Source organism: Lonchura striata, chromosome Z (genome assembly GCF_050655825.1).
Source record: "Lonchura striata isolate lonStrDom1 chromosome Z, ASM5065582v1, whole genome shotgun sequence".
NCBI lineage: Eukaryota > Metazoa > Chordata > Aves > Passeriformes > Estrildidae > Lonchura > Lonchura striata.
In genome coordinates, this window is record NC_140740.1 from 27,426,727 (window position 1) to 27,498,815 (window position 72,089).

The 72,089-nt window shown below is 43.5% G+C and overlaps 1 protein-coding gene across 4 annotated transcripts; it reads right to left on the bottom strand.

Annotated features, from left to right (window-relative positions):
* Positions 1 to 8,540: 8,540 nt before the first annotated feature.
* Positions 8,541 to 39,265, bottom strand: LOC110467738 (YTH N6-methyladenosine RNA binding protein C2). Of its 4 annotated transcripts, none has more exons than XM_085567701.1 (31): positions 38,931 to 39,265; positions 38,614 to 38,704; positions 36,231 to 36,427; positions 35,992 to 36,066; positions 34,285 to 34,481; positions 33,477 to 33,643; positions 30,651 to 30,753; positions 29,292 to 29,448; positions 27,488 to 27,595; positions 26,254 to 26,402; positions 25,737 to 25,872; positions 25,196 to 25,322; positions 24,875 to 24,940; positions 23,727 to 23,905; positions 23,456 to 23,552; positions 23,288 to 23,375; positions 23,122 to 23,202; positions 21,414 to 21,496; positions 20,261 to 20,366; positions 20,011 to 20,130; positions 19,393 to 19,665; positions 18,895 to 19,021; positions 17,764 to 17,969; positions 17,168 to 17,363; positions 16,019 to 16,128; positions 14,446 to 14,732; positions 13,851 to 14,028; positions 12,771 to 12,974; positions 10,748 to 10,930; positions 9,477 to 9,576; positions 8,541 to 9,319 (listed from the first exon to the last, which is right to left on the bottom strand). In XM_085567701.1, the coding sequence occupies exons 1-30, from the start codon at positions 39,109 to 39,111 to the stop codon at positions 9,514 to 9,516; spliced, it is 4,335 nt and encodes a 1,444-aa protein (XP_085423827.1). In that variant the 5' UTR covers positions 39,112 to 39,265; the 3' UTR covers positions 8,541 to 9,319; positions 9,477 to 9,513. The 4 variants fall into 4 exon arrangements, with proteins under 4 accessions (XP_085423827.1, XP_085423826.1, XP_021380669.2 ...); XM_085567700.1 differs by having other exon boundaries at positions 34,255 to 34,481; XM_021524994.4 differs by lacking the exon at positions 35,992 to 36,066.
* Between the last annotated feature and the right edge of the window lie 32,824 nt (positions 39,266 to 72,089).

The window sequence follows — 72,089 nt, forward strand, 5'->3', positions numbered from 1 at the left end:
CAACAGCACTGCAACCACCACTTAAACTGGACTGAGTCCACTACCCTGACTCACAGGGGCCAGGTTGTATCCTGTAGTTTTAAACCAGTTTTCTGTATTCATTGCATTTATTGTAATCTTTCTCCTAAATTTTAACTTTGACTTAAAATCTCTTGCAAGGTATTTGTGTGGGGTTAACTTCTCCTGCTGGCTTACCTTCAACCAGCACAGCTTATTAAAAAAAAAAAAAAATAAATCTAAAAAACACTATTTCATTACAGCTGAGTGACTTTAACTCTTCATGTATTTTTGCTGCATATCTAGATGGCCACAATCCTTAAAACTCCTCTATTACTTACCTTGATTATATGTACAAAACATAGTAGACAACAGTCAGTTTTTGATGTGCAGAACTCTTAAACGTTCTATCACAAGTTCAAAGTGCTGAGTTATCCAAGGACAGAGAGGTACCACCATCTGATCACAATCACACAAAAGGGCATAAAATTAAGAGGTGTATCTATCCTGAACCCAAAGAGAGTGTCCCTCTCAAATGTAAAATCTGGCCACTGTAAACTGTGGTGCAAGGTTTCTCTTCCCAGTTGGCAAAGAGTCTATGCTACCCTCTTGCTGTATTTGTGGGTTTTGACAAGTTAAAGGACTTGATGCTGATTTCACTCTCCTGCTGCAGCTAGAGAGCTCTGCTGTGGGCACAGGCCTGCTTTATGCAGCCAGGTATTCTAGAACCCCCTGCACACACAGGCTGCCCACAACGGCTTTGTTGGGGTTGGGATTGGTATTACCAGAATGGCTTAACTGCACACGCATCTCTAGGGGCCTTCATGAATGAAAATCTTCCAAACTAGAAAATCTAAGTAAAATAACTGTTACGCTAACCCCACTACTCACCCAGCAGGAGAAAAAACACTTTATGACTGATTTTTTGCAGTAATTTTACCCAGTATTGCCTGAAAAAACTGAAGCAAAAGCAGTTACCTGAGCACAACTCTGGCATTAGAGTGCTATTGATGGCTATTTCCAGTTCCAGAAGTTAACTGAATGCCCAAAATCTCCTTTCACTCAAAAGTAGATCAAATAAATGTTGAAAGAATGGATGCCATTCTGAATTAATCATCAACAGAGTTAACAGGTTTCAGCATTTTATTACTTAGCAATATAACCCAAAAAATATTGCTATTACTGAGATCTACCATGATTACCTACAAGAGAAGAACAGCCAGTTTACCGAGAGTACAAGAAGGATCCTCAAAGCTTAAATTGTGTTTTTTCCCTAATGTTCACAATAAAAGAAGTGTAGTATAATCAAATATATTAAAATTTGGCTTTCTGTCAGGAGTAAACAAAACTAACCTAAAGGATTATCATGATTACAGATGATGAGCATTTTTTCCAGATGTGGAGTTTGCAAAGTTCCTAAGTGGCACCATTAAAAATCTATAAAACTCAAATGTTATTACAGAATTGAGACCTTTACAGAGGAATCACAATTTTCAAATATAAATATGAATCCTCTTTTCTCAACCAAATCCTAATATTTAATATGGAAAACATATCTGAATACCTATTTTTTCAGAAAATATAATAATTTTCCTTATGACTGGGGACATTTCAAAGGTTATTAGCTTTTCAAAGGACTAAATGCCAGGATCCTGTGGATTGAAAAATGTTTCATTACAAGAGGAATGTGCTAGAACGTGCTGCTTCACTTTCTTATTAAATATATCTGGTTAAATGAAAAAATATGCTGGATGAACACAGACTCCTGTGAAATGTTCCTCTCACCAGCAATGCTAAGGAGTCATCCTCTGGACCTGATAAACCCAGGTAAGCTGATAGACAAGTTTCCCCCTATCCTGTTGAGTACAACTTTGTACTTCACTCTCAAATGAGATCACAAAATTAAAAATATGTGTAATAAACAGAGGTACCTTTATAGTAGTCTCCTAATTTAATGGCACAGCATCCTGTTGGTTTTCCAGCAGTTTCTTAAGATTTCAATATTATAGAGTTGGTACGGTTTTGCCTCTTAATAGCACTTGTGTTTTCAAGATATGACCAGTAATAGAATCTTGGTATTTTCCACTATGGAAAGATTTTCCTTTGATTAGACATGGCATAAAACAAACAAAAGCTTTCATATGGGACAGTAAAAGCTGCAGAACTTCTGACAGGATGCATGTTTTCTACTGTAAAAAAAGCAAGCTATCATAGTGTGGTTTGATTTTTGCCTAAAAGCCACCTCGATATCAGGGGTTTCATCAGTATCTACAACAATGCTGGAATAGCCACAACATTCCAAAGGATGAATATAGAACTTATTAATCAGATGAAAATTTGAAGTTACTAATGTCTCTCTCATTTTTGTGTGTTGCCCGTAAGTAAGCAAGAAGATCCTCTAAAAGGCTTGGTCTACAGCAGAGAAAGTTAATGAGCCCTCACAGGACAGATACAGCTTACACAGCAAGACTGCTTATGCTGACACAGCTTGTTACTACTGCCATAAATGAAATAAACTATATTGACTTGTTTGTGAAAATGAGTTGCATTTCACTGTGCTGGTATAAAAATGCCAATTATTTTATTTTTTTACCCCACAAGCCTCACAGACATCACTAGTCTTGGAAACCTACCTGTCCCAATGCCTTTCCCTCTCCCTCCTCTGTTGGAGAGGTAATTTCATAACTGACTGTGTTGTTTATGAGGCAGGTGTGTAGCCATAAGTTCTTTGGGCATTTGTTTTTCACTGCCCTTAAAAATGCTTAGGGGAAGAGGCAAGGGAGGAAAAATAAATTCTTATTTTTATTTAATGAGACCTCAGAAACAATTGGCAGGAATAGGATCTGGGTGGAAAATTTTGGTTACCATTTCACACATGCACAATTCTCAAAGACATGTAGTAACTCCTAAAACAGGTTGCTGTGGACTGAGGAGACTATTCATTTGCCTTGTGCCTATCCAGTTTAAAATATTGTGCTTATAGGTTAAAATTCTTGATAAACCAAAAGAACAAGGCTGACTATCCAGAACATTCTTATATTATTTCATAGCTTCCAGTGTGTTACTGCTCTTTATTAGTCTACATTAAGGAGATTGCAAAGACGAACAACTTTGCAGAAGTAGGAATGGTAGTCACAGTAAAGAAAGTATTTGTATTTACTGGAAAAGGAGAGTCATGCAACAGAGAAGCACATATCAAAAGGCAGATAGGACTGAATTCACTTATTTTAGGATATGCTCTGTATTCTTGCAGGTTTCATAATATAAGCTGCAAGCAGCAACTGCCAAAGATAAAATAACTAAATATGTATTTTCTGCTTGTTTTTAATATAGAAGTAAAGACCAAGACATCTATAATATTTTGGAAAGGCAAATTTTACCCATCTGGTCAAGATTTTGGGAGATAACAAGAAATTGGGTATTTGGGGAAAAATGGAAGAGGTTTAAACATCTCTTTCAAAATTATGAAACGATTCTTCTGAAAGTTCAAGTACTCTGCAAACTATTGCCTGTAACATAAGAAACAACTATCCTACTATTTAAGGGAGGACTATCCTGGTTTTAAGGAACACTTTTGTACCTCCTTATATATTAGGAAAACATAAAACTAAGCAAATAGATTTATGAAAGCAGAAATGCCTTATAATTACAGGTCAGCCTCAGCACCTTATTTACTCCCTTTTGTATATCAACTCCAGGCATATTTTTAAACTACAGATTTGTAAATGTAGTATCAGGTGCCACCAACTTCCCCAAGATATTTACAGCAGCAGTGTTAACTGCCTGGTGATGGAAGATGCAATTATTCATGTACAGAGACATTCCTCAAGTTAAGGTCCATAACAAGTAATACATAGATTTGAAATAAATCAACCAGAAAAGAGGCTTCCCACCCCCAAACTTACAAATTTAAGAATTTAAAGAAAAAATTAATTGAATAATTGCAATCTCTACATTCTCTGGTCTTTTTCATCCTTTATTAATGGATCTGTAGTTACCACATTTTCAACTTTTCTCTGGTAGAACATCACCACCTAGTGATCACATGTGTTTACAGGAGCTTCCAGAAAGCTGATCAGGCTGATGGGAAGAGAAAAAGAAAATTTAAGTGAGGAAAAATCCTTTTTTTATTTACACTGGGAACAGTTCCAAGGAAGACTAAATAGGATGTTCTAAATAAATGTAAGAAGATTTTTAGAGACTGATTAACTGATTAAGAATTAAGTAACTATATTATTTAGGTAAGAAAATTCATCCTTTTAGTCAGCGCTATCTCAGATCAATTTATTTCATTAATATCAGACAAAATTAGAATTAAATTTACATGGAAAATATTAAGAAAGAGGAAATTCAGATGTTTTCAGGAAAACACTCCCAGTAGTGACAACTATTAAGTGGAAACAGCATCTTGATTGCAATTATATCCAAAAACTAGGCTAGTACATATTAATTAAACCCCATATTTACCAGCATCTCATACAGCCCAATGGATATGTTTCTTCAGAATTTTTTTGGCTCTGATATACCTAAGAATCAAAATGGAGGTCTCATTTGTAGATAAGTTTCTCCCAAACAAATAACATAGTACTGCTATCACAAAGTGTTTCTTTATGTGAGAACATACCACCACTCCAGTTATACTCTGTTCATCTTTGAAGTAATTTTATAAGGCAGAAATACAAAATAAAGACTAATTCAGTATATATTTTCTAAATATATATAAAAAAAATAAGGAAACATACCAAATTTTGAAGAGGTATTCAGAGACATGTAAAATTAAATGCCATTGCTATGTTGAGCTAAATGTAAGTAAAAGATAACTCACATTTAAAGGTCAGCTACATTGAACTGCTCCCTAGAACATTTCTCAAAGGTGGACATACCTGGAGTTTTCAGCTTGTTCAAACAATGAACACAGCTATAACTGAGAGAAGCCACACAAATCTGTGCAAAAAGCAAGAAAGTATTCAGACAATGAAACTATGTTGCAGTCTGTTTAACCAGGGAAGAATCGCCTCAACAAAATCGTCTCTTTTCAGGAAATTAATTTCAGAATATTCATAATGGTTTTGCCTCTTTAAATGCTTGCTAAAGTTTATTCACCCAGAGTCTTCTGCTTAGAAGTGCATTGGAAGGATTTATACCTGTCCTGCCAACACAGTTCCATTCCAGGCCCCATTCTGGAGCATTTGTGACTCCAACGCTGATAGCTGCAAGCCTGTGGAAGCAGCCAAGGACTCCTGGAACAAACATGCAAGAGTTGTCGAGAGGAACCCAGCACTGTTGGTAATAATGACACATGAGAAAGAACAAGTTGTGACTGGAGAAGGGGGCCATGTAGAGGTAGGACACCACTCCCCTGGGACAAACATCCTTGTTCTAGTCACTGGAGGTAAACACAATGCACTACAGCAAAAGGGCAGGAATGAAGCCAAGAAGTGAGCATGGGCTGTAGAGCAGAGTCGTGGCCATGCAAGAACCTACTACAAAATCTCTAACCCCAGAGGCTCTGACCTCTGACTTCCAGAAAGGTCTGAACAAATGGACTGTGCATGACAACTGATTGGCATACAAAGCAAGAAACCTGGCTTCCGAGCAGGGAAGCCCACCCATAAAAAGGAACCTCATTGTGGGCAGTGCTCCCAGGACCATGGACATCTATCTCATCATCTGCATCAACAATGGAACCAATAATGACATATCATCTGGATTGATGCGGGAACCAGTACTGCTGATCTCCTTTTCTCTCCCCCTCCCTCTCTTTAACTCACCTCTCCTTCTCTCCCATCTCTTTCACCATACCCTTTCTCCCAAACCCTGTGTGATGTGTATATAGGGTAGGCTAGGGACTGACATAGCAATTTCCATGCCAAGTGTGTAGTTTAGAACCAGGACTAGTGGTCTAGTGCACTTCCCCCCCCCCCCCCCCCCGCCCCCCCTCCCGCTCCCTTTCTCTTTCCTTCCATTTAATTCATGTTTTCTTTTCTCCCTTCCCTTTCACCCTGCCATTTCTCCCGAACCCTCTGCCTCGTGTATAATAGGGTAGGGTATGGACTAATACAGCAATTTACATGCCTAGTGTGTAAGTTACTAATAAAACTTGGTGAGGTTTTACAGACTCTGTCACTTTTGCAGTTCCTTTTGATCACGAACATTTACAAGTCTTGGATGCTTTCTTCTCCATAAAGGGGGATTCACAAGGGGGTGGTTTCACCATGGACACACTAATTTAAGTTCTGTCTCAAGAAGTTTTCTTCCTCCCATTTTTGGGCATCTACTGGACCAGTCCTGCAGGAGAGGACTGAGGAGGATGCCAGTGGAGGGGAACACAATCCCCAGCTGTTGGGGCAGCCGCAGTGAGCAGGGAAGAGCCACAAGCTCTGGGAGCTTGGGGGCTGCACTGCTCCACACCTCGTCCTGTGGCACATACACAGTGCACAGGAGCCATATTCCTGTACGAGTTTCCTGTGTGGTCTTCACTGGGATCCAAAGGCCCAGCCAGCAGTCCGCTGCCACACTGGACTAGGCACACAGCATGTCTGTGGCAGTTCCCCTGGGCAAGAAGGATCCAGAACTGCCTTTGCCCAGCCTGGAGGAGAACATCAGCAGGACACATCTGCCAGGCCCTGAGAAGAATGAGAAGAATCTGAGTGTCATCTCCCAGACAGAGCTTTCTCATGTGCTGAAGGCCAGCAGCCACGTAGGCTGTTGTGCATCCCAGGAGACGTATATCAAACACTGGAGCTGTATCACAGAAAATATTCCTCACAAGAAACTACCAGGATCTAATCATTTTGACTACCTCCCAGACCCTACTTCCCAGTTGGATCTGGCACCCTTTTCTACATCTGATACAATCCCAAGGAACTTTTAGAAGGTACTTTTTAAGCTTTCAACCTCGCTAACAAGGTCTTGCCTGACACGGTAGGCCACTTCTCGCATTACACTTCATTTAGGCCTTGGATCACCACCAAATGGTAGACAGCTGATTTTTCCCTCTAATTTAAGACCTCCAGAAGCAGTGTATCAGCCAGCTTCACTCCTTCTGTATTTGGTACTAATTACCTGTAATCCAGCCAAACAGAGTATAAAAGCCCAGCTGCGGTAGGAGTCACAGACTACAGGCAAGGAAAGGAAAGACAGAGACACCTATTTTAATGAACACAACAAGCAGGAACCATTGTGAGACTCAGGTTCTCTCCAGCTTGGATCTGGATCTTAGTTCCATGCTGTCCTTACCCTCACTTGAAATTAAAGCAAGGAGGTCCTTATGATCTTCCAAAATCAGAGATACTATTTTATTTTACCTGTTAGTCAGCACCTTCTCTCCACCAGTAGATGTGAACCAAACCCAAACCTTAATGGTTCCCTTAAACTGTAAAGAGATACATCCCACTTTTCCCTTGGCACTGGGAATGCTCCCACAGACTGCAGAATAACTGCAGAGCCACTTCAGGTAAGATCAAGACAAAAGCTTTTATCTCCTGTTTCATTACACAGCTCTTCATATAGGTTATTTAACAGTATGAAGACATTAAAAAAAGGAAAAAAGCTGAAGGATAGAGACAGGCATCAAGTCCACAAAATCCAGTTTATGCTGAGTACCTTGTTCAACTGGAACACTGAGAAGCCGAACATTTTAGTACAGATATTCGTCCTCTTTCCATCAGTTTCAGATCTAGGGAAAAGAAGACTTCCAGCTTCTACTCTTACAAAGAAATAAGTTTACCTCTTAAGACCCTTGTAATAAGGATTGCTGCAAATGCCATGTTAATGAACAACAATGACCACTTTGATCATGTGGAGAGAAAGGGTAGCAGTCAGAGGACACAGCAAGCATGTCCCAGGCCTGTTTATGAAATGACTGCATCTTGACTGACAGAAAGAATTAGCAACATGTCAAAAATCTGACTGTTTTCCAAGAGAAGGGTTCTTACTATTTTTATATAAATTAGAGTGCTAAACTAGTAATAAATGCTTCCCAAGGAAAAAAAAAAAAGATTTTAAAGAACACTACTTGGTGTAAATGAGTCTTCAGTTCTAGATTCAAGATGAAAACATTTATATATACATATATATTATATATATATATATATATATGTTTGTTTGTTTTTTTAATGCCTAAAGATACCTTTTCTTTTAAATATTTGGCTACCTTTTTCGTCTCCTTCTCTTTCACAGCCATTCATATCCTTGGCAGCTTTTTTATTGACTTCACCAGATCCTGCAGTAACCTGTTTCAGGTCTGACTTAAATTTCTAGTGATGCTGTGCCAGAGTTAATGAACACATAGGATAGTCTGAACTATGAGAACATCCTGAGAGGACATGAGAAACTAAGAAGAAGCTCAGAAGCAGAAAAAGCTCTCAGTTTAACCTAGAGAATGAGTGTGCAGACTGAATTTGTAACGGCCTTACATTTCAGTATGTTAATGACTAAGGAAAAGCCCAATAAACCAAAACAGTAGTACAGAAGAAAGAAATGAACTTGAAAGACAAGGTATAGAAAGAAACATTGAAAACTACATTGAAAGATTAAGCAAGTTATACTGGTAATTACGTTTTATTTTGTATAAAAGAAGTAGAAATCTTTTAACAATGCTCAAGTTAGTGAACTATTAGAATACTATTAGAAAGACTGTTTAAGCTTGTCAAATGTGAGTATTTTTCTGGGCAAAAAAATTGAAACCGGAAATACCATTGGATCAATCCACACTCAAAAAAGTCTCACGTATCTTTCCCCTCTGTATTTAAACTAGAATTCAAAAACTAGTGTTCTCCAGCTGTCTAATTGTTTGTAATTGACTACATCCTTCTCTCTTGTACTGTGCATACAGAAGTTCACCAAACAATTACAGAATCTCCCAAAATATTTGGAGACATCTATTTTCAATTAATTTATTTCAATCAAACTGCAAGAATTATTAATTAACATTAAACTGGTTTCTTTCATACATTTACTGGATTGAGAATGCTTTAAATGTAAACTGTCTGCTGTGCTATTTTAAACCTACAAACAACTTACATGTGGTGCATTGCTTTAAACTTAGTTTTGAACTTTACCACATTTTCAAATATCTGCACACTACTGTAGAAAAAAGAATTCAGTCAAAAAGACTGGTGGATAACCTTACAGACATTTTTTACAACAAGGAAACACTGAAACAAACGTAAGTCTCTTTTTTTTTTTTCCACTGCTAGCTAAGAGCTAGCATGACTAAAAGCTTCAGGAGTTAGTTTGTGGTGCCACCTTCTTCCTTATCTTGGTATTGTAGGCGTGCTGCTGGTTCTAGTGGTTAGAGCTGATGTTTCAACAATGTCAGCTAGAAAAAATCAAAACGAAGAATACATTTAGTTTTCTGTGTACCTGTTCTTTCACAAGCTACAAATTACAAATGACAGTACTGCAATGATACAGCGTATGTTGATACCTTCTACTCTACCATTAAACCAAATTGCAATTCACTAAATAATAACTACCTCTATCTCATTGACATGCTTAATTAGTTGAGTTTTTTCACTCCAAAGGAATATGGTCCCAAAGCTGCAGCAACTGCTCTCCAACTTGTGGTTCCAGCTCCTAAAAGCAATTAGGAAATTATAAAAATGATTAGCACTGCTGCCATTGTGCATGTAAAAACTATCTATTACAAAATCCTTAGAAAAGGTTGCTGGTGGTCTTTCCAAAAGAATTGTTACTTTTGCTATTCTGATTTATATTAGAACTATCCCTACAAGGAGTCAACAGGTGATTAGAAACTTTCATAAGCAATCTTTGCCTACCAGTTGCTTGGGTTTGTTTCAGGCAAGATATCAGTTCTCAAAAAAGAATTTGTAAAGAAGATACCATCACTAGAACAGACACATCATACAATTTGTGCCTTCCACAGGTCACTTCCTTATTATCTAAAGATCATTGTTCTCCACATCTTTTAGGTTTGATTCCATTAAATGCAGTGGAGAATGTGGAAAGGCAGTTTACAGATAATGCAGTGGCTCTTGGTGGAATCATAGACATTAATATAACTCACTTATTTTTGATATTGTTCAGATTCTTTATATCTTAAAAGCCACCTAGAGGAGAGGCACTGTCAACTTCAACATGTGCTATGTTCCTTTCCGTGTTCTTACAGTATGCTCTTTTCCTTATTCTTAAAACTGAAGAGGTTTTGGGGAAGTAGTGAGAAGACAATACAAAAAGCTTAGCTCCAGAATCTTGTATCAAGATGTTTTGGGAGGGGACTGAGGAGAATGAAAGAACTGACACAGAGAATTCTGCAAATTTTTTTCTGGCTTTTTGTAGTTGCATTTAGCTTTAATAAATTGGAGAACAGTACTAAGCCTTATTCTGCCTCAAATATCAAGATTCCCTTGAGGCTTTACTGAAAATGCAAACCTCTTATGAACAATTATTTGGATATGACAGACTATTTTAACTTAGGGAAGACATCTGAATCAAACAGAAACAAGCCTCCAGAAATTAAAAATAAAACACCAACAACACATAATTTATTTTGGAAAAATGCAGCTTTAAATATAATTTTTCTAACAACATTAAGCATGACACTGGTTTGATTTTAATAAATCTACTACTGCAAGAGTAATTCTGCATTAGCAGCAGCTACAATTTGCACCAAGAAACTGTGATTCAGATTAATAAATACATGAGCACAGTTGAGTTCAAGGCTGAACAAGCTAATGAAGAAAACGCAGTTCAATAAGTAAAGAAGAGTTTAGAAGAGAAGTACTACCTGGCCATCTCTGCTTATTTGTACTTTCTTATTGTCATTCCAAGGGTTGAGCAAATGATGAGCAAACTGAAAAGGAATGCTTTCTTTTCGGATCCATTCCACCTTAAATACACCTCCAAATCCAGCAGATCCCCAGTCCTGACTTTTCTCACACCCTATTGATGAACCCATTCTCGCAAAACCCTGGAAGAAAAATTTAAATGTGAAAGAATGGACATAATAACAGCCTATCTATTTATGCTGGAATTAAATAAATGAGTGGACTTCATATGAAACTTTCAAATTAGTCTTAGTGATTAATTCAAACACTTACACACATGAAGCTGGATCTTCCAAAATGTTTGCATCTAGAAAGTCAGAAGTATAATTTGTTTTTCCCACTTTAAATATACCTTCTAGAATTTGACCATAAAGGATGTCTTTCAATTTCATCTCTCACAATTACCATTCAAGGGACTTTTTTAAGCTTTGTAACAGAGGTTGAAAAGCTGTAGTAAAAAGTGCCAGGTATCAGGATGCATGTTCTATGTCCACTAGCTATTCCTTGCTATTTATACTAAATCCTTTCAAAAATTCCTTCCTTCCTTCCATCCTTCTTTCCCTTATTCCCTCTTTGTTAACAAATTTTCATATACAATTAAAAATGTGGAGCTGTTCTGCAAAGAAATAAGTCAAAGTGATTAAAGGTCCTTTTTTAATGAAGCTGAATTAAAGTCCAACAAGACAGTATTCATAAATGAAATTAAAGAAAACACAAATCCAAGATTGCATCTAACTTACTTAAGGATACCCTTTAAACACACACACCAAACAAACTAAAAATAAACCCAGGCCACACAGAATGTATCAACTGTTCAGGCAAATTTACCAAGTTATGACTTAGGAGTCCAAGAGATGCAGCGCACTGCCTGAAGTTACCAGCACACACTGCTGCTCTAAGTCATGCAGTCCTAGACAGCTCAGTCTTAAATTAAAATCAATGAAAATTAATAAAGGAATAGATGAAAAATACAGGTAGAAAGTAGAGACATCTAATGGAAGAAAATATTACTAGAAATTTTAATCTCATATTCCTATGAAGATTCAGTGCATTGTCAAAAATGGAAGGGCAAGGCAACACAATCCACCTACATCCTGACTTCAGTGTGTCCTCCCCTCCCAGCCTTCTTGTCAAGGAGCACCAATACAACAGCCCATTTTCAGATTCAACTGGCATGCTGAAAATTACTTTCCAATACAGCATTTGCATTTGCCAAATCACTGTACACAATTTTCACCACAATTCTTCAGTGGAATCATCAAGATCTCTATGTTTGGACTGATAATTACATTTTAAGTTTAGCTGACTTCTATTAATAGTTCATAATATATAAAGAGGTAAATTGAACTTTTTTTACTTGGAGCAATTGAATTTAGCAGGCCCTACAACACAGTTAACCTCCAACTTTGCACCAGCAGGTCAAGTCTGCACCTTTAAACTGGCCACAAATTTTTCCAAGTTGTTGACAAATACCTCACAAAATGTGAACTCATTCTTCCATGCGGACTGGAAGAAACATGGCCATGACTTTCCAGCTTCCTAACTTTGAGAAACCACAGTTCCAGCAGAACAGTTTTTATTAATATTTTTATTAAAGACATATGGGTTCCCTGGCTTTAGAAAGCTGCAGCTTACAACTTTTAGCATGCAGAGAAAAAGGCAGCAATCCCCTGCTTTGTATGGATTTCTTTGTTTGCTCCACTGCTGCTGTTTTAAAGCATTTATGTAGGTAGAAACATTATTCTGATTCATTAAGTTTGGCAGCAACTTAGTTTCATCCTTTGATGGAAAAACTGAGTTCATTAAAAGGGACTATTTTGGAGAAGAACAAAATACTCTCCCTCAGCAACCAGAGACATTGGCACAATACTTATTAGAAAGTCAGAAGTCATAAGCAAAGCCCCCATACTGTAAGACAGCCATTTGCTGCACTCTCGTAAACCATCAACCACCACCAACAGTTGGTATCAGCTAAGGACTCACCTGGAAGTGTCCAGAGCCTTGAACAGAAAAGATTAAGTAAACCATGCTGCTTTGCCAAAAGGCTCCATTCAGTTTTCTTTCGTTACTTGGAGTAGTGGACCATATTCCCTTCTGCTGAGAAATCTCAATGTTCTGCAAGTTGCTGCTTTTCATTATGAAGTACCGAACTGGAGTATTTTGTCTTGGTGAAGACGATTTGGAAGCCTGAAAGAATTAAATTAAATTAATAAATACAATAAAATAAACCAAGCTTTAGTTCTGAAATTCTACACACTTGCAGAAAGACCCATCAAGGAGTTTTTCTTCTCCTCACCAAGACTATACAAGAAATATACTATCTATCAGCTGTTCCTGTCAGAATTGACTTGAAAGTACATTTACATCTATTTTACATTTTTAAGCATTTTTCAAAATTATAATTAATTCATGAGGGGCAGCAAACAATTATGACAGAACATGTCTACAGAGTCTAGTGATTAGTTACAATTTTTTGAAGTCTGAGACAGCTTCAGATGACACAAAATTAATCACTCTACACAGTAGCTTGTAGCACACTTGCATTTCCATTTTCAGGAATTTTATTCAGCCCTGTAACACTGACTGAATTTAAAAAATACAGGGAGAAAATAAGCTCACTAAAAATGTAGTATGCTTTATTTAAAAATCATCCAAAAAACTGCCAAGCAGTCATAATGAGGCAGATAATACAAAACTTAAAGAGAATCAATACCAATGTAGGCTATAACAGAAAGAAAGTTCAGAAATGTATGTACTGTACACACTGCCACTGTTTATTACACCAAGTTTTAAAAAGAAAAACCCTCAAAACTGGATTTTTTTTTCTACTTTGAATAGCTGTACTTCAGAAGTCTGCAAAGAATAACATTTTTACTGTATTAAACTAGTATAACGAGGACATTATTCTTGATTTTTGATTCCAAAAGGAATATTATGTGGTTGTTAACAATGAAAATCTAAGTTAGGTTCTTAATTTATCAATACAACACCTGATAGTTGCTGAAAGATATCAGCAAGAGATTCTATTGATTTTGAAGAGCAGGGTAGTATGTTTATGAGTACCTTTCCAGATACTGGAGAAGATGGACTAGCGCAGGGGTCCGGGAAGCTACTGCTGTCTGCAGACTTCACTGATGATTGATCTGACCTGTCATCTGAAGTTTGTTTGGAGTGCAAAATATTTTTTCGTTTGTATTTCTTTGGCTGATGAAGTATGGGACGTGCAGACCTCATCAGATCTCTAAAAAGTAAAGGTAGATACACAACAGACTGTGAGTTTTGCAAGAGGTCACAGAACAATTCATATCTACATATCAGCCTACTGGATGACCACATCTATTACAGTAGTTCCAAAACATATTAAACACTAAATAAAAAAGGATGCATTCATTCTGAGTGTTATAGTTAAACCTCTTCTGCTACTTCCCAAGGAGCACAACTCATGGACACTACTTCTGACTGCTCTCCTAAACAGCCAGCATATATATTAAATAGTTCTCAATGAAATCACAACTACAACACAGCATAGGACAGTATCAAAGCTTTCAGCTGTATTTATATTGTTTATTTTTTCTTAATACTAGCAGAAATTCAAGTGATCTTTTTTATAGATAAATAAATTATAAGCTACAGTCTCTGGAAGATCTCAACATCTTACTTTTCAGCATGAAAGCAGTCAGAGAATTCAGTTTCTGCTGTACTTCTGGTGTTAGTTGACCTCCATGTAGATGGTACAAGACGATCTTCAGAAGCCACAGGTCTTGGTCTCTGGCCAATTCCTGAAGGCTGCTGCAGACCTGCAGACTGTTCTTCAGCAGTTAAAACAGCTACAACTGCTCTTACAGTTGCTTCATCAACTTGAGACCATGGTTTAGAAGGAGCTCGCATTCGACGCAGAAATAAGCTGTGCCACTTCTGTCTGAGTTGCAACAGCAAAACAGCAGCCTGTAATGAATTTCAGTTCTGTTAAAGACTAATAAAAATATATATCAGTTAGGCAAATGGTATCCTCTGTCCCTCCTATCAGGCAGCAGCTGGCATTCTGCCAAACTGAAAGGCAAGAGTAAGGTCTCAGGAAGGGGAAGAAAGCCTCACATTTAAATTATGCTGTTATCTTTTCTCTCCTCAGGTCCAAGAAAATGTCTAAATAATTTCATGTTGAACTGCACAAAACTTAAAATTCTATTATAAACATAGAGGATTTTTCATTTTTCACTTTAAAAATTTATCTTCTCTTTAAAATCAGCCTTTTCATGTTTAATGCCCTTCCTGCCAGTTCAGTTTGTATTTATGGGCTCTTTTGACATACTTGATGGAAAAGACCTCTGGTTACTCCGCCTTCTAACACAACCAGAGCTTCGCAATAACCAGAAGACTTGTATCTTCAAAAGCTGGGGGCTTTTTTCTTCTTTTCATAAAATCTGACAGCAATTTTCTTTCAGCAGTTCCAGTTTCAGACGCTCCATTTTAGTCAAGCAACTTTAATCATCCTCTCAGAAAAGGAAACACACAATATGCCATTTTTACTGTTCTCTCAACTCCTGCTCAGATTTTGTGTAACCCAGCTCAAGCTAAGGTCTCGTGAGCTGGGAGCACCACACAGGCCGTACAGGTGACCACAAAGAGCAGAAGAGCCATTATGCAGCCACCATCTCCTGCAGTTTGCTGTTCCCTGCAGCCATTTTCTTTTGTCTGGAAGTTTCTTTAGAACCTCCTAACTTATGGAAATGGATCAAACTGCCAAGATGGAAATTATAAAACATCAGTGCTTCTGAAGCAGATCCAACAGCAGCTGACTGCTGAGGCTTCCCTGTGTGATAAGTGAGACAGCTGCACCATGACAGAGGAAGAAGGATGAACAGTTGCAATTGACTAGGTACTAATTGTTTCTTTGCTCACAGGTGCAAAATTTAAGAATCATGGGTTGTTACAATCCATAGGAAGCCCTACAACTTGGATACTGAATATATGAATTCACACAATTGACTAACCTGGGCAAAAGGGATACTGAGTCCATGTTTGTATGATTTTCAGATTTCTTACTGAACTCACAAGATAAAGGTTAACTCATTTAGTATGTTTTCCTGTAAATTTGAGAGACCTGAAGGGATCACAACAGCCATTCTTACAGAAAATTTCTGGTTATCCAACTGTTTTAAGAATCTTTTTAGGACAGCATGGCATGAGTATTCTTCTACACAAAACAGGCACGGATGTGATAGATTACGTACTTCAGAGTCCAGTTTGAGGTGGAGCCATTCATCTAGCTTCAGTAATGATACATTAGAAGTTGTTCTGTCCTCCATCTCACTGTCACTGCTATCACTGGGTACCCTGTCTCCTGAATTAAGTATAAAAAGTGTATTAACATTTCTGTATTATTTACATACAAAAACTTGAACATTACTGTATTACCAGCAATAAGCTGATTTCCCTTCTGAATTTTCACTTAAAATGTAAACATCTGTAAGCACACTTTTTCATTTCTGCATATACCTCCAGGGAAGGTCTTTGCTTCAGTAAGGAGAACAAATTCCTAGAACTCTTAAGGGCCCTACCACATAAACACTTATACTGATGTGATCTGACTCCCTCTGATGTACCTTCACCAATAACAAGCCATTATCAAACTTCTGCCTGAAGTTGTTCGTAAAACCACACATTGCTCTATGTTTATATCTTAGTATAACAATTAAGGAAAAAAAATTATAAATGCACAAAGTTATTTAGGATTCCTTTTTCAAAGTGCAATTCAATCCACATTAACATTATTTTAAGGGTAAACAATTTCAGAGCAGTCAGGAAAGTCAGCTTAGACTATTACTTCAAACTAGTATTTCTTCTTCTATTCTTACAGTACTCCAATTAAATATAAAAAAGGAGATTTTAATACATTCTCTACTATTTCTAGCCAATAATGTGGTTAATTGACATTAAAGTTATCAGCAGAAAATAATCTTAAATATGCATGTGTCAACTGAAAGCAATATGATTATTTGCCACATTAACTGTAACTACATTGTTCAGTTTGAATCATCTGGTTCAAAATATCAAATAAACTAGGCTGTAGAAAAAATATATGTACTGCACTTCTCAGCATTTATACTGTCTTTAGGTTGCATTTTTTTATTTTTTTGAAAACTATACTGTAATTTCTTAGACTCCAGAACTGTAAATGTTACAAACTTAGAACGATTCACAAAACTCAAGACATTTGTTACACAGCCTATAAATTATTCCTAAACAACTGCAGGAGCTACATATAGCTCTGTCATTTTAAGAATTAGCCAAAATATGTAGAAAATAGACTTGAAAAGTTTTCCAAATCACGTACTAGTATAATACCAATGCAAACATTACAAATCCAGACACCAGTATACCTTGACAGGAGAAAGAGGCCTGTAAAGCACTAATTGGTAACCTAGCTGGTCCGCAGAAGAGAGCAACAGTGACGGGTGTTACAACAGAGCAGCACCTGATGTTTGCTATCCTGTGAGCTCTCGTCATTTCATCATATATCAGCCAGTCTGTAGGGAGTGCCTGGACAGCTGCATTTTGGCCATTCACTGGGAGAATCTGTGCAGAAGCAAATAAGACTAGGTTATTTTATTGTCTGTGTGTAATTCAAATAAATTTTAAACATAGTTCTTACATTATGTATGTAGAAATAAATACATATATATTTACATACAAAAGAATAAAAAAAGCACAAGTGTATTCAACCAGATTTAAAAGTTAGCCTAGCACCTCAGAGGAATTTTGCTTTAAAAGAAATACGAGTTTCAGAGCAGAACTTTTTCCTCATAGCCATAAGCAGAGATTGTTACCTCATCCAAATACTTCTACAACTAGCCTTTTCTTTTTACTATTTTTCCTTGTTCCACTTAGCAAGCAAGACTAACTGAAATACTGTAAAAATAAACCAACTCCAAATTTTCATTTTTCATATTTTCTAGGAAGTCCAAAGTGTCTTTACCTTTTTATACTGAGGTTGACTAAGAACAGAGGTAGGATGAAATCGCACTTTCTTCTCCTTCGGTGCAGTTAAAACCAGGTTCTCTCTGTCTACATGCACAAGATTGGGATACATCCCAGCCACTAAGGCAGCTTTAACTACAGCCCAGTTTTCAGAGTTAGTATTAACATCTCTAATATCAGCTCCTCCTCTGGCTCTAACAAAACCTGAAGAAATAAAGAGATCAAAACTGTGTTATATTTGCTTGTATTTAAGATCTACTTCTTTGCTTCTCAAAAGGAATTTGAAAAAAAAAGTGAAATAAACTACAAATTAGTTGAATTTTTCACCACTGCCAACATTAACAGCACCAAGAAGAAACCCTTACACTGAAATCCTTCCTGGTAAGGGATTTCACACTAGCATAGAATAAAAGTGGTTTTTACAATACTTCTTAGCTTAACAGAATATTAGAAATAGTATAGTTTAATTGCAACTTGTTTACAACTTAGAGTAAGTGGACCCTGCTCAAAACCTAGAGTAGGTGAACTTTAAATATAGTGTAGGTGAACTCTTTGTTAGCATGAACAGCTAAACAGGTGAAGTAACAGCTATCTCCGGATAAAGGCTGAGACTTTGGAGGGCCCCAAGGCTGGAATATAACAGCAGGTAATGGGCTTCCACACGGAGACAGTGGAGGACCCCCAGCCATAAATTGCTATTGGATCAAGAGAAGCACACAAGGAGTAAGCACGGCACAGGAAGATATAGCACACTGACAGCAAGGGATAAAGGGATTTCTTTATTCAGGACACACTCCAGGGACATCCAGCTTAAGCTGAAATGAACTGACTCTGCCTCATAACCTAGGGTATGAACTCATCTGAACAACTGCTTCAAAAAAAAATTACTGGAACATAAAAACATACAAGGATACATGTCTCACACTGCACGACAGCAGGATGTTGAAGAGTCAGGGTACTTTCAGTTATGACAGCTGTTCCCCATCCACATTTTCTCACCCTAGCATCTCCCCCATGCCCAGCATGACTATGTACTTAGGAAGGAAAATGGTAAGTGAACACTATTTTCCTTACAGCTTTTTTACACTTAACTCTAAAATTATGTTAGAACTTTTTCCAACCTATTTACCTGAAGCTCTAAGCTGGCCAAGCAACTGTGTTCTCATTCCTAAGATGATCTGCATTGTGGCTTGAGACAGGAAGTTCTTTTCACAGAAGGCTCTTTCCCAGCCATCACTGCATGCCTTCTGCCACGCCTGTAAAGAGTAATTTTTTACGTCAATAAAACTAATCAAAGTAAATATAGCCAACTTGATTTATTTAACTACTAGTCTTTTTTAACCCGTTCCCTAACCAAAAGGTAACAATAATTATGTTAAGTTCATTATGTTATTACAGAGATCACTATATCAAGGTCACTATTTTAAATTACCCATGTAACAGGATATAAAGTGGCATCTTGCTGCAACTTACAGAATTTAACCAGGTTTGAAAAGGTCAGACAGAATGTGTCCCTCAGAAACCTGTAAGTCCAATATACAGGAAGGCCTGTCTACCATTCTACACCCAGCTTGGCTAGTTGGTCATTTACTCTGACGAGTGAACAGTTCTCATTCTGAAAGGATACCTGGAAAGCCCTGAGAAGCACCATGTGGTCACTGAATGTCCCGGCAGCAAAGCGCTTCCTGCACAGCACGGCTGCACGCTTTTGGGAGGCCAGCGTGGGCAGCACAAAAGGGTCTCGGTAGGCAAGAGCACAGGCAATGGTCAGAACAGGATCCAGGCACTTCAGAACTACAGCATACAACACCATTTTACCAAGGTGTGGCTCTACAGGTAATTCAGTGAGGTGATAACCAAGTTCAGTAAGATCTTCCCAAGGGTCCATGGCATCTATAGTCTGTTTGGAAAAACAAACAAACAAACAAACAAACAATGGGGATGTAGGGCAAAGGGGAAGAAGGCAAAAGGGGGCAAAATTAATTTATAATGAAAGCAGAAAAGATATGAATATTGGACATTACCTAGATTTGCTCCCAAATACTAAAGAAGTAAGTCAAACTAGTTTCAGGTCAAGATTTTACAGTAGTTCCTTCCTTTAACATGGAAAAATACATACTTACACACAAAATTAAAACCAACAAAAATTCAAAGCATCCTTAAGTAAGTGAACAAGATTTTCAGTACATCACACCACAAATATTAATTAAACACAATTCCCATTCAAATGTATTCCTCTACTGACCTTGAGCATCTGCAGAGCGTTTTTAACAATTAAAGCTGGTGGAGGATCAGGAGCTTTCATAAGAAAGTCAACAACGGAACAATTAATTGGAGCCAGAAGTTTTGTATGTAAACAAAGCTCCTACAAATTAAAAAGAAGAAAAATGCTATTAAGGTTTGGGAAAAAGAAAACACACACCTTTTTGCAGTTATTAGTATGGTCTGGTGATAATACGTTTTTTAAAAGTTGTAACTTCTAAGTGAACACACACCTGAAGTGGCATTCTTAGAAGTTCTGGAGTCTGAAATTCCAACATATTCTCAAATCGGAGCCTACTGAAGAGACGAAAACAGACTCCAGGCTGACAGCGCCCAGCCCTGGAAAATAAAATGTGGGAAGCTGTAAAAATCAGAGTTTCTTTTTTATAAAAACCCAACCAAACAAAAAACACCTACACAAACTTAGAATGCAAATGCAGAAGGTCTAAGAGAATGGTAATTTTGTTGTTAAGAGAAAGTCCTTCATATGAATTAAAAGAGTTTTCCACTACATTAATTATTTTTGACAGTATGGAAATTCATATAATTTTATTATAAGAAAATACTTTCAATAGTTCTTATAATTTTAACCCTACACCGAAAAATCTGGACAAAAAAGAAGTAAGACTTATCTAAACAAAGTGATATAATTTTTTTTGCTAACTTGAGATCAATCCAAATCTCAGCCATCTTGTGCCATAGGGAACCAAAGCTGCAAACTTTGTTTTTTCCTTTTCAAATTCCCCAGTTAGAAGTCTACATGTAAATGGTAGAATGAAGACACTAAACCGTGTGAATGAAGGAACAGAGACAGCAAATGCTCACAATTCATGCTCAGAAACCTGGAAGATAATGACAACATTTTTTCTCCAAACAGGCATTTGCTGCTACCTACATGTATAACTTCTCAGCCCAAACTGCATTGAAAAGAGAATGATCCTGACCCTCCTGATGAATATGCAAAGTAATGAATACTTTGGAGATGGTCAATAAGGAATCACTGTTCAGTGCCACTTCTAAAGAAGGGATGACAGGATATCAATTTAAAACTAGCAGTAGTCAGGCCTTTAGCCACAAACTACTATGGCTGCTGGTCCTACATGGCAGAAAGAGGAGTTAAGTTCATGGGGAAAGAACAACCAAGATCTAATGTAAGTTCTGGGACATTCCTGAGTACTGCTTTCCTGTATCTTGGGAAATCAGTCCAAGAAAATACATGCTGACTCTTTATTTACTGCAAGTAAGAAGTAGCAGCAACTGTTCAACATGATACTGGACTAGCCTAGAAATATTACCCAATGTGGCTGCTATAGGTTTGCACTTTACACTTAACATACGGGATAGTTGAAAGCTGCAAAATAAAAATAAGTATCAAGCATTAATTACCTGCCTTTTCTCTGGAGAGCACTGGCTTTTGAAATCCACACCATTTTCAGCATTGTAACACAACTCAGTGCATCAAAAGACTTCTATAAAACCAGAGCAACATAAAACCATGATTAACCATGATACATGAAATAAAAAGTTCTTAATAAGCTTTTAACAGAAGTTCTTTAAAAAATAGAAAAAATATATTTAACAAACACCAGCAGCTTCTGGCACAAAGGTATGCTCTGAAGTATCTCTTTTCAGTTAAATTTGTAACACATGTTTTGCATTATCTTTGTGCTACAGTTTCCTAACTTGAAGTTTTCTTTCTAGTCTCAGTACATAATTTTGAGTCAATAAAAGATATGGACTGTATTTTGAATTACCTGTATTTTGAATGATTACATTATAAATTAGGAAAAAACATGTTATTGTATTTATTAAAATCTTTTGTCTCACTTGGAAATCATATCCTTATTTTTTTGTATTTGATGAGAAGTTACATAAAAATTGTATTGAATTATTAAATATGGATACTGATCTACTAGCAATATGCAACTGTGACGGACAAAAACCCTCTAACAGTTTAAAGTTAGAAAGTGTATGTTTATTCGATGCTGGGCAGCGTGTGGGATAGTTCCCGAATGCACACCACCCCTTCCAGCTGATTACAGGGCCCTTTTATCCACCCAAGTATTGAATACACAAAATACAAATACATATTCATAATTTTGGTACATCCCATTCCTCGTTTCATATGCTAATTACTCCAAAAGCTATTAAGGATTCGTAGTTTGTCCCTTGAAATGGGTCAGTGGTCCCTTTCATGGGGAGGGGTCCCAAAATGAGGAAGTAAATGAAGTCTTCCTTGTTCTGACCTTTCTACCTTTTCAATGCAAATATGACAAATGAACTCTTGGTAGAACTCCCATTCCTTGTCTTCAATTGGTTTCAGAACAGAGGAGGCCCACAATTGTCTTATGTTCCTAAAAGCTATTTGTCAGTTTCTATGTTCTTCATTATAAACCCAGCTAACTAAACATTGTGCTGACAAGCAATCAATTATTAGTTAACTACTAACTCTTAACTTCATCAAGGCCTCCTGATTTATTTTAATTAACTCTAGTAAGGCTTATCTCTAACAAAAATCTTAGCTCCTCTAAAATCTCTAAATTCCTTAAAGTTTATGTTACAGTATTACCATAGGAACTTTGGAAATTTGGCATGTATCTCCCCGATGAAATCTAACTTCATTTTCAAAGACATAGCTTTAAACTACCTCATCATACCATACTATCTCTCCTTTCCTTCACACTAAATTTGGGAATGGGCATTCAACACAACATAAGCAATACTTAAAAACTTAATGGATTTGATTTGGACTTGACACAACAGTAGGACAAAAGGAACTTCCAGTGCTCTCTTAAGTCTCAGGAATATGGCGGTCTAAACAGATGGACTTGTTTTAAAACAACAGAAACTGTAAATTTAAAAAAGATACATCAACATTTCAATCTACAATAGTTTTTACAAGGTTTATTAACAGCTAATTATTTAAAATATTTTTCATAAAAAGAATGTCAAAACTTCTGTGATGTTTGTTACCTGACATGCACTAGCTGTCAGCCTACTATAAGAAAACAGTACTTTAAAAATTTACCTATTATATATTTATAGAATAACACTAGGAAGTTTACTTGTCACAGAAAGTTTTAACTAATCATACCTCTTTCACCTTGCCTGAGTCAATAACAAATACAACATCATTGACTGTTATGCTGGTTTCTGCAATATTTGTAGAAAGAATCTGCAAATAAAACAACCAAAACTATAGTTAAAAGCAAAGACAAAAGAGATTAATACAGTATCTGACAAAGTCCTCTAAAACTTACTATTTTGCGCACACCAGGAGGTGGACTTTTAAGCACTTTCTTCTGATCCAAAGTCTGCATATTTGAATGAAGTATGACAACCTGATATCTAATGCAAGACAAAGAGCACATTTAAGTATTTTTAGAAGACACAATGAAAACCTCAACCATAGGAACCAGAGGCTTTACCTCTGCGCATTGTCAGCAAATCTCCTGTCATCAAGAAGAATACGGTCCCTCAAGCTAACTATCTCATCATATCCAGGAAGAAATATTAAAATCGCTCCTGAAAGAGAAGCAGGTTTGCAGAGTTAAACAGCAAATTCACTTAAAATATGCATCAGTACTGTGCAGAAAGGCATTTGGAAGGTTTTAACTACTTAGTGTTTCCAAAAGAAGGGTGGGATTCATCAAAGGCTGAAAGTACAAGAATTTACTGGTAGTGTGTGTTTATACTTACCGGTCTCACAACTATGACAGATGTTATAAAGTAAGTGCATAATAAGGTCCAGATCCACCTTTTCATCATCAAAACTGTGATGATAAGCTGTCAATAGTTCTCTATCCTCTGCACTAAGGTCACTACCACTTGTTCGGACCAGAGAACTTTCATCCAGATTTCCAAAACCTGCTGAAGCACTAAAATAGAAAAATGCACAGATCAGAGTCAAGGCTGTTTGTTTCAGGTTTGCATTCAGCCACCAATGTAGATCAACATGAACAAAACTACTCCTTTCAAATTTTAAAGTGTAGCAGAACAGCACCTCCAAAACACTATTACTGGTCACTGGTTTAAGTGTAATCCAACAAAGCATGAAACTTCAATTTTTAGCATAACTTTAATTTCCTTACTCTTTATTGAAACACAGCCATAAACAAAGCGTCAGAATTCAAAGTATAAAGACACTACTTGTTTACCTGTTAAATAAAAAGTATCTAAAAGAAATGTTTTTCCAAATGTTTTCCCCCCCATAAGCAGGTACTACGCCAACGGAAACTACACTAAAAAGTGTTCTAAAAATATTAAGTCTCTGCAAAATGATAACTGAACTGTAACTGTGAGTTAATCAGAAACCATTATATACTACGTCATTCTTGAAAGACCTAGTATAAATGTTACTTCTACTGAGTTTCTTTAATATGGCTACTATGTATAGACAACAATGTATAGACAAAAACACAACAGGTTTGTTTCCTAAATAAGCATCTGAAATTAAAATGGTACATAGTAGAATCATTATCTCTATTTATCTAAGTCATTATACTCATATCCTGCCTAGACATATAATCATGATAGCAATGCCTACATCAAAATGATAAAAATAATATGAAAGAAGTCTACACCACTCTAACTAAATTTATCCTAGTATTTGCACATAATCAATGTGCAAATTGAAAATCAAACATAATCAATGAAATATACTGAATACAAACACATTTTTTTTTAAAAAGCATGTTTTTGAAACATTCCTAATCTCAAATAAATCCTGCTATTTAGGTCAGATTTAAAGGAATAAAAAGCTAAAAACTGTTCTGCTTAGAAGACAAAATGCAAGTTTCCCTTCAACATTTCCCTTTAACTGTTTCTAGAAAGCAGCTGTAGCTTACCTGTAGGATTCCAACAGATCAACAACCTCAGTCTGTCCAAAGTGCTTAGCCCAGTCCACAGCCATCCTGAAAGAGTACAGAGAAATCTTTTTTAAACAACTTGCTTCAAAAGACACACAGCATAAGACTCTGAATTAAGAATTCAATTTATAATTTCAGGAATACAATGTGATAAACAGAAGTTAGAATATGTTTCGAATGTCAAAATTTAGTATTGCTTACAGGTAAGTTAGCAATTAGTCTCTTAAGTTAACAATTAGTTTAAATGTTAAAGAAAATTCTTTGTCATTTGTATACTGACAAATCTATGTTTGTTTTTACCAGCCATTAGATGATCTGCAGTGGATATTTGCTCCCATACTGATCAGCTGCTCTACTTGACTCAAAAAGCCTCTCCCTGAAGCAATCATTAGTGCAGTTGCACTGGTTTCACTGTGCCTATAATCAACTGAGAATTACAAATGAATATATAAATAAACAAATAAACCAGCAAACCAAATGAAAACATTCTTTGTTTTTCACCTCAATGTGGTATGAATGTGGCTTACATGACTTTTAAAATCCAGGCCAGACTGAATTTGTTTTCTGACTTTATCCCACCACTCAGTTCACATGAATTTAACACTACTTTAAACACACAGCAGCATCTGTTAATACTTCAAAACAAGTACAAACAAAAAATAAATAAACAATTCATTAATTGTGCTGATTCTATCCACTCTTCCAATAGGCATCAGAATTCAAACCTAACAACATTTGAAACTGGAGATAAGGCATCCACAGGCAACTAAAGTCATTTTGTTATAGTTTTTTTTCCCTTCTGTAATAAGATGTTATTTATTATAAAAATGAAGTTACTTACCACTGACATTTTCAGTTAAAATGAGATGGAACACCTGAGCAAAGGCATCAATGTCTTTATGTAACCAGATGTCAGAAAGACAAGAATCCATTTCTTTTATTAACCATAGTTCAAGGCAATTTGCATCTTTTTCAGTCTGAAGAGAAAAAACAGTATTGGAAGATAGATGTCTTCCAAGATTTACCTTTATTCTCATATATTACACAGGAAAAACTGGAACAATTGCTTTTCCAACTAACAATAAGAAATCCAGCATTCAAGTACCAGTTAAAGCATTTATTGCATCCTGCAAGTACTTTAAGCAATGATAGGTTGACCATTTAAACTGAACAAAAGTTGTGTAAAACCATTGTAGAGTGAAAAGCACACTTTGGCTAGAGTAGTTTTTGATAATTTAAAAAAAAATCATCTATAAAATAAGCTAATATCCTTCAAGAAATTCTACAGGAATAGTATCTTTGGAAAACAGTCTTTAAAGCACATTTAAACACATCACCCAACAAGAGGAAAAACTTACCAGTTGATTAAATACCGTGTCACCATCATCACCCAACAGACTACACTCTTCAGTTGCCCTTGGGACAAATCTTGGTCTCTCAGGTTCCAGCTTACTATTATTTTCTCGAGCAGAACACCACTCAGTAAGAGTGCTTTGCTGTTTTTCTTCTACAATGCATAAAGGATTTACAAAAAAAGTTTTACCATCATCCTAATTATCCATTAATTTCAGTCTTAAAAAAATAGCTGTATCTAATCACAAAGTTAAAACTATTTGATCTCTTATTTAATATAGAACATTGTAACCAGTTCAATACAAATTCCATGATTAAGGGCACCCAAAGTGCACCATTGCAAAAATCTACTATAAGAACAAGGCAAGAAATACCACTTGGTTGCTTAACCCCATTAAGCCTGTAACTTGCTGTATTCAAATGAGATTAATAAGTAACTTCTACATAATTCTCAATCCAGATCTTTCTCCAGATGTGAAATGCTAATGAGCAGTGATATAATTCTTGCATGTAATAACTTTTTGTGTACCAGTGAAAGAAACAGTAAAAGCCATCAGTGTCCCAACTGAGCTTTTCTGCCCACAGGGATCAGAGCTGAGCACCAGGATAAATCTTTAGTTAGGATTGTATGTTACAGCTTTGGACTTGGCCTTTTTAAAATTATTTTTAATGCTTATGAGAATAATTACTTTCAGCTGTCAGGAAAATTTTTCAAATACTGTGATCAATATACCCCAATATTTAATCAATTGAAAAGAACCTCCTATATTTGGTTCAAGTGTGTTACTACTCCTTGACCTAAATATGTTAAATGCATCTATGTCTATAGAATGTACTTAAAAATGTTAATAGTAAAAAACACTTCTGTGCAAGATGTACAAAATCCTGCCTTCTCTAATGGCTGCACTTAAATTTGTCAGCATATTGTATCTTATAGTGTTCATTTAGGCAAAGCCCACACATGTATGTAATTCTACCTCATAATAATTTTATTTTAAAAATATAACATTTATCAACTGAAAGAAGTAAGAATATAACTACTGAAAGCAAAAATAATTTTTTTAATCATAATTTACATCAAGAATGTAAACAGAGAGTTTTAAAGATACGTGCTGTCATCTAATCATGTCTCATTTAAAAATCTGTCTTGTAGAATTTTAGCAGAGAATCATTTTACTTGATGTTCAATCAATCAGTGAGACTCATTGTCAAGCGAGAGCAATTAGCAAGTCCACCAACCTTTCTGCTTCTCTTTTTTGTACTTTACCATCTCTTTGTTTGTATACCCAGTACTTCGTAAAATGTCCTCCAAAAACATCTCTTTAACTTCAAAAGATCTTCCTTGGACTAAAAGTAGAAATAATTAATGAAAAATTAGATATTCCCAAGCTTTGCTTTAAGAACATCAGTTCTTAAAAATAGTTTTTATAGACAGAAAAGTGAATTAAACATGATTAGGGCCTGATTTAATGAATGACTATATTCTTTGGAAAGTCTTGTTAAGAGTACCTTCACTTGAGTTTATCTTCTTCAAGCGATTGGGCCACAAAAAAAAAAAAAATCAAAAAAGGAAATGCCAGGTGCATACCTTGTTTTCCATTAAGCTCTTCCATTGTATTAAGTATTAATAGCAAGAGATAGAAGATTGACTGTTATTTACTGCAATTTTATCAAATGAGAAGAAGAAAATAAGTCACTTTTGTTTAGGTGCACAAAAAAGAATTCACTGCGTAAGCCACCTGAATTACTCAATACAAGAGCAATTAACAGAGTTTTAGCGTAAGATCCCATGAGCAGACTGCCATGTCTGTACTCAACCACCTCCTTTCATGAGAAGTGTATGAGGAGATGGACTCCTCTCAATGTCCTCAATTACTGCAGCCAATTTTGGCTTTCTTTACTACTTCCCATAGTCTTTCTTTCCTAAGAACTTACCCTGATTTCTCTTCTAACATCACTGTTTTCTAGACCTTATTTATGAATATTAAATTATGTTTCTACATAAGAATAATTTTTTATCTATTTTTGGTTCCTCAGCACAACTTAGCACTTAACACAACTAAGTTCAGATCACCTAGCACTTATCTTTCCTTCAGAAAGAACAAGATACAGTTTACATAGTTTTAGAAGCTTCTAAAAGTAATGACAAACACTGTGCTCAAAAGAAACCCACAACTAAAAAATGTTGGCTTCTATGGTCAGGATTGTGTCAGCTACTGCTGAAGAATCAAACCTTTTTCATTATATTAGTTTTTAATTCTTAAATTAGCAAAATTGGAAAAAGCATATTTTCAATTGTGAAGTCCAGTATGCAGTAAACTGAAGAAAGAGACAATAGCCAGAATTTCCAAAATAAATCTATTGATCTAAAAGGATGAGAAGCTGCAAAAAAAATAAACTGGAAAGCCACACAAAAATTACAATGAGGTTTTTCTCCTCCAAAAAATACTGCTAGATATAAAACAAGCCACAAGCCTTATTTTCCTAGGCAACAATTTAAAACTGAATATCAGAAATTAACATTTTTATGTGTAAATAAGAAAAAATAACTCCCTAAAATTAACCAATGACATGCAGAGAATTTTAAACAAAGTGAAGAATCATATACTTAAAACATAAATGCCGATTTGCCTAGGACTGCATTTCTGAAATGAACAGAGTTATCTGAGTTTTATCCTCTAACTATTAGCTATCTCTGAAGCCAGAACTAGAGTATACTGGAATATACTAATAGGTATCACACTCCTGTAAATCCTAGGGCCTGTATCACTATGCAGACCAGCATTTTCCTCCTTGAATTGAACATGGAAGGGGCCAGGACATCCCTGCATTTACAGAATATCCACTCATAAAAACAATTCCCTCTGGGGTAGATGCAAATAGTTAAGAAATAACAAACATAACTAAACAAGGAACAACTACTGCTGGTAACTGTAAGTGAATTTATCACGTGCCTTTACTCAGAATGGTTTGATACAGTTCAGTTAAGATCTATGAGTCTCAGGGCAAGTAAACTGAGATTTAAGTTTACTTGAGTACTTACTGTGTATTACTGGGCAACATCCAAAATATCTAATAAAGAGATCTGCATCTAGAGCAGCACTAGAAATAATTAGTTTTAAATTAGTTTGGCTTTGCAACACATCTCTCAGTTTGATTAGTAAGAAGTCACTGAACCTATCCCTCTCATGTACTTCATCCTGTACGAATGGAAAGAAAAACAAACAAACAAAAAAGAACATGTAAACACCACAGATCGAAGATCATAACCTTCCACAAACATGATTTTTTTTCAAATTAAAACATGTAATTTGGTGGTGCACTGCAGAGGTATTAAAATGTTTAAGTTTAGCTTAAGAAGGATTTTTTTTAAAACTATCCAAAAGTAAAAAAAAATACTTTAAGAAGTTTTGTAATGGTATCAGAGCAGACTGCGCTGTAATGCATAACCCAACATAGACCTAAATTTCAGAGATCAAAGTGAACATCTATAACTTCTCTAATTCTTGCACTTGAACCACATTTTAAAAATAAAGCCACAAACTGCAAATCCAGCAAATTTCATTTCAATAAAATTACCTTTCACAACTGATAAGAATTAAAAACTGTATGATACCACATAATGAAAAAAAAATGTATTTATTAGATCCATTAAATCATGAGCAAAGCTTAACATTAAGGCACATATCTGATTAATTGTCTTTGCCTATCTTTTGTTTAGTTTTATATTCTGAATGTACGAATTAAGAACAAGATTTCTAGGCTGAACTCAAGAATGCACAAACAATTCTTCTGTTTTTTTTCCTCCTTGGTAAACAGAGAGGCACCTAAAGTTACCATGTTTTTTTTCCTTTTCCAGCAGTGGAGAACTTGCAGTAAACATTCTGGTTCCACTGACTTATCAAATTCCACAATAGGAAGTTCAATAATCATACATGAACACAAATAATTTGCTAGAAATTAGACTACATTTTATGTTGAAAACATTGGGCAAACAAAGGGACTGCAAACTTGGTACTGCAAAATCAAGTACATGATAACTGAAATTCTGACACACTTGCATTGAACCATACCTATGTAAGCCTTCCTAAGGTTTTTCTGCTGACAGGAAATTCAGAAAAATTTTGACCTCTGCCCTCCACAATCACATCACAATTCCAAAATTAACTGTTAACAAAAACCTAATATAGATGCTTTTACAAGAAAAAAAGAAAACAACAAACCCCAGAAAAATATGCATATTACAATTTTAAAAATCACTAACTTTTTAAAGTTAATTCAGATTCTAACTCAACAAAAACACCTTAAATATCCATCAGATTAATACAGAAAACTAGGGTCTCATCTTCCACTTAAGAAACAATACATATGTTGCATCTCACACAAAATACAAGATCCTTACCACAATAACATGTGTCACGGTTGATAGGGTGCTGTCTCCTGCCATCAGTGTGCGAAGCAGTATGCCATTAGTACAAAAGGTTACCAGTGTCTTTGGAGAAACCCTAGTCAATAGTGAACAAAGATGCTTCAGCTTTTTTCACCACTTAAATGCTCCTAGCTTGCCACTATTTACTGAAAATTAAAGACTGAACGGCTCCTCACCAGAAGTGGAATCAGTTCTGTCATCAAAGAGCTCACACATACTACTTGCTTATAAACTATGCTTTTTCCCTAAGAGCTCCTAAGGATTCGTAGTGCTAATGCTCAAAAACTTCAGACAAGCAATTAATTAACAAGGAGAGATTAATTTTTTTCTAAATTAGTAAGCAAGTGAAACAAGAATCTTAAGAACCTCACCATGTTGTATTAATTTACTAAAAAATTCAGTGTGGACTGCCTTGAAAAAACAGGTTACAATTCTCCCAGATATAGTCTGTGTCTACATGTGGTAGGTTGACCTTGGCTGAATGCCAGGCACCCACCCAGGCTGCTCTATCCCTCTCCTCCTCAGCCAGATAGGGGAGAAGGAATTCAACAAAAGGCCGAAGGGTCAAGGCAAGGACAGGGAGAGATCACTCACCAGTTACCATCATGGGTAAAACAGACTTGACTTGCGCAACCTGATTTAGTGTATTACCAATTAAATCCAAGTAGGATGAGAAATAGAATCAAATGTTAAAACACCTCCCCCCATCCTGCCCTTCTTCCCAGGTTTAATTTCCATTTTTCTCTAACTCTACCCCTCAGCGCACAGGGGGACATGGAATGGAGGCTGTGTTCAAATCACCACATCTTGTCTCTGCTGCTCCTTCCTCCTCACACAGGGGATTTCTCACATTCTTCACAAATTGCTCCACTGTAGGTCCCTCCCATGTGGTGCAGTCCTTCAGGAACAGACTGCTCCACTGTGGGACCCTCATGGGTTCACAAATCCCACCAGCAAAACTGCTCCAGCAAAAACTCCACTCTCTTTGGGGCCACATGTCCTGTCAGGAGCCTTCTCCAGCACAGGCTTCCCACAGGGTCCCAACCTCCTTTGGGCAAGCACCTGCTCTGGTATTAGGGTCCTCCACAGGCTGCAGGTGGACTTGCATGGGCTGCAGGGGAACATCCTCCCTCACCACAGTCTTCACCACGGGCTGCAGGGGGATCTCTGCTCTGGCACCTGGAGCACTTCCTGACACTCCTTTGGCACTGACCTCGCTGTTTGCAGAACTATTCCTCTCAAATACTCGCAATCCTCTCTTTGTAATGCCACACAGATTTTCTTTTCAAATATGCTGCTCCAGAGTCACACTAACTGTTGTTGATGGGCTCGGCTAGAGGCTGGCATCTCTTACAGCTAGCTGCCAGAGGCTTTATCAGACATGTGGGAAGCTTCCTCCTCACAAAACACATCCCTCTCACTACCAAAACTTTGCCATACAAACCCATTACACTATACTTGACTGAATCACAAAGAAATAAGCTGAACCTTTTCAAATGCTTTGATTTTTCAAGAATCTAAAATTCTTTAAAAGTATCTACTGCCTGTGCAACTAAAAACAGCAATTACTTCCTCCAACATCGACACTTTAAGTACTGAAAACTTCCACAAAAGACTGTAGAGTACTAAACAAAGGAACACACATACATATGTCTCTACTTCAAGCTTGGAATTCTTTTTTCACTTCAAAAATACTCCTATATGTTGAATTAATGGAACACATACCAGATTTAAGTGCTTTACTTTTTTAATCTCTTCTTTTTCATCAACCTTCTAGCAATCATCCCTACTAACAGACACTAAAACATAAAAAAATAGGTTTCTGTGTTACTGCAAACACTTCCATCCAACACTTTTTGCCAAGACAGAAACAGTGCCATCTCCCCCTTTTGCTCTTTCTCAAGTGAACTCTTAAGCTCTTCTGCACTGCTTCCAGTAATTCTTCCATCTGACCTATACTTTATTTTTCTTCATTCAGCAGAATTCTTCCATATATGTGGAATTCTTCCACATATTCCACCTTACTTGCAATTTATCTTTACTTACTCTTCTAATGCTCTTCTAGCCCTCGGTATGCATAACAAAATTCTTTAACTGGGCTTTGTTGTTCAAGTTCATTCATTTTCATTAGAAATGTATTATCTTCATCCATATAAGCAACATAACCAGCCATACCTTTTGCCATCTTCCTCTCACTTGTATCCCAGCTGCTCCCCATTCCTGAAAATCCCACTATTTACACAATTCGAAGATTGTAGAAACCACACACAATCTACAGACTTTCATCCATCCCTGCTCCATTTTAGGAGCAAATTCCTCAGGTCACCTAGAATTTCCGCTTTTGCTTTAAACATAAAAGATGAAACAGCGCAAATGTAACTCAAAGTAGATTGTTAATGCTCATCATCATTGTTCACTTTCCAATAAACTCTCTCCACATAGCTTCTCTCACAGCATGTTTGTCTTCCTAGCTATTTTCAAATCTTGCAGAACTTTTGGATTTATCAATGTTAAAAGTAGAGAGGACAAAGACATCCACAAACATACTCCCTAGAAGAAATCAAGAGAAAGCTCTTGGCAGTTCAGTTCTATAGAACAACTCACTGCAAGAAACTGCATAACACAGAAGAAAAACTATCCTTTTCAACTATTAAACATTCATTACCCAAAATAACACATCCTACTTATACTTTACACAGTGATATTTTACTGGGCTGCATCCCAAATACACTGCAGTTTAAATAACCAAGACAAAAGACCAATACCAGATCAACTGACTTTAAGAAATGTCATCAGTACCTGCATTCTAATCGGATCTGATAACCAACTGTCTGGCCAATCTTTTCTCTTCTTTCTGCTGCCACTCTTTCAGCCACAGCAACTGCTGCCAAACGTCTTGGCTGAGTGCAAAGTATACGGCAGGGAGTTCGATTCTTGTGACAGTCATCAAGAATAAACTGGGGGATCTGTAAAGAAGTGGTTTAAATTTACTTTTTAGTTTGATAGACTTGTAACTTTTTAATCACAATGAAACAATTTAACTACACCTCAGTATCACATACGTTTTAAGATTACTCACAATAGAGTTATCATTGCAAATGTACCTGAAGTGGCAAAAAAGGCCACAAAAATCAATTTTGTCTATTGAGATTAATCTCTTTCAAACAAAACACAACAACAACAAAACCCAACCAACCACCCAAAAGTTGAAGCTTCTCTCTCCTGCTTCAGGGAAATCTATGTAAAAAACCCTGTACACTATCTTCCATTGTAACACAATAATACTTTGGATACTAAGAACTAGCTTCAGAAAAAAAGTGTATACAAAACTGTAACTACTTTTCCTTCAATATTATATAATTATTTTAAAGACAAACTGATATCCATCAGATAACTGTGCAGAGTAATTTATGCTTTAAACATGTATCTGCTGGCTTAGTATTGTAAAAGCAAAAAAGTTATCTGGAACACTAGGACCTGAATCACATGGGAAAACAAAAGTTGTAAAACTAGCAAACAAAAATTCCTTATTACAGAAATACTGCATATTTCACATAATATATAAATGTATAAATACTGTTATGTTTTTTATTTCACTAAAATGTACTTGAGTAGTTTTTCCAGATCCAGTCTCTCCAACAATCAAAACAACTTTATGGTCCTTTATTATTTTAACAATTTCTTCCTGTTTTTCAAAAACCGGTAGTGATTGCCTGAAGAAATCAAGATCTGATTCCCCTCTTTTCACAGGAACCTGGGGGATACCATCACTAAGTCGTCCACTTGTCTTCACTTCTTTGTTTCCTGTGAAAAGTCAATAAATTATAAAGGAAGGTCACTAAAACACTGGTTAAAATTGCACATAAAAATGTACTTCTGATTTTATTAGCATCCCTGCTGATAAAGTGAGAAACCCATGACATATTTAAAAGTGATTTTCACAGTAACACATCCTGTTATGGTGTTTGAAATAAATATAGTTCAAAGGATTTTTTACTTTCACAGAAATTTTAAACACAACTGAATTATCACAGTATATCACTCAAGTTAAAAGGCATGAAAAGCTTAAAGATAAATAGAAATTAAATCAGAGATAAAAAGCCTTGGCCTTTGCATCTGTTTATATATTCCTATCTCAAAGAGTTTGGCTACAAAAATCCACCACAGAGTTAAACACCTAAGTTATTCAAAACTGACAATTGTGTTTTCCAACAAAAAGACAACTTTACTGTCATTCACATGCCTTCTTTCACCTCATTACTTGTATTTTAAGATCTCCTTTCAGTCAGTCTTACAGAATCTAAAAGCCTAGTCCATAAGATTTGTCTTAGCAGGTACTAATTGAAACATGATCTATTGAGAGCCAAGAGCTGCACAGCAGTGTCATCTATCAGAAAGCAATGCATAAGTAGCTAAAAAACCTGAAATCTTCTGAGGAGGCTACTTCAACGTCAGTACATTAAATGCTACTCTTTCATTCCTTAATAATTATTTTCCAGAAGAATGAGAGGCTCACTGTCAATGCTATTTTTTAATTAGGTAGGCATTATATAATTATTTAATGCTATTAACAGATTTGTGTATTAAATTCTAAACACTGTTTTACCAAGACAGACAGACACAGACTAACAGATTAAAAGAGCCAAAGACTATTCTGGAGATGCAAAAAAAAAAAAAAGATAAATTTTACACTGTTCATAAATTTATATCCTACGTCCCTCAGAAAATGCTTTTTGGTACACTTATTATAGTTTCCCTCTGTTCACTAAACAATCTTGTTAAACAAATTAAAGAACTGAGAAAGAAAACTAGCAAAGGAAGCACTTAAAGAAACAACACAATGAATCAGAAATACCCATTTAAACAAGGCATACTGGTAGGTTCTCTGTTCACTACACCCAGCCTTGTACACAGAAACACAGCATAACTTTTACAAACATAACTTTAAAGCAACAACCACGTTAAAAGCATTATTTTAAAAACCCATCTTATATCAGAAGTTTGTCTTCCAAAGAACTTTATATACTCTAGAAATCACGGAGTTTACATAATAGCCCCAAGTTATTAAATAGCTCTTACAGACCGAATCTATTTTAGATAACAAAAACATGCATTCCTTATTTTATCAAGGACACAGACAGTCTTATTTTTTCTTAAGGGTATTCTCACACAGGGTGATGGCAACACTTGTCTCTTTAATCTTACCCCATGGACCTTGCAGGAATCAAGTCTGTATCACAACAGATTTGATTAATCACAACTGTATTAAAAAAAAAAAAAACTGGCTGAATTTGTCTCAAAGAATCAAAATTACCTTGATACAGGGGAGACATTGCAATGTGGGTGACATGACTGCCTGAGCATCTTATGACACAGGTTTTAAAAGACCCTGTATTAAAAATTACAAGTCGGGAAAATCATTATGTTTGTTTAGAAAGAGGAGTGTCAGGACAGAAGAAGAGACAGAAAATAGAGGGGTTTGTTTTGGGTTTGGGCTGTTTTTCCAAGAAGTGTTGATTGACAAGTCCGTATCACAAGACACACTGAACATACCAGATTCAACACCATATGCATTTCCTTGTTCTGTCTTTGGCAGAAGTTCTGTCCGTTCTTTATTTGTGACAGGAGAATTTCGTATTAAAGTGCAAACAGCATGTTTTGTACCAGGAGTTAAGGCACAAGTCATTACTGCACATTTTAGTTCTGATCCATCCTTTTTTCTTACAGTTAGGTATCGATTTGCTCCTTTTCTGGGAGAAAGGAAAAAGGCATTTTAGGAATAAGCAAACTAGTTACCTCCATGCAATGATCTTAGAAAATAATTCTTTCAAGGTGGCTTTCAGCTTATTTTCAAATATAATGTCATAACGAGAATCCTCTAAATAATGTCCTAAGTAGCATAATGCAACATTTGCAATAGTCACCATCAAAAGCAGCTTCTATTCATGTGAGCTAGTGCAGAACAGACACTGCAGACATCAGACAAATATGCACCAGTTATCATTGCATTTGTCTCCCAAAATACAGTCAGCTCTACCAATCATTTTATCAATCAATACTGAGAGCTATGTCATCACATTGACCTTTAAACTTGAAAGATTTAGAAGTTAGAAATCAACAAATGAGCAGAACAGACAAAAAAGCTCCCTGCTAGTGGTATGCCAATCCTTAACAAAATCCAGTAAAACTTATAAGATCTCAAGATGCTCATTATTTAAGATTTATTAGGTAGAAATGTGTGAGAACCCCAGCCTTGCTTTGGGTCCTCATGTGGTGGTGAAATTCCTCCTCCAACCCGTGCTTCCAAAGAAAAACTCCGCAGGCTTTGGCTGTTCGGTCTTAAGGCAGTTTATTGCTAGTTATCTAACAGATTATGTTCTTGGACTGTGGCTATTTGATCAGCGGCCTGGGTAGAGGCACACACACACCCTGACATCCTCTCTATCTGCTGTCTTCTTCGTCTCTCTCCCCGCCCAGGGCTGCTGCTATCTTTTATAAGATATATTACGTATAACATGTTTACAGTTATTCCCCAATACCTACTACCTACGTTGCCAAGTGTTTTTCTACTCTAAACCAATCTGTGAGTGCCAACATCACCAAGAATATGGAGGTAAGGAAGAAGAAGGAGGAAGAACAGGATCAGCCCACTTTCCTCCATCTTAGAACTTCTGACCCCCATGTACAAAGTGAAAACCCCCCTGTACATGTGTTAAAACCCCCCTGTACAGTACTAAAAAAATTTCCCCTCTACTTTGTAACTACTTATACTATACTATCTAACCTTTTGTGATTGCTCGTTCCACCTCCAAAGCTGGTAATTCATTCCATGGCTCAAACTCAAAATCATAGTTGTTTTTCAGATGTCTGCCAGGGTCTAGAATGCTTCTGACCAAGGCCTGGAACCTCTAAAAATGTCTGAGAGACATTTTGAGTTCCCACAGAAATGGAGCCAAAACACTGACCATAACACTGATCTACTTCTCAGACTGAACTCTTGACACCGAAGTGCAAACAAATATTGTAAATGTGCTTGAAACTGAACATGCTTGGGCTACAACTGACAGATCACCACTTTCACAACAACTTCTCAAGGTAAGAACAGGTCACCCTAAGAGCCCAGTGATCTGTCCCTGGCAAGGGTGGAAGACTGGTGCAGGTATGCAGGTGCTGGCAGGGCAGCCTCTGTGAGGAGAGGCACAGCCACCTCCAGCAGCTGCTGGTAAGAATGACTGCCTGCTTTACATCCTCATTTCAAGTACTTACATACACTGTGGAGAGTCCCCATGAGCCTTGTCTTCTGGAGGCTGAAAAGTCCTACCACTCTGGCCCTTTTTGCACAGAGGAGATGCTCCATCCCCTTCAGCAGGCTGTTGGTCCTTCATTGAACCCTCACCAGTCTAGGTCTCTGTCCTCCTGGTGATCCCAGCCCTGGCCAGACACAACACTCTTGGTGTAGCCGTGTAGCCTAATCAGTGCTGAGTAGAGGTGAATGATGACCTCCGTCTGCCTGCCAGCAGCACTTGAATTCTCTACTATGCTTCCCAACAGAAGCACTCTTTTGAACATGCTATTCTAAGCTGCACTTTACCTGTCAACGTAAGAGATTCTACACAAAAACTTTGAAAACACATTACTGCAGGAAAAAAACCAAAACAAAACAACAGGATCTTTGTGAGAAATCTTTCTTATGCACATGAAATCCTCAAAACTGCATTACAAACTAGTATGTCATATTTTTTTTTTTTACTCAGACATCAAGCAAAGCACAGAGACACTTATTTTATATTTACTTTTTAAAGTTTCTTCTCTAGCACCATTGCCCACGACATGTAGGATAAGGTAAAAATACACACAGTTTTAATACTGATAACGAAATCCCATAAATTTGCACCAAAAAGAGAAAATAATACATACAAATATGAGTCAAATTTACCCTTTACTCTTTGATATCAGTCCAAGAGAATGACAAAGCCGGTGAACAAACGCTCTTTCGGTTCTAGTGAAAGAAGACGGAAATTCCATTTCTGTAAAGAGAATTTAACAAATAAAACTCCGAGCACAAAACCTCAGCAGGCAGTATCCCTGCCGTATGACCCCGGCGCCAGGCGTCCGCCAGTCCCCAGACCCAGCCCGCTCCCCGAGCACCGCGGGTTGGTGGCAGCGCCGTCCCCGCACCGCGCGGGCCGCGGCCGCCCCGGGCAGCCCCCGCCGGGAGAGCCCGCGGCCCGCGCGGCCCTCCGCGCGGCTCACCCGTGTCCTCGCCATAGCGGAACCGCTCCAGAGCCAGGTTCACCGCGATCTCCACCTCCTCGTCAACGCGGATATCCCTCAGACCTTTGCCGCCTCGGCCGCGGGCCGGCGCGGCAGGAGCGCCCGAGCCCGCTGTGCCCGCGCCGTGCTGCCGCGGCGGGCCGTTCCTGGGCCGCGACATGGCTCCGCACCGAGCGGCGGCTCCGCCACACGCCGAGAGCACGGGCGCTGCCCGCCGCCGCAGCAGCAGCAGCAGCAGCCGCAGCAGCAGCAGGGCCGGGAGCGGCGGGCGGAGATCGGGCCGGCGCGGCCGCGGCGGGAGGCGGAGCCGCCCCGCGCCCGGAAGCAGCGCCCGAGGTGCGGTCGGGCCCGGCCGAGCCGCTCGGAGCGTGTCCTGCAGTCGGTGCGCGGTAGTGTCACAGTCGGCCGTGACTGAAGAAGCAGCGCTGATACCTGTCAGCAATCGTGCGATTTCATTCAAGGACGTTCAGTGTAGGTGGTAATTTCGCGGTCTTCAGCCTTGTTGTTTTGAATGTTTTACGGAGTCATAAATATTTTCCTTCTCTTTCTCTCTTTCCCGTCTTTATTTCTCTCCTTTCTTCTTATGTCTTGGCAAAGTACGGCTAACATAATCTACCCCTTGCTCTGTGCCAAAGTCTGTGATGAGGACTGTCAGGTTGTTTGTTGTGTAAGTTGATAGCTTGTTAGCCAACACTTCTGCAATTGCATAGAAGTGCTGGAAGGGCTGGTTGCTGGATTTTAGTTGACTGTATAGTAAAAGTCCCTCACATGTGGACTGATGTCTTTGTTCAAGGGAATAGATAATTTACAGTGAACATCACATCCCCAACCAAATGGGTCATGATATAGTCCAACAGTTTCTTAACAGTTCAGCAATCAAATTGGGACCCTAGGCCACCACCTTTACAGCCTCCCTTTTTCAAACATCCAACTGCTGTGGAGTTCATGGGGAACTGTGTGAGTTCACCTGAGATCCTTGAAGCAGGAAGGATTCAAAGGATGGATGGTAAAATTCCCCAAGTATATTCAACATAAACTACAAGAGTCTCAAACTATTTTTAGTAAACTTCTATAATTATTTCAGTCTTTTCCTTCCTGCAGCATTATGTACATAGTTGGTGAAATTAGGCTCGTATGTTGAGTATGGGTGCTGTAAGGGACAGTCTGAAGTTCCCCTCCTTTTTGCCTCATGATTGTCGCAATGGCAGAGACTAAGATCCTGAAGACCCTGATTAGAGTTCTGGCCTAGCTGAGGTGGATGCTTGCCAAGTGATTGTTTGCAGGTGTGTTTGCTGTACTGCCATTGACCACCACTTCGAGCAGGGCCTAGCTAGGACCTGGCAAGGAGAGGCTTGTTCTATGTGCTTACACCTGCTCCACAATATCTGCTCAACCCACAGATTTTCCCACCTCTTGGCCAAAGGAACTTTCTGGGGTAATTTTGGTGATCTCCCACAAAGATCCCTCATCTGCCTCACAACCACCATGATGGATGGAGATTGAAGCTCCCTCCCAAGGACTGAGATCCCTATAATCCTAACACAGGAGGGCTGGCCTGACTGAAGCAGGTTGTTTGCCAAGTGTTACCTGCAGGTGTGTTTGCTGGACCAAGAAAACAATGGGTCCCGCTCACTACTGAAATTGACTTGCCCTGCTTCAGAACATGGACTGTCTGTACCTGTTCCACCCACTCAGCAGAGGACTAAAAGACCCCTGAGTTAACCGAGACTTCAGTTAACCCCCACAGACGACAACGAATCCATGTGGCTGGATCATCAAGGACCTCGTTGCAGACGGTGGTAGCTATAATCCCCTGTCCCCTCGTTCTTCTTTATTTCCTTTTCTGTCCCCTCTATCGCATTTGCTGTTGGTACCAAAGCAAAGGTGCATTTGTTGTGATTAAACTGACAGTCCCCTGCTGTTTGCCTTTTTGAACTTTACGGATCAGTTAACAAACCATCACGACACTCTACTTCTGTAAGCAGATCCTGACAGGTGCATGGCCTGATCAGCAAATGGCACACTTAAAGGGGTTTTTAGGGTCTCTCCCAAGTTGCACAGGGGACTGCATAGTGCAGAAGGCATTGTAAGGGTATTTTTGTATGTGCCAGGCTGAGAGCACAATTCAAATACACATACAGAGACAGAGACGGGTGGGAGGGAAGCCAACAACCCCTCTCTACATAACTCAGTTTTACCCTACGCATTGTGCATCTCCTAAATGTGTAAGAAGCAAAGCATAGAATTTGTCATTAACACACTGTTAAGAAGTGGGTGATCTGTCAGTGAGCAGTTGTTTTCACTGAGCAGAGCTCAAGGATATGCACCTCAGCCACTTTGTTGCATCTAGTAAGAACTTCTGTATAAAAATCGAAATATATCATCAGCAATGTAGCTCATTAGGGGTATGGGTAAAGAAATACAAGCATAATCTGAAGTTTTGTTTTCTTCAAAAGCAAAGAAGAGCTTTGTTTTCTTCCATTTTGTCAAGAAGATGGTTTTCAAGAAGCAGTGTATGATTAAAAGGCCATGACCACTACCTAAAAATAAAACAAGCTCTTGCGTGCTGGGGCACCATTTTGGGAGCTACCAATGTTCCTTGTGAAGAGCTGAAAATAATGTGCCTTTTGGTTGTGAATTAAAAGGCCTTACCACCCCCCAAATAGACAAAATTGAGAGTATCACAAAATTGATAGGTGCTTTGGACCACTGAGATGAGTGATTGCTTATGCTTTAAGCAATTCCAATGGATGGCTAAGTGCTCCATAACCCACAGGTACAAAAGACCTTTCCTGACATGTATTTCTACAGCCACCCAGGCTTAGTCCCCAAGAGCAAACATTGATTTGCAATTGTGTCATGTAGTTTTGCATCCATTCCACTGACAGTGAACACCCACATAGTTTGCAATTTGCATTTTTGCATTACATAAGTGATATGAGGCACCCCTGAGGACAACAAAGTGGCCAGCATTAGTCTTTAGATCACAGGATAAGATGGATTGCAACAACACATCCTTGCACTTTATTTAACATGCAGAAAATTCACAAAACCTACTGCAAAAGCACATCAGATGATACAAGTCTTTGGCTGCTGGCCTGTGTTCTCTTCTCCCACCCAGTTCTGCTTTTATTTAGTTTCAGCTAAAAGCCTATTAGGCTTCCTTGGGGTTTGATTGTGTGACAAGATCACCTGATGAATTGAAAGGCCTGAATAAAACTCTCTCATTGTGAAAAAGCTGGTTATGTCTATGTGTCCCAGGGAAGGAAATCTGGCAGAAGCACCCAGAGTTCTTTGAGGGTTCAGCTTGGCACTTGTTGCCACTGTATCAGTGAGTAAACACAAACCAGTTCTAGTGGAAACCACAATGAAAATCCTGGGGTTTATTTTCACTTTTTTACTTTCTTTTTTCTCATAGCTCTTTATTAATCCCACTTTGAGAAAAGTCCTATTCCTCACATTCTTTTCTTAGGATGCAGGTGGAGTCTGTCTGCCAGACTCCTAGAGTCCTCTGCAGTGGTGGGGGGTGGTGCTTTAGAGGATGTCCTGGCTCTTCAGGCCTCTTCACCAACTCCAGCATGTGTCACCTACACTGTTAATGTGAGCAAACCTTTCAAGACAGTGCTCTCACAACAGGAGACCAACTCCAGCTGCTGCCCTGTGCAGAAACCTGGGTCATTTACCACACAGCTGGCCTGTGTCTCTCAAAGGAGATTCCAGACCCCTTCTGCAGTCCTTCCCTCATGACTCTTGGCAGCTGCTGCATCACAACTGACTCCAGCACACTGCTCAGAGCCCTCCTCCAACACCCTCATTAGGAGCTAGAAAATGATGTTTCTACAGACCTCCTCTGCCAGTCCTTTGACAAAGGCTGGACTGATGTGGAGATTTCCAACCATTTCCCAGCAGCCACAGCTGTCCTGGTTGCTCTGCCTAAGATGCTGGTGATTTCAGTGACTGACTTAGAAGGAAAGCTCTCAGACTAGTGGGGCATCAGTGACACAGCTCCCCCAGACAGCAGCAGCATCTGTGGCACACCTTGCATATCAGAGAACATTGCAATCAGGGTATTGTGACCATGGTTTCTCACATTGCACAGTAAAGTTTCTTAATGATTATCCTGCAGTGCCCTTGCAAATGACACCAAAGGTTATTTGCTCTTCTCTTACTTATGTTGTGTTGTCTTTATTCATGACAGAACAGTTACTTAACCAACATGTTTCAAAGCACTTGATCTTGCCAGGAGATCTGCACATACCAGGAGCCAATCTTCATCATGATACATCTCCATGTACGAATTTCTCTCCCATTTGAAATGCAAACAGGGAAACAGAAGGAATCTTGAAAATATAAGAAACTCTCTTGAAAACAGAGAATTTGTCCCAGGGTGCAGGTGGGTTTTATTATGTATGTGGTGTGGGAGAAGACTTGAGAGCACTTATTAGACAGAAACTTCCCACAGTGGGAGCAGTGGCTCCTCCGTAGCCCACAAGGCTGGGAACTGTGCCTTGGCACCTCTCCCTCTGCTGCCAGCAGGGAGCCCGCACAGACTGTGTGCACAAAGGGGCTGACTTTGGCACCAGTAGCACTAAAGGGCATCGTGCTACCGCTTCTCTCACAGCAAGGGAAGTTCACAATCCCTGTGAGAGTGCCAGGAAAATGATGCCTGCATGTGAAAGTTCAGATCCCATTTGCCACAGGTCAGTGGCTGGGCTGAAGAGCTAGGTCAGGGCAGGACTCCAGGCCACAGCATCTTCAGCCACAAAGGGCAAGTGCGGCCTGCTCAGAAACTTGCAGCTCTGCAGTGCACCAAAGCTTTGCACTGCACCAACCAAAGCTGCCACTTCTTGCTGCAGGGTGCTCAGGCCCCGGACATGCAGGTTTGTCGTCCTTTGACAGGACACCTCCCCTTTAGCCTCTGGAGGAAGAGAGCGAGCCCAGAGGAGGTTCTGCTGCTGCTCTGGTGCTCTGCAGACAGGCAGCAGCCTGAGGGACAGGGAGTAATTTAGAACCTTATTTCTCCTGAGCTCCATCCCCAGCTGCCCTAAGGGGAAGTAATAAATTTTAAAAGAAATTGAAATCTAAGTCTTTAAAACAAATGTCAAACGGTTTACTGAGACCCAATTAGACTGTACTATGTATGCTTCTGAAAGAGATATTCTACCATGGCTGCAATAAGAAAGCAGTCTTCTGTCTGAAGATCTCACTTTTATATGATTAGAGCCTCTGAAATGGAAAATTTGAAAATAAACTGTGATTCCTTTATTACTCCTGGTGTGGACACCGATGTTTTATAGAGGCTTCTGTCTTCCCAGATGGTGCCAAGGCAAGCCCTGCTGCTGCTGCTGCTGCTCTGCCAGAGAGCACCTGCTGGGCAGCGATGGCAGCACTGTGCCACGGGCTGTTTTCTTCTTCCAGAGCTGGGAGGTACTTTTGAGGCAGTAATGACAGCTGGTGGGAACAAATGGGCCTTTTCCTGTGCCAGCCATTATGGACGCACTAGGACCACCTTCAGGGGAGACAAAGTAAAGCAGAGGGAAACAGCTGGAAAACGCTTCCGTGCACATCCCCTTTGCTCTTGGGAAAGAAGGAACCCGAGGGACAGGACGAGCAGCAGGGCCCGACCGCGCCTCAGCGCCCGCAGGGAGGGGCGGCTGCCGCTGGGCGGCGCCAGAGGAAGGGAGCGCCCCTGCAGGGCGGGCGGGGCAGCCCCGGGGGCGCTGGGGCGGGGCCGCTCTCTGACGGAGAGAGCTTCGGGCAGCTGCGGAATCTCCGCGAAGGCACCGACGGCACCGTCCGGCCCCAACGCACAGCGCCAGGGCAATGGACAGCGCCCGGGCAAAGCACAGCTGAAGCGCAGGCTGGCCCGGAAGGGAATCCTCCCATGCAGTGCAGGATTTGGGCGTTTTGATTCCACAGCCCTGCCCTGAGCTGGCTGGGCACAAAGCCTCCCCAAGCACGGGTGCCTCCTCTCCAGGCTTCCTGCAGTGCCTTTGCTGACAGGGTCCAGTCAGCCAGGCTGCGGCCAGGCTCAGCTGATGTTACCAAGCAATGCTGTCCAAAAGAGAAGAAGACAAAAGGCAAACCAGAAAGGAAGTATTAGTTGCCATGCTGAGTTCCTGACAGGCAGAGGCAGGATTCCTCTGGTTCCCAGAAAGATGCAGAAACAGGACATCGGGACACTACGTGCCCCTTTCCTTCAGGTCCAGGACCTTGCTATTGCAGGCCAACGTAGCTCACCATTGTATTCAGCCCTTTATCCAGGTGTCATCAGCTTGCTGGGATTTTCCCCCTGAGAGCAGCCTGGGAATGCTGCTTGCTGTCACAGGGCTTTGTTCCTCCCAGGAAACTCCACAGACTCACTCAGCTTCCTCCTTCCTAACACATGGCCCCACTTAACTGCCAGGAGGATAAGCAGTGTAAGCCGTTCCTCAGCAAATGCCAATCCCTTTAAGAAATGCTGATTCCAGTGGGACTTAGGCCCAAGTGGTGTTCTCAAGAGCACTGAAGTTCAGAGTTTCAGCAGCAAGACAAGAGCAGGCAGCTTGGCAGATCTACATCATCTCCAGCAGTCACCTGCCTTGCAAATTCCTCTGCTTCCTGTGGCCATTGGCTGAACTCCTGTTCTTGACCTGCGGCCTTCTCCTGTTACCCCTGAGACTGGCACCTGAGGCAATGAGGCACCTTAGGAGGAAGTCTAGAACAAAATGACAGAGGAGAATTCCACAGAACCTGCACTTTGGATCGTTTGCCAGTTTGGTGCGTGCAGCTGTCCGCAGCAGACGTGGAGTTTGTGGTTCAGTGAGCTGTATGGCCCAGAAAAGAAAAGACTAAGCTCAGGAAAACCAGGATCAATTCACTCAGCTCCTGCAGGCCAAAAATGAGAGTGCAGCAAATGACTGAAAAACACAGTACTACTATGCAGCACACATCCAGCGTGGGCATGACACAGATTTCAAACCCACATCCACGGAAGAATCTGACCTGGCAAGTGTCCCACAAGCCAAAGGGAGTGGTTTTTTGCAAAGGCACCAGGAGCTCCGTGGTGGACAGAGAACTTTGTCAAGAGAAGGGCTTACCTGGCAGCTGGTGGGAGTGGAGAGAACAGGCATGAGTGCACCCACACTGTGAGGGCTGCCCCAGGGGCCCCCCGGCCATGCACAGGACGTGGGCACTGCCCCGTGCACAGGACGTGTCCCTGCCATATTGCCAACATCAACACTGCTCCAGTGTCATGCAAACACATATGGGCCATTTGTTCCTCGGCATCTTTTCCCCACTAAAAAATCGTTCTTCCTTCAGTGAGCCCTACAATTTGCTGGTTGATGTTAGCCATGCAGTAAATGGGCAGGAATGATAGGCATTCCAATTTAGGGAACTAGTTTTAGTCAGAAGCACTGGTGGCCAAAATACAGAGTGTGTGGGCCTGGTGCCTGTTCTGCATTCCTCTTGGATCCTTTGAGCTACGGGTTGTGCACTGCAAGCGGGTTTTGTGTTGCTTTGGGACAGTGTGTGCCCTGTCAAAGGAGTCCTTTTTGTTGCCTGATGCTCTTAAGTCTGTGGACAAATGCAGGCATCCTTTTTTTTCTCCTGCAATTGTACGCTGTGCAGGCCTGTGCAGTTGTCTTAATTTTGCCTTCTTCTTATACAGTTGGCCGATTGCTGCGGGTGACCCCTTTTTCCCCTTTTCCTTGCACAGACTGGGGACGTGTGCAAGTGGGTTCTTTTTCCATTTTTGTTTCCTGGCCTGCAGTCGCGAGCAGCACTGATCAAATGATGGAGTGAATTCTCAGAGCAGTTGGCAGGGCTTTCTTGTTGGTGTCATCCCGCAAAGTTTTTAATGGTCTGACAGGTAAGTAAAAGATTTTTGCTGGGCCGAAACAAAAATGACATAAAGATGCCATAAGGTTGGTAAAGCTCCTGGCAACAGCTTCAGCTCAAAAGGGAGTGTCTCTTGCCCAGCAGGGTGTCTGAAGGCATTCGTTTTTTTTATCTCTGTGCTTGTAAGGTCTGCAGACACATGCACGTGTCCTTTTTTCTTCCTTTTTCTTTTACAGTCTGTGAATTTGTGCAGGTGTCCTTTTTTCCCCCCCTGCTTTGCTGTACAGTTAGAGAACTCATGCAAGTGTCCTTTTATCCTCCTTTTTTGGCACAGTCTGCAAACTCATGCAAGCATCCATACTTTTTCATTTTAATCGCATAGTCTGGGGACTTTTGCCAGGGTCCATTGTTTTCATCTTTTCACTGCACACTCTGGGCATTCTTGCAAGCGGGTGATTTTTCTCTTTCTCTTTCACGGACAAGGTGTCCACTGGGTTCCATTCTGTTATTCATCTCTTGGATTGGTGGCAGCTCCCTGACAACTTCTTGTTGGTGATGGAGCTGCCTGAGCACTCTCAGAACCTCTCTGACTTCCTTCTGCCATGGGGGCTCCATGTCGGAGGAGGTGGTGCGGGACTGTTCCTCCGGTGCTGGAGGCCATGCAATATTGCAGCAGCTGTGGGGTCCTGCACCAGGATATCCAAGCAGAGACCATCCTCCTTGACCTGGCCACCGGACAGGCAAAAGTGATGGACTTTGCCTGTGGCACTGACCTGCAAGACACAGTCTTCCCAGACTTAGCAGGTCAGCCTACCCAGGGCTATGCTCCCGGCTGCTCCCAGCATCTCACGGCCCAACCTGGCTATGGCTCCGGGGATTCCCCCGTTTGCTGCCAGTCAGGGGCACACCTATGAGCACAGAGATCTGCCTGTAGGAGACAGAAGGAAAGATCATTAGAACCGTTCCACCTTCTCTCACTGCTAAACCAGTTCTTCCCTTCCTCATAAAGACAAAATGCAGATTTTCTGTGCATCAGTGGCAGCTTATTGCACCTGCAGAGCTGAGAGCCTTTTTCCCCTGCTGCTGTGCTACAGGCAGGTTTAGCAGCATTACCTAACACGGAGATTCACAGAGGGACCACAAGCAATTGACTTTGTGCCACTTATTCTCAAAGGTCACCACCACTCTCAGTGGACACAGATGGAAGAGAGTTGTGCACTCACTCCCTGTTTGCCCTGCTGACACACACCTGGCAGGCACAGCTTTACCTGATGGGGAATAACAAGAAGGGACAGCTCCCTCACAGCTGTGCAGCCCAGAGATCTGCAGGGCGCCATCAGCACCTGGCTTCATAAGTGACCAGTTCTGCTGGGATGGAAACCAACCACCAAATCCTCGCTGACTTCAGCAGCGGCAGCAGCAGTGCCTGCATCTGATCCCTAGGTCAGGGGCTGGGCTGCATAAAGGACACATGTGGCACACTGCCCCTGAAGGATGTGATTCTGGAAACAACCACCTACCACTGTCTCCTGTTGTTTGTGCTAGGGTCACACCAGCCTGAGGCACTGGGTAGCCCTCAAGGCCACCTGGGACTGCAGATGACAGGCCCTGGCCTCCAGGACCAAACACAGGGGAGGAAGTCACTCTCCAGATGGAGCTTGCAAATTGAAAAGGCTGCCATGAGCAGGTACCTCAAAGGGCAGACAAATGAGGCCCTCCTGCACTTCAGCTGTGCCACGCAGCCACACAGCCTGGGCAGGCACCGCAGAGCACAGGGACAACAGAAAGCACAGAAAGAGGGACAAACCCAGTCAAGCACAGAGACTTTTCATGATTGCTGAGCCAAGCCAGATACCCCAAGCGTGCCATCACCCACCAGTCCTTTTCTGTTGACAAAGAGCAGGTCCAGCGGGTGCCTTGCCTCGCTGGCCAGGGTCCTGCCAGGCCGTTTCCTCTCTGCTCTCCTGTGCTGCCAGCAGACGTGCCCACCTTCTTCCTTCCACTTGCAGAGCCTCGTACCTATGAGCCATGGCCAGGTGGGAGGCAGGAGCAATCCCAGAGGAGAGGTGCCAGCTACACCGAGCAGGAACCAAAAGCCTCTGAAAGCACAGCTGAAAGCCTGTATCTCCACAGCATGTTTTGCTGCCCTGCTCTTCACTGGGAAATGCAATTGCCCCTTCTTCCTCATCCAGAAGTCTACAGCTGGACACAAGCTAGCCAATGGGCAGCATTCCAAAAGCAGTGAAGGTTGGAGCTGATCAAGGAAGAAGAGAGTTGCCAAATCCAAAGCACACCCAAATGCCCTTAAGAGGGACTTTCCATCTTGAAGAAAGAAGGGCCAATTCACAAGTGAACGTAGAGCCTTATTCCATGGCTGACAAGGAAGGGAATTGTCCAACAGGCTTGATGGTGTTTAGGACTTTTATTGTGAGTCCAGTTCCAAGCTGCATTTGGAGGAAGTAGTCCTGAAGTGGTTTCCTGGTCATCTCTTCCGCTTCCTCAATTGCTTCACTGCAAGTTTCCTTTGTTTTCTTGTCAAAAGCCCTTACAGTGGGGATTTAGATGGCAGGGGCCCATGAAATCTGAGGAAGGAATAACAGACGTACAGTCATAGCAACAACAGCAGTATGAAAGCAGCCTAGAGCAAATCAATTTCTCGGAAGTATTTTGTCTCCAAGGACTGGTGACAAGTCAGGAGTCCTAAGGGAATCTAGCAAGGCAACTGTTCTGCATAGTTTGGCCAGACTAGCACACACACCTCCTCTGAGTCATTGGCTTGGTGGCAGCCTTCTGCTGCTCCCAAAACAATCCCTGCTTTTGTCTTTACTGTAGAGGGAAGCTCAGGCACAGCCCACCCACACCCAGCTGCCCTCAGAGGCAAAAGGAACTCCCCAGGCACTCCCTGCCTGCATCCAAGCACCACGGTGGCTTCTCTAGGGAGTCCAAAATTCCTCTCCCAGCAGCAAAGCAAGGAGGAACACGCGCTACAGTTCTTGCTGAGGCACACACGCTAGAATCCTCTGCTGGATCAGACAAAGAATGCACAGGACGTACTCAGCAGCGTCAGGCACCTCCTCAGCAGCCTGACCGCCAGCCCTCTCGCACAGCTCTAGCCTGGGTCTGCAGGGGGCTTCCTGTGGGACCTCCCTCCTTCTGAGAGGAAGCCCTGGCTTTCCCATTCTCTTTGGGCCTGCAATGCCATTCCTGCCTTCCTCAAACCTGCGCTCTCATAGCCCCTCACCAGACCCGTCCCTGAAGACACAAAGCTCTCTCCAGCACTGTTTACCAAGGGCCAGCTAAGAGAGGCAGACAGCATCCAGAGAAACAGTGCCCAGAGGAGCACAGAGGAGTCCAAAACAGCACACAAACTCTCTTTTCACACTCTGTGCCTCTTGACTCTCTCTGGTTCTTATCTTTTCTCATCCAGGTTGCATGATGGCAATTGACTGCTTCATCTTAAGCAACCTGTTCTCCTGCTCCCTCTGGACCTCTGCCAGGAAGTTTTCCTGTTGGGCCAGCAGCTGCTGTGCCTCCAAACACTGCCCTTCCAGCTCCTGGTGAGAGGAGGAAGACACTTCCACATGAAGTGCCAGCCAAGCTGCCCAAATAATCAGTGCAAGCTTCATGCCTCGCACCACCCCCCACTTGAAAAGTGCACAGCAGGAAGTGACTTTGTACCCTCCAGCAATGCTGTCCTAAGGGGAAACTCACAAGCAGGATCAGCAGGTGGGAATAAAGGAGATGCCACCTTTCTTTCCTGCTCTGATGGCTGCCTGTTTCTTGGCCCCTCTCCCCTCAGAATTCCCACCTCTTCTCAGAGGTTCAGTTCTCCAAGTGCTGACGTGGTCCTTGTCCTTCCTGTCAGAAGAGGCTGAAGAGAGGCTCCGCTGACCGGAGAAATGGATGCTGCTCAAAAGGAAAAAGAAACATACCAAACCAATTTAAAAGAGACAAAGAAAAAAGAAACAATTCTTTTCCAAACTCAGTTCCTAAGAGGGTCCAGCTAGCACACAGAAATACACAAACATAGGACTGAGGGCGCCCTCAGTATGTGTGCCTTCATGGCCAGGATGCTGCTAGCACAGGCAAACATGGCCCAGAACTGTGCTAGTCTATTCCTCAAGGTGTCATCACTTGCTGGGATTTTTGTCCTGACAGCACTATGGGATTGCTGCTTGCTGTTCAAAAGGCTTTATTCCTTTCAGGAAACTCTGAACAGACTTATACCAGCTCCTCTTTTCTACAGAGGTGGGCTATTGGAGTGTCCAAAAGAGATGTGGGGCATAAGACATTCCTCAGGAGACTCCCAAGAGCTGTGAAAAATTTTGATCCCACGTGTTGTTCTCAGGACGCTGGACACGCAGGGTGTCAGCAGCAAGCCAGGAGCAAGGACACAAGCAGCAGGACGCAGATGTGCTCAGCTCCGGCTTGCAGGAAGAGTAGGCCCTGCCTTGGCATGGCCCCCCTCCCTCTTGTGCTGGCCGGCATCTTCCTTCTCAGCAGGAAGAGCCAAGGAAGTGGCCTGGTCACCAGCTCCTCGTCTGCCACAAATCCGGGCAGCAAAGCCGCAGCCATTCTCATCTACGTGACCGGGCCAGGCAGCACATGGGGCTGGCACAACTCCTGCTCAGCTGGCCCTGTTTGTCTGGCAGAAAGCAGAGGCAGAAACCTCTAAGAGTGGGGCAGGAGGGAGCAGCTGAGTGCCCTGGGATGCTGACAGTCAGCTGCCCCACAGCCCCCGCCTTCCCACGGAACAATCCAGAACCGCTTGGCAGGGACGGCTTTCGTCGTGTTCTTCAAGCCCCCGTCCCCGGCACTGCAATACTTCAGTTCCTTTGCTACCAGCTCAACCTGAATACACCAGCCGAGAGCAAAAGAGGGCCACAGAAATGACCAGAAGGAGGGAGCTCCCCTCTGAGGAACAGCTGGGAGACTTGTGCAGGTTTAGCCTGGACAAGAGCAAGAACCAAGGAGACCTTTCGATATTTGTAGGGGCTTCAAAAAAAGATGGGGACATAGCTTAAAACCTTGTCCTCTTACAATTAGCCCTACTAAAAGATAAAAGACACTCCATGCAGATTGGCTCTAAGGAAGAAACTGTTTACAAGGAGAGTGCTGAAACACTGGCACAGGCTGCCCAGAGAGCTGGGAGGAGCCCCAAGCCCAGCAACATTCAAGGTCAGCTTGGATGGGACTCTGAGCAACCTGGTCCACTTCAAAGATGTCCTTGCCAGTGGCTGGGGATTTGGATTAAATGACATGCACTGGTCCCTTCTAAGCTCAAACAGCCTTGGATCCTACTTGGTTTTCATTGCAAAAGCACCCAGAGTGTGTATGACTAGATGGGGGGGCCATCTGAAGCCCTGGAGATTGGCCGAGGAACAAACCCTGACAGGGAACAGCTGTTTGGGCTGCAGCCGCTTTGCCTTGTACCTGCAGAAGTTCCACGGCAGAGCCTCGCCTGTGCACATCCATCTGCAGGCAGCAGCCCAGAAATTCATACAAGCCAGAGGGCAGCCTGAGCTTGTGCAGATCTCGTACCCCTTGCTTGCCTATCAGGTAGTTAGCCTGAAGCAAAAGGAAACATGAGACTCAATGTGATTCTTCCATATCCTTTGGTGCTCACCCAGAACCCATCTTTTAAGCTCCAGTCTGCACTGTCAATTTCTTGCCTGGCCAATGGTTAGAGATGAGCCTTCTCTCCCAAAGGAAAAAAGGCTCCAGTGCAGCCCCAGCTATTCCAAGCTGCAACAGGTCTTCCCTTGACAGCTGATGGGAGCCCCAGGCATGTTTTTACAAGTGGGCCTTGGTGGAAGAACTTCAAGCTGTGAGCATGGGATTCTGTCTAATGGACACGGAGCAGAAGGACACCGCTTTGTGAGCAGATTTACACCTTACCCTGTCACTGGGTTCCCGAATGTAAGGAACCTCTCCTTTGGCCATTTCTATTCCCACGATGCCAAGGGACCAGATGTCCACTTTGGGGCCGTATGGCTCTTCTCTCACCACCTCGGGTGCCATCCAGCACGTGGTCCCAACCATCGACCTCCGTTTACTCTGCTCACGGCTGAGCAGAGCACAGAGGCCAAAGTCAGCTGAGGAGAAAAACAAGCACTGCTTCAAGTAGGAAACATAGGAAAAGGCTTCCTCGGGACGCCTATGTCTCAGAAGGGCGTGCTGAATCGAGCTGCAAAAGCAGCTGGGCTCTCTTTCCTCAGGGCTGCAGCCAAGGACATGGGCAATTGTGCACTTCGCAACCCCCCCACGATTCCCACCGTGGCTTTTCCTCAGTCATCTCTCCCTTTGGAAGGAACTCCCACCCAAACCAAAGTTACTGCTGCTACCTTGTTGCTCTCTAGCCCACTCAGCACCTTAGAGCCGCGCCCTGGGCTTGCAGAGTGCTCCCTGCCCTGTTCCCGGCGCCACTGCTGGGCACCCGGCAGCCGCTCCAAAGCAGCCCCACACCGCTCCCCGGAGCGCTGCGCCTGACCAAGAATACCCACCCAGCTTGACGGAGCCATCCCGGCCCAGAAGGATGTTGTCACTTTTGAGGTCTCTGTGGATCACCTGGTTGGCATGCAGGAAAGCCAGGCCTTGCAGGCACTGGGAGAGAAAAAACAAACAGGAGGCCAAAAGTGAGTCTGATCTGATTTCATCACACCCAAAAGGAGACTGCTCCTGAAGAGTCACAGATCTCGAAGGAGCAGTGAGCGCTGGCAAGAGCAAGAGCTCGCTGCTGCAACACTAGGAGAGCAGGATCTTTCCAAGGGAAGGCATATTAGCTTGACGGGGAAACACCAGTCATTGCTCGAGACTGTCCCCTGCAAAGCCAGTCAGAGCGATCCCTGCTGTAGTGGATGTGCTCTCCCCGTCCACAGGACAAACAGTGGTTTGCCAAAAGAGGAAAAGTCCCTGCCTTGGCTACCAAGGGGATCACTGTCGGGTGGGAGACTGGAGGACATGGCCTATAGGGCTTCCTCAACAGCAGTCTTGGAAGTAGCTCATGGGTCAGTTTTCAGTAGCAAGCACCATGGCGGGTGCCATGCCACCCTTTGAAGTTGAGACCTGTGAGAGATGAGTCTCTCTTTGGCTTTGCCACTGGTTTAAAACTTGGACACCAGCATCTTTGTGCTTACAGGCAAAGAAGGTATTGCAGAAAGGTTTTGGGCAAAGGCTTGGAGAGGCAAAGTGCAGAACAGAAAATGACAATGGAAATGAGACAGAGAGTTCAATCATGGCAGAGAAGAGTAAAGAACAGACTATAGTGAGAGCAAGGACACCGGCAGGCAGTTCAGTCCAGGTGCTCTTTCTTCTCTGAAGCATAAGAGCAACACAGAAAGAAAGCTCTGAACATGGAATCACTCATTTTGCAGCGCTTTCAAAGGACGAGCCTGTCCAAGCCATCCCAAGCACAAGCAGGACCCCTTACCTCCCAACACACTGTTGCTATGTGTCCTACAGCCATCCTTTTCATGCAGACCACATCAGCTAAGGAGCCTCCATCCATGTACTCCAACACCACCAGAACAGCCCCACAGACAAGGTAGCTGTAAGACAAAAGCAACCGCGTGGAGCTGAATGTGCACAGCAAAATTGCCGTACGGAAGAAGAGACTAGAGCTGAGTTTTGTTTCCAGGTGCCCGGTTAATGAAGAGGAAATCAAGTGAAGACACACTCCACCTGGGCTATCCAGCGCTTGCCATCGGTGCCGTGTAAATGAGGAAGGCACACCCACGGAAAAGGAGACGGCTTAGGTGACAAGCAGGGGAAAACGGCAGTTTTGTGGCAGCAAAGATTAATCTGGAAGCGGACACATCCCAGCAGCTGCTTCATCATCTTCATACACAAATTGCCCCATGAACTCCAGAAGCAAGGAGGCACAGTCTTCACAGCTTTTACTCAGGGCAGGTGGGTGTGCAGCACTGCCAACACCCTTTGGAAAACCATGCAGAAAGGACAGCGATAAACAGGAAAAACAATTTCAAACCTGGCAAATTATGGCTCTCCTAGCCTAGTCTTTTGGCATGCAAAGCAATGGAAAACAGTGGGAACAGGGCAAGGGAAATAATTTCTGTGATGCCTTCTCAGCGCTTCTCCTCCGACACTTGGATAAAAATCACGCCCCAAAACAGCTAAACAACATGCAGTGAGTGAACATACATGCTGCAGGTTTAGTAAGAGAGCCAGGTTTCTGAGATCAATCTTCAAGCTATTTCTGCCAGGAAGCATTCGTGGGGACAAAATGCAATCTCCTCCTACGCCTCGCAATGGAGTAGGTTGATGTTAATTGAAAGATCCATCTTCTGCCAGAATACTGACCTTTCTAGGTAGGTGACAATATTGGGGTTCTTCATTTCATTCATGACCAGGATTTCCTTCAACACATCCTCGCAGCCCTGGTGCTGGACATTAATTTCCTTTATGGCCACCTACAATGACATGGAAAGCCATTAAGAGCAGACATTACGAGAGCCTCTTTCTCCGTGCACTCACGGGCCTTGATGCCTTGTCACCTCACTAGAAATGACACTAAACCATCAACCACAAAGCGCCAACAGCACTCTCTGCACCTGCAGACGTCTGAAAGCGACTTTTTTTATCCCGACTATTATCATTGACACATGGTTTGCAAGCCAAAAGTAATTTGGCTCCTGTGAAGATAAATTGAAACCACTGGAAATTCATTAGCATTTCTAGGGGCTTTGACCCTAGCCTTTCAGAGATGGCTGCCATTCTTGACTGTGTGCCAAAGTCAATGCGCACATACATGACATGGAAAATGCTGTCCAAAAAAGAAACTCCAAGGCGACTCAAAGTAAAGTTACAACCCTAGCACATCCTAACTTCTTCACTTTGGGTTTTGCAACTCTGAAGAACAACCTTGAAGGTGGTTTACAACATGTAATTATTGTAATTTGTAATTATTTAGTGGGTTTAAAAATGAATAATCCTTCTGTGCTATGCTACAGGTCATAAAGCAGGGCTTAGGGCTTTTGGACACCTCCTCGACCTCCCTCCAAGAGCAGTTCCTGAGCACAGCACTGCAGGTGGATAAGGAACTACCAGGAAGATGGAGTTGTATTTACTGAGAGCTAGAAACGAGGATTCAGGACTTTGAACTTATAGCCCCGAAGAGCAGCGGCACTCTCCAAGACACCACTGTGTCTGTTCAGTACAAATAGCATCTGTGTAGCGGAATGCCTCCGACACAGGATCAACACAAGGTTGTAAGGTTGTATTATTTAAGGCTCTTCATCAATTTCTTCCCATTGGTCTGTGCACATGTGTGTGTGTGTGTGTGTGTGTGTGTGTGTGTGTGTGTTTGAACTAGGCTCCCTAGGACTGAAAGACAAAACTGTGCTCCAGGCAAGATCTCTCCTTCTTTAGCTCCTGCATGATATTTGAAAACTGAACCATATGGTGGAAAACAATGGGAAATCCTTTCTGTGTCTGAAGCTGGGCTTAAGAGGAATTGAGACGGAATGATGGCTCTTGCCATCAGCTAATCTATGAATATTTATCCAGTAAATCCAAGCCAGCGCATCCTTCTCTGAAAGACACCACCGCCATCCTTGCATTCATTCAGGTAGGGAGGAAGGACAAAGTCTGTCCTCTGCACGGGCTGCACAGCAGGACAGCCTTTGCAGCAAAGTCAGGTGGCCCAAGGCTTTGGCCATAGATCTCATCACAAGGGAAAGCACTCAAGAGCTGCAAAATCTGCATGGGCTGTTGGCACTTACCGCTCGTCCTGTGGCAGCGTCGAAGGCCTTATAAACGGTCCCAAACCCCCTAGAAACAGAAGAGTGGCAAAAACAGAGAAGTTGGTCAGTGCTGAGAAACAAAAGGCAGCCAAGGCAGGAGCTCTCTGCTTCCTGCAGTGTCTCTAAAACACCAGGCTCTGTCCACTCTTCAGCCAACGGCCCAGCAGCCCAGCAGCCCTCTGCCATGCAGAGTGCCCAAGAGAAAAGCTGGCTGCAAAGGAAGGAGAAGGGCTGCTACAAATCTCAAATGTACACTCTAGATGAAGCATGCGGGCTTTCCTTTGCCTTTCCCTTCTTGTGCCTGTGCCCGTGGGGTGCCTTTCCAATCAATGAAACATACAGTCCTGCTGGGCCTTCTCACCGCTCTCTTTTAATCCTGCCTGCAAAACTCCGGCAACACCACACAGCCTTTCTTCTTTTCCTGACCACTGAAGATTGTTTTCAGCAAAATACTGGAAAGCAATGCTACTGAGAGCTGTTATCTGACGGCTGGCATGTGGGAAGCTGCTCTCAGGTTTTTCTTCCTTCATGAGTGTGGCCAAATTACTTTGAATCATACAAAAGCATGGAAAACCTGGGCTTGCAGATCCTGCTGCTGGAGGCAGGCAAGCCATTGTCAGCAACCAGTTATCTTTCGTGATGCCTTGTTCTGCCTCAGCACTGAGACAGGGACAGTCTAAAGCCAGGGTCTGAAGATGCTTGCAGCTTGCCTGACTTCCCACATGATATTGCACCACCAAAAGACCTGGCCCATGGTTCTGTAGAAGTAAGCGTGGCTGCACTCACCCACTGCCAATACGTTTCCATCCAGTGTACTTCTTCTCTGGATCTCCCACATTGACCTCCTGCCCTGAAAGAAACCAAATGCAAGGAGCAAACTTCAAAACAGGGATCCTGGCTTCCGCGAGATCTCAAACCCAGCTCCACTCTCTGGGCCTCTGAGCAATTGATGGTCGCTTGGCTAACAACAGCATCAACAAGAACAACAGCAGCAGCAGCCCCAGCAAGACAGGCAGCTCAGTGGCACAGCTGGCCTGCACAGAGTCTGATTCTCCACACTCCTTTGCAGGGTTACCTTGAGGGGACACTAAGCCCGTGGGAAAACCATCAGAGCAGACAGAGACCAGAAAAGAACAGGCCCCAAGGCAAGTGGTTGTCATCTGCAAACAGGAAGGAGGGCTGAAAAATCTTGACACTTCATTTTCTTGGGAAGAAACACTCTCTTGTGAGATTCAACAGAAGGTTTCATACTTCCACAGTTACAATGCACCCTGGGATCTGGATGAATTTTTAGCAACAGCTGCTTTTTGCAGAGCAGAAAGAAGATTGCAAAGTGAATTCCAGGAGAGGAGGGGACCTTCACTACCTCTCAGCGGTTTGCCTAAAGAACGCCTTGACATTTTTAGAGAACAGCAGCTCACGCTCTAAACAAGAACAACGGCTCTAGGAATTAGGACCCTCTTCATTTCTGAGCAGGCTGAGTTCTGGAGATGCCTTTGCCCATTCCCCATTTAGTGAAGAACTACAAGTCCTTGTCTTCAGCCTGGGCTGCAGCAGTCACTAGCACTGGACTCAGCTCCTTGAACACCACCCACGTGCCCCATCTCCCCAAGTGGGCGCAGCCAGGCGGGTAACAAGGACAGCGCCGCTCCTCAGGCGCTGCCGTGACACAGACACCTGCACAAAGGAGATGCTGATCCTTCCACGAGTCCAGGGGAAGCTGCAGCAACGGGACGGCAGCTGAAACCTCACAGCTAAGGAAGGCTCAAGCCCCTGCAGTCACACCGGCTGTCAGTGGCAGGGCAGGCATGACAAAAAGCTTGGCAAAGCCCACAAATGGCCACAGACAGCCGCTGTGAAGAAGCTAGAGCCACATCAAGCCCTGTTTCAAGGTGTTGACCCCTCTCAAGACAGAACATGATTGTCCTTGCCTTCAGGCCCACGGAGGAGTAGATCAATCCACCTTTTGTCCAATGGCAGCTGATAGCAGACACAAAGTAAACTGGGCTCTGTGCTGTACCTGAGCGGTTATTCTCTGGCAGCACTGCACTGGCAGCTATTACCAGTTGCAAGAAGCAACTCAGTTGTACTGCACACTCAGCAGGGCCTTGGTGTGCTTTCCTAGAGTACGATCTGTGCAGGGATTGAGGCCAATGCTTAGTATTCCTGGAGTATCTACCAGCTGGGCATTAGCAGTGACAACGTGCCTGGTACCAGAGGAACATGCAGCAGAGGGGCTGCAGGCTTCCTCCTGAGAATTGCCTGCAGGGCAGCTCTAGCTGACCTGTGTCATTTTGATGCATCTTCCGAAGAATACCATTAAAATATCAAACAGGCATTGTAAGAAGAGTATCCTGTTCTTCTTCTTTTGGGGCACTTTGAAGAGAGCTCTTCCTCTCTGATTCCTTGAGATTGTTCTAAGAATATAATTTTTTAATTTTTAGGGCATATGGAAAGGATCTCTTCCTCTCTTATTTGTGCTGTCAGCTGCTGTTGTTTTCAAGGAGGCCAGGCTAACCAAAAGGTAGGATTCTTATCAAAACCAGCTGTAGAAGGAGTAGGAGAAGTACTAAGAGTCATAGAAACAACAGCAATATGAAAGCAGCCCTAGAGCAAATCAATTTCTCGGAAGTATTTTGTCTCCAAGGACTGGTGACAAGTCAGGAGTCCACAGGGAAACTAGCAAGCCAACTGTTCTGCTCAGTTTGGCCAGACTAGCACACACACCTCCTCTGAGTCATTGGCTAGGTGGCAGTCTTCTGCTGCTCCCAAAACAATCCCTGCTTTTGTCTTTACTGTAGAGGGAAGCTCAGGCACAGCCCACCCACGCCCAGCTGCCCTCAGAGGCAAAAGGAAGGCCCCAAGCGCTCCCTGCCTGCATCCAAGCACCACGGTGGCTTCTGTAGGGAGTCCAAAATTCCTCTCCCAGCAGCAAAGCAAGGAGGAACATGTGCTACAGTTCTTGCTGAGGCACACACACTAGAATCCACTGCTGGGTCACACGAAAAATCCCCAGGACGTACTCAGCAGCTTCAGGAACTGCTTCTCTCTTTCCTGGCTTGAGCGGGACGAACCGCTCATGCTCGGGTTTTCAGGATGCAGAGAGGAGGCTTCTTCGGAGGATGCTGCTGCAGCAACAGCTTTGATGGCGTATCCTGCACTCGTCTGGGACAAGAAATTTGTTTGTGTCAGAAAGGTGCCTGGCAGAGATGCCCCAGACAGAGTATTTCAAAGGCAAGCCCTTAGGAGCAGCACTGGTGTTAGGCTGCAAGTGGAGCTGTCAACTCCTCCCCCTCCAGTCAAACCCAAACCAGCAGTCAGAGACTACAGCTTGTCACAGTCAGCCGTAGTAGAGACTGCGAAAGGGAAAGAACAACTGTACCCTTCACCCCCTTCTGAGGACTGCATTCACCACGGACAGGGACAACTTGTTCAGAATCTGCATGGGTCACCATGCTCGCCTGAACAAACCCCTCAGAAAACAAAGGGAGCACTAAGAGGCCAGCAGAAATACATTCCAAGGATTGCTGGCACACCAGCCCCAGCACTAGCCCTGCTGCCCAGGGCAGCAGCTGAGATTCAGCAAGCCAGCAAGTGTCCTTCTGAGCAGCTGCCATGGAGACCACAGAGCATGGCGGTCAGAGACCTTGGCCCCATGCACCTGCAGCTCTGCAGGGGAAAGGCAACAAGGGCAGAGACCACTTGTTGCATGACTGCAGTGCTTCCTCCTCTTCCACTCACCCGCTTTTGTTCAGCCAGCCTGTACTGCAGCAGGACCTTGTGCATCCTTTCCATTTCTTCATTGTGCCCCTTCTCCATTGCCTTCATCTTGCTCCGAGCTTCCTGCAACTCCGCCTGCAGCTTGTCCTTGATATTCGATCAAGAGGAATCTTACTGGCATCTGCAATCTCACTCAGGTTTCCTCTGTTGCAGTCTCAAAAGCACTTGTGTTCAGCCACTTCCTTCTGCTTCTCTACCCAGCTCTAACCCTTCCATCCTAGCTCTTCTTCCTGGTGCTCAGCACTGGAGCCTGCCAGGCTCTGTGCTTCCAACATGTGTAAGGAAAGGAGAGGTCACCTTCCTTCCCTGCTATCATGGCTGCCTGTCCTCTGGCCCCCCTCTCTTCAGGATTTCTGTCTGTTCTCAGAGGCTCTGTTCTCAAATTCCCCTGCCCTTTGATCAAGGAAAAGCTGCAGATGGACTGCAGGATGAGGACGAGGCCAGCACCTAGATGACCCAGTCACAAGACAGGCCACCAGCTGAAGTACCAGCACCACGGGGCCTGTTGCAACTGCTTCAGGCTCCAAGGGAAGACCTCTGTCCACTGTGGGAGGACAGAAAGCAAGGAACCCAGTTGCTGGGACTGCAGTTGGCAGCAATGTCAGCAGCAGTCTGCTGCATGGCATGTGGCTGTGGGGAAGATGCTGCAGCTTCACTGCCATGCTTTGGGTGGTGACCACCCAGCCTCCTGGGGAACTTGGCTTATGCCCACGCTGAACCTGTGGCTGCCTATACTGTCCCAGCATTGTCCTCTGGCTCTTCACAGGCCGTCAAGTATGAGCTCTTGAACTTCTCTGCTGCCTGGCCCAGCAACGTGTAGCCTACAGCAGATGCCTTTGACCATGTCCCATACTCGGGCTGCTCTTCTGCTAAGCCAGCCCTCCAAAGTCACCTGAAAACTTCAGCCATGTATTGTTCCTTACCAGTTTTTCCACCATCTTCCTTTTCTCCGCTTCCTCTGCAGCTTGCCAGAGTCCCAGAGCCTTGCTGCACTGCTCTTCTGCCCAGCGCAGCTGTTGAGCCATGGCCTCACACTGCTGCTTGCTGAAGGATCTTACAGCCAGCAGCTCACCACGAAGGCCCCTCACATCCTCTGCAAACATGACACACGGCAACAATCAGAGGCTACACAAGCAGAGGAATCTGCTGACCTTAAGCCCTTTCAGTTTCAGGCAAGGAGGAACCTGCCCTCAGCTCCTTCACTCCTCACAAGCCCTGCAGACAGGGGCGACTGCACCAGGCAGGGCCATCAGCAGAAACAAAGCGCACGAGGCTCTCACCCAGTATCAGCTCCTTGGCCTGCGTGGCTGCGCGCGCTTGGGCTTCCAGGCGGCTCCTGGCCGTCTCCAGCTCTGACACGTGCTGCTGAGCCTCCAGCAGGCTGCTTTGCAGGCTCTCTTTCTCTGACCTACAAGTTGTCAACAGGGAGAGCAATTGTTCCTGGCACACAGGGGCACTTTCTCCAGTAAGCCACATCTTCAGATGTGCTTTAAGATCCCTTTACCTGGCTTCTGCCAGCTGCTCTGAAATGCCTTGTAGCTCCTGCTCCGTGGCTGCCAGTTGGGCTTCCAGGGCAGCGTTCTCTTGCACCAGCACCGCCTTCTCTCTGCACACCTGGGACAGTGTGTGCCCTTGGCAAGAGAACTCCTGGAGCAGCTTCTCCAGGCCCCTGTGGGCTGGCCGCTGCGGGCGGCAAACCTGCAAGTGGGGGGCACCATTTTTCATGTGGAACTACAACAACAACAACACAGGCTCGGTCTTAACTTGCTGCCACAAGCAGCAATCAGGGGAGTCTGGCTAGGACAAATCCCTCTGCCACAAGTGCTGCCTAGGAATAAGGTGAGCGTACCTTTGGCGCTGCCAGAGGAACCGCTTCCTTCAGCAGATCCCTCTGAGGCTGCGATTCCTCCGCTCTCTGTGCCACCACTTCAAACACGCTCTCTAGTGAGGAGTGGCGCTTTCTCTCAAATGCAGCCAACTCCTTCCATCTGCGACAAGGGGACAGACAAACAAGCCTTTAAGTGCAACACAAAAGGTTTTGCTCCTTGCAAAACCAGCACTGCATACCATGCGCCACATAAGGCAGTCTCAGGGCCTTCCAACAGCCCTCTACTTCCACCTCAAGAGAATGCTGCATTTCCCTCCCTAGACTAGCATCTCTCTTTGACATTCGTGCAGGTGAAAGAGTCGCCACTGAGGAAGTCAAACAAGCTTCCAGAAGGCACAGAACATTTCCAGAAAGCTCAGCTACTCTCAGCGCAACAGCTTCCTGCCTGCTGGCTCTAATGCTCCTTTCTGATACAGTGGGTACCAGACTTGGAAGAGTTTTTCTTTGGCTAAGACACGCTTGGTAAGTCCAAAGGAGCAGTCCCACAATTGCTCTTGCTTTCACTAGTGAAACAAGGAAAGAGCCTGCAAGTGATAGCTTGGGGAGGAGGTGGGTAGGATTTTCCAATTCAATCATCAAAGGATCCCAAGACAGTTTAGGCTGGCAGAGACCCCAGGAAGCCTCTAGCCTGGTCTTCCACTCCAAGCAATTGGGGCCAACCTCTGGACAGGCTGCTCGAGGCTCTATCCACCTGGGGCTTCCAAATTTCAAGGGTGGAATCTGCACATGCTCTCTGAGGCACTTGTTCTGCTGCATGATTGTCTTTGCGGGCCAATGCTTTGCTGTCCTTAAGCCCAGCCTGAACCTCCCTTGCTTTTACTCTGCTCTACTTCAGAATGCTTTTTGTCAAGGGTTGACAAGTGAGTCCCAGGAGGCAGCTATGCTCTAGGTCGGTCGGCAGCCAGACCTGCCCTGGGCTGCCTTCTCCCGTCTGTGCTGAGCAAGTCAAAGGGTGAAAAGCCAAACTTGTTCTTTGACCCTGGGCCTCCTAAAGCCCAGCAATGCCCAGCCCTGCGCAGAGAAAGTGAGAGAGCTTAACACACACCTCAGCTCCCGGGCGCCGCGCACTCCATCCGTGCTCTCGTGCCGCTCTGCCTGTCCTGCCTGGACCGAGGAGTCCTGACTGGCAAGAACCTCTCCTAGCGGGACCTGCAAGGAACGGGCAGGAAAGAAGCACAAACCAGCAATAAGGAGCAGGGAAGTTGGCTCCTGCGAGCTGGCAGAAGCAGCAAGCAGAGACAAAGCCCACCTGCAGGCAAAATTTATTGTGTGGGGCTGTTTAGGTGGTGTTTAGGTGGTGTTTTTGTCCCAGCTAACTCTTGAGTTGCTTTGGAAATGTCTGAGTAGAAGCAGGGAACACTTCCCTGCTCCCCTCTGGCCAACTGGCTTCCCCTCAGGATTTCAGGCCTTGGAGAGCAGCCAATAGGAACTGCATTCCAGCCCTTCAGAGACGGACCTTGTCGTGTCAAAGTCAAGGGTGGAGTTGAAGTAGTGACTGTAGCTACCTAGGTAGGGCGTGGACAGGGGTAGGTCCCTGCAGGCAGCAGTGGCTCCTCCGAAGCCCACAAGGCTGGGAAGTGCGCCTTGGCACCTCTCCCTCTGCTGCCAGCAGGGAGCCCGCACAGACTGTGTGCACAAAGGGGCTGACTTTGGCACCAGTAGCACTAAAGGGCATCGTGCTACCGCTTCTCTCACAGCAAGGGAAGTTCACAGTCCCTGTGAGAGTGCCAGGAAAATGATGCCTGCATGTGAAAGTTCAGATCCCATTTGCCATGGGTCAGTGGCTGGGCTGAAGAGCTAGGTCAGGGCAGGACTCCAGGCCACAGCATCTTCAGCCACAAAGGGCAAGTGCAGCCTGCTCAGAAACTTGCAGCTCTGCAGTGCACCAAAGCTTTGCACTGCACCAACCAAAGCTGCCACTTCTCGGTGCAGGGTGCTCAGGCCCCGGACATGAAGGTTTGTCGTCCTTTGACAGGACACCTCCCCTTTAGCCTCTGGAGGAAGAGAGCGAGCCCAGAGGAGGTTCTGCTGCTGCTCTGGTGCTCTGCAGACAGGCAGCAGCCTGAGGGACAGGGAGTAACCTGTCATTTAGAGCCTTACTTCTCCTGAATTCTATCCTCAGCTCTCCTAAGCAGAAGTCAAGAATTTGGAGACAAGTGGGATGCTCAGTCATTAAAACTCAGTTCAAGTGCACTAATGACACTAATGTTTGGATGGGATTGCATATGCTTCTGAAGGAGCTATTTTAGCCTGCCTACAAGCAGCATGCAGCCTCCTGTCTGCAAAGCTTGACTTTCATTAGCTAAAACCTCTTCAGTGGCAAAGGAGGAAACGGATGGACTCCTTTTGGTGGTGTTCATGCACACATTGACTTTGTGGGCTTTCTTTCAGCCTGCCAGGCTGGCGCTCTACTGCAAGGGGCCAAGGCCACAGCTTTCTCCACAATCCTCAGACCCCAGGAATGTCAAGGGTGCCATCCCACTCACCGAAGCGGGCACTTGACTCCTTCCACCTCTGAGGCGACCTGCCGGGAACAAGGGAAAACCAACCAGGTGCTGTTAGAAATCTGTTGGTGCTGAGGAATCCCACAGAACAAGTCCACCCAAGCAGAGAGCATTTTCCTTCCACAGCATCCCTCCGGGAGCAACATTCTTTAGCACAGCAAGCGAGAGTGCAGGCCAATAACCTAGGCTGTGTCTACCTTTTGCTCGGCTTTGCCACTAAGGAATTAGAAACTTGGCCGAGAAGATGCAAATTGTTCCTTAGCAGTCAGGGCCTACGTCGGAGCTCACTGTCCAGCCTGCAGCTAAAGCAGCTTTCTTCTCCTCTCTTTCCTGCACTTGCTGTCTCTTTTTGTAAATTGCACGCAGCCTGCCCCCCGCCATTGCTGGAAACAACTCCCCACCAAAGCTCCCACCAAACCCTTCTTAGCGCTTGCAGTTCTGTTGGGACACAGCACAGGCCAGCTCCGGGGTTCAGGAGCTCACACCAACTGCTCGGCAGTTTGCCCTTCAGCGCAAAGCCAATCCCTCTCGTAGCACACACTGCGTGTGCACTTAGACAGGCGCATCCTTGAGGGATGGAATGCAGAAACAGAGATGCCTTTCCTCAGTTCTGAAGAGAACCGAACAGTTTTTAGAAGAACACCTGCAAAGCTCTCCCAGTCGGCATTTTGGAAGTTCCCACACCCTGCTAGGTAAGAGACACCTCCTTTTGAGGTGAAGCTGTTGACAGGAGCTTTACCAAACCTATGGCAACTTTATGACATTTTTGTTTCATCGTGCTGCCCCAAGAAAAAACTTCTATTTACCAGTCAAACGACGAAAAGCTTTCCGAGAAGCCACCAGTGAAAAGGCCCTGCTGACTGCTCTACGGACTCGCTCCATCGTTTGAGCACTGCTGCTCACGTCCGTAGGCCAGGGACAAAATAAAGGAAAAAACGCCCTCTTGCACAAGTCCCCAGACTGTGCAAGGAAAAAGGGGAGAAACAGGAGACTTGCACCACTCCACCGACTGTGCAAGAAAATACAGGAACAAAAGGACACCTGCTGTGATGGGAGAACAGCACAGCTGAGGTGATCCTCCTGCAATGAGCGCGCCAAGAGCTGCTCTGGACACTGAGACCTTGCGGGCACCAGGAAAACCTCCTGCTGACAACGCTGTGACGTGGCAGCCCTCTGCTGACATCACAATAGCAGCCGTTCCGGCTGGGTTTGTGAGTTCATCCATAGCAACCAAGCATTCTCTACAGCTGACACAAAAGAAAAGCCCAGAAAGATCTCCTCTGCCTCAAAGCAGCACAAAACTCCCTTGCAGTCCATAACCCACAGCTCAAAGGAACAAGAGTAACACAAAACAGGCACCAAGCCCATACACCCTGTACGCCAAGCTGAACACTGAGAGAGAGCCAGGATGTGAGGAAGCCAAAGGCAATGTGCCCTTTTGGCCACCAGTGCTTCTGACTACAACCAATTTTAAATTTGCTTTGAAATTCTGTGGATGAAATCGTGCTTTGCTAATATCCCAGAGAGTTCCCTAAATAAGAATGCCTGTCATTCCTGCCCATTTACTGTATGGCTAACATCAACCATTGTAGGGTTCAAGGAAGAATGACACCTAAGTGGGGAGAAAAAGCCAAGTCACCAACCTGTGGCACACACAGCACACTGCTGCTGCACAATCACAGCACCTCCAAGAAGCCTTTGGGGCCTGAGACTCACTTCTGGCAGCTTCCTTGCGCACACATCTGGGAGTCACAGACATCTGACTCTAATGGACGCACATAAAGAAGGGAAATAAAATCAAATCCCCTATGGGGGCAACATAGAAGCTGTTGTGGGGGGGGAACCAATGCAGCAAAATGGGCAAGTCCCACCTAGAAGGGAGGAGACCATGAGGCAGAGACCAAAGGGCTCAGCTGGAGGGCACACCTTAGGAAAGCAGGCTCAGGAAAACAGAGCAACCACAAGCCTTCAAAAGTTCAGAAGCTTCCTTCCAGGCTGTGTATTGTCCTGATGCAAATGCCCTCTGTGTGTCAGACTGAAAGTCAGGGCAATTCTCAAGAAATGTCTGATTAGACGACAAACGCCTTTGGATCTACACACACCGCATTTGTGCCTTACTAGTGTCCTAATCCCAAAGCTTTAAAATGTTGGTGAGTGAGCCTAATTTCCTCAGGGCTGGAGATCAGGGAGTAGTCTCAAACATGCACTACTTACAGAACAGTGCGCAGAGCTATGCGTACTGTTTTCTGCCCACCATTCACAAAACCCTACTGTTTCCTCAAAGGAAAGCAGCAGAAAGCTCTAGCAGCCTGCCCCCACCCCAAGAGTTTCCAACCAATTTTTTCCTCCACTTTCTACATCCTGCGTCTCAGCAAAAGTCCTTTCTGCCAACACAGTGAACTGGAGACGGACCATTGGTTTGTGTGCAAGAGCACGCCTTGGTGTTGCAGCCTGAGAGCTGGAACACAGGAGCTTGGGCAACTGAGCTTTGAGATGTAACAGCAGCCAGAGAATGACCCTGGGGGTGACAGCATGGGGAGGAAAGTGGCCCAGCCATGGCATTGCACACAAGCTGTGGAGGAGGCACTATCAGCATGACAGCCCTAATAAGGCCATACAAACCCTCATAGTTTTACACATTTATTGGACGCCAGTTGCTATGCATGTATGTCTCTACTGCTGCCTTGATAACCTTTTGGAAGCGGTCAGAGCTAGCAGGATTCAGCCAGCATCAGGAGCTGATGCAGCCTGGCAATCTGCTGATTTACGGAGGCTTCTGGCTCCCCAGGTGAAGCCAAGGCAAGCCCTGCTGCTGCTGCTGCTGCTCTGCTGCTGCGAAGCAGTGCGAAGGCACCGACGGCACCGTCCGGCCCCAACGCACAGCGCCAGGGCAATGGACAGCGCCCGGGCAAAGCACAGCTGAAGCGCAGGCTGGCCCGGAAGGGAATCCTCCCATGCAGTGCAGGATTTGGGCGTTTTGATTCCACAGCCCTGCCCTGAGCTGGCTGGGCACAAAGCCTCCCCAAGCACGGGTGCCTCCTCTCCAGGCTTCCTGCAGTGCCTTTGCTGACAGGGTCCAGTCAGCCAGGCTGCGGCCAGGCTCAGCTGATGTTACCAAGCAATGCTGTCCAAAAGAGAAGAAGACAAAAGGCAAACCAGAAAGGAAGTATTAGTTGCCATGCTGAGTTCCTGACAGGTAGAGGCAGGATTCCTCTGGTTCCCAGAAAGATGACCTTGCTATTGCAGGCCAACGTAGCTCACCATTGTATTCAGCCCTTTATCCAGGTGTCATCAGCTTGCTGGGATTTTCCCCCTGAGAGCGGCCTGGGAATGCTGCTTGCTGTCACAGGGCTTTGTTCCTCCCAGGAAACTCTGCAGACTCACTCAGCTTCCTCCTTCCTAACACATGGCCCCACTTAACTGCCAGGAGGATAAGCAGTGTAAGCCGTTCCTCAGCAAATGCCAATCCCTTTAAGAAATGCTGATTCCAGTGGGACTTAGGCCCAAGTGGTGTTCTCAAGAGCACTGAAGTTCATGGTTTCAGCAGCAAGACAAGAGCAGGCAGCTTGGCAGACCTCCATCATCTCCAGCAGTCACCTGCCTTGCAAATTCCTCTGCTTCCTGTGGCCATTGGCTGAACTCCTGTTCTTGACATGCAGCCTCCTCCTGTTACCCGTGAGACTGGCACCTGAGGCAATGAGGCACGTTAGGAGGAAGTCTAGAACAAAATGACAGAGAAGAATTCCACAGAACCTGCACTTTGGATCGTTTGCCAGTTTGGTGCGTGCAGCTGTCCGCAGCAGACGTGAAGTTTGTGGTTCAGTGAGCTGTATGGCCCAGAAAAGAAAAGACTAAGCTCAGGAAAACCAGGATCAATTCACTCAGCTCCTGCAGGCCAAAAATGAGAGTGCAGCAAATGACTGAAAAACACAGTACTACTATGCAGCACATGTCCAGCGTGGGCATGACACAGATTTCAAACCCACATCCATGGAGGAATCTGACCTGGCAGGTTTCCCACAAGCCAAAGGGAGTGGTTTTTTGCAAAGGCACCAGGAGCTCCGTGGTGGACACAGAACTGGACAAGGGCTGACCTGGCAGCTGGTGGAAGTGGAGAGAACAGGCATGGGTGCACCCACACTGTGAGGGCTGCCCCAGGGGCCCCCCGGCCATGCACAGGACGTGGGCACTGCCCCGTGCACAGGACGTGTCCCTGCCATATTGCCAACATCAACACTGCTCCAGTGTCATGCAAACACATATGGGCCATTTGTTCCTCGGCATCTTTTCCCCACTAAAAAATCGTTCTTCCTTCAGTGAGCCCTACAATTTGCTGGTTGATGTTAGCCATGCAGTAAATGGGCAGGAATGACAGGCATTCCAATTTAGGGAACTAGTTTTAGTCAGAAGCACTGGTGGCCAAAATACAGAGTGTGTGAGCTTGGTGCCTGTTCTGCATTCCTCTTGGATCCTTTGAGCTACGGGTTGTGCACTGCAAGCGGGTTTTGTGTTGCTTTGGGACAGTGTGTGCCCTGTCAAAGGAGTCCTTTTTGTCGCCTGATGCTCTTAAGTCTGTGGACAAATGCAGGCATCCTGTTTTTTTTCTCCTGCAATTGTACGCTGTGCAGGCCTGTGCAGTTGTCTTAATTTTGCCTTCTTCTTATACAGTTGGCTGATTGCTGCGGGTGACCCCTTTTTCCCCTTTTCCTTGCACAGACTGGGGACGTGTGCAAGTGGGTTCTTTTTCCATTTTTGTTTCCTGGCCTGCAGTCGCGAGCAGCACTGATCAAATGATGGAGTGAATTCTCAGAGCAGTTGGCAGGGCTTTCTTGTTGGTGTCATCCCGCAAAGTTTTTAATGGTCTGACAGGTAAGTAAAAGATTTTTGCTGGGCCGAAACAAAAATGACATAAAGATGCCATAAGGTTGGTAAAGCTCCTGGCAACAGCTTCAGCTCAAAAGGGAGTGTCTCTTGCCCAGCAGGGTGTCTGAAGGCATTCGTTTTTTTTATCTCTGTGCTTGTAAGGTCTGCAGACACATGCACGTGTCCTTTTTTCTTCCTTTTTCTTTTACAGTCTGTGAATTTGTGCAGGTGTCCTTTTTTTCCCCCCTGCTTTGCTGTACAGTTAGAGAACTCATGCAAGTGTCCTTTTATCCTCCTTTTTTGGCACAGTCTGCAAACTCATGCAAGCATCCATACTTTTTCATTTTAATTGCATAGTCTGGGGACTTTTGCCAGGGTCCATTGTTTTCATCTTTTCACTGCACACTCTGGGCATTCTTGCAAGCGGGTGATTTTTCTCTTTCTCTTTCACGGACAAGGTGTCCACTGGGTTCCATTCTGTTATTCATCTCTTGGATTGGTGGCAGCTCCCTGACAACTTCTTGTTGGTGATGGAGCAGCCTGAGCACTCTCAGAACCTCTCTGACTTCCTTCTGCCATGGGGGCTCCATGTCGGAGGAGGTGGTGCGGGACTGTTCCTCTGGTGCTGGAGGCCATGCAATATTGCAGCAGCTGTGGGGTCCTGCACCAGGATATCCAAGCAGAGACCATCCTCCTTGACCTGGCCACCGGACAGGCAAAAGTGATGGACTTTGCCTGTGGCACTGACCTGCAAGACACAGTCTGCCCAGACTTAGCAGGTCAGCCTACCCAGGGCTATGCTCCCGGCTGCTCCCAGCATCTCACGGCCCAACCTGGCTATGGCTCCGGGGATTCCCCCGTTTGCTGCCAGTCAGGGGCACACCTATGAGCACAGAGATCTGCCTGTAGGAGACAGAAGGAAAGATCATTAGAACCGTTCCACCTTCTCTCACTGCTAAACCAGTTCTTCCCTTCCTCATAAAGACAAAATGCAGATTTTCTGTGCATCAGTGGCAGCTTATTGCACCTGCAGAGCTGAGAGCCTTTTTCCCCTGCTGCTGTGCTACAGGCAGGTTTAGCAGCATTACCTAACACGGAGATTCACAGAGGGACCACAAGCAATTGACTTTGTGCCACTTATTCTCAAAGGTCACCACCACTCTCAGTGGACACAGATGGAAGAGAGTTGTGCACTCACTCCCTGTTTGCCCTGCTGACACACACCTGGCAGGCACAGCTTTACCTGATGGGGAATAACAAGAAGGGACAGCTCCCTCACAGCTGTGCAGCCCAGAGATCTGCAGGGCGCCATCAGCACCTGGCTTCATAAGTGACCAGTTCTGCTGGGATGGAAACCAACCACCAAATCCTCGCTGACTTCAGCAGCGGCAGCAGCAGTGCCTGCATCTGATCCCTAGGTCAGGGGCTGGGCTGCATAAAGGACACACATGGCACACTGCCCCTGAAGGATGTGACTCTGGAAACAACCACCTACCACTGTCTCCTGTTGTTTGTGCTAGGGTCACACCAGCCTGAGGCACTGGGTAGCCCTCAAGGCCACCTGGGACTGCAGATGACAGGCCCTGGCCTCCAGGACCAAACACAGGGGAGGAAGTCACTCTCCAGATGGAGCTTGCAAATTGAAAAGGCTGCCATGAGCAGGTACCTCAAAGGGCAGACAAATGAGGCCCTCCTGCACTTCAGCTGTGCCACGCAGCCACACAGCCTGGGCAGGCACTGCAGAGCACAGGGACAACAGAAAGCACAGAAAGAGGGACAAACCCAGTCAAGCACAGAGACTTTTCATGATTGCTGAGCCAAGCCAGATACCCCAAGCGTGCCATCACCCACCAGTCCTTTTCTGTTGACAAAGAGCAGGTCCAGCGGGTGCCTTGCCTCGCTGGCCAGGGTCCTGCCAGGCCATTTCCTCTCTGCTCTCCTGTGCTGCCAGCAGACGTGCCCACCTTCTTCCTTCCACTTGCAGAGCCTCGTACCTATGAGCCATGGCCAGGTGGGAGGCAGGAGCAATCCCAGAGGAGAGGTGCCAGCTACACCGAGCAGGAACCAAAAGCCTCTGAAAGCACAGCTGAAAGCCTTTATCTCCACAGCATGTTTTGCTGCCCTGCTCTTCACTGGGAAATGCAATTGTCCCTTCTTCCTCATCCAGAAGTCTACAGCTGGACACAAGCTAGCCAATGGGCAGCACTCCAAAAGCAGTGAAGGTTGGAGCTGATCAAGGAAGAAGAGAGTTGCCAAATCCAAAGCACACCCAAATGCCCTTAAGAGGGACTTTCCATCTTGAAGAAAGAAGGGCCAATTCACAAGTGAACGTAGAGCCTTATTCCATGGCTGACAAGGAAGGGAATTGTCCAACAGGCTTGATGGTGTTTAGGACTTTTATTGTGAGTCCAGTTCCAAGCTGCATTTGGAGGAAGTAGTCCTGAAGTGGTCCTGGTCATCTCTTCCACTTCCTCGATTGCTTCACTGCGAGTTTCCTTTTTTTTCTTCTGAAAAGCCCTTA

Excerpts from the sequence above, each read along its gene's own strand:
- LOC110467738 (XM_085567700.1), bottom strand. The coding sequence starts at position 39,111 with ATGTCGCGGCCCAGGAACGGCCCGCCGCGGCAGCACGGCGCGGGCACA. Across the intron at positions 36,428-38,613 it reads CTGATATCAAAGAGTAAAGG|AAAAGGAGCAAATCGATACC; the intron begins GTAAATTTGACT and ends CCTTTCTCCCAG. Across the intron at positions 19,666-20,010 it reads ACGCTCTGCAGATGCTCAAG|ACTATAGATGCCATGGACCC; the intron begins GTCAGTAGAGGA and ends TTTTCCAAACAG.